Source organism: Lissotriton helveticus, chromosome 4_1, assembly GCF_964261635.1.
Source record: "Lissotriton helveticus chromosome 4_1, aLisHel1.1, whole genome shotgun sequence".
NCBI classification, from domain to species: domain Eukaryota; kingdom Metazoa; phylum Chordata; class Amphibia; order Caudata; family Salamandridae; genus Lissotriton; species Lissotriton helveticus.
This window is the reverse complement of record NC_136063.1, coordinates 1,229,749,072-1,229,821,160: the sequence shown is the minus strand read 5'-3', so window position 1 is coordinate 1,229,821,160 and position 72,089 is coordinate 1,229,749,072.

Below are 72,089 nucleotides of genomic sequence, written 5' to 3'. Positions count from 1 at the left end.
TGTTTTTTTTTATTTTCTAACTAAATTTTTTTAATCTTTTTAGTTTTTGATGTTATTTTTTAAATAACTTTACACATTTTTGTTTATTAAATTTGTTTACAGAAAATTATATTTTTTTCAATATTTTATATTGGTTATAATATACTTAAATTATTTTTATTATTTGTTTCTTTTTTTTGCAGTTGCGCATCCTACGAACACCCTGCTCATTTACTGCGCGACAAATGTCTGCCATTTTAGGGTCGCTCTCTAGGATCCACGTAGGGTGTGCGACGGGGTACAACTTTTCCAACGCGTGCGCTATGCCACGTGTGTCGACCCCTTTTGCATACGCGAGATGTACGTATAACGCAACGTGACGAATGCGCGATAGCGCATTACGTCATATGCATATCAGACGCAGTGTGTGCGCGACTTCTGCGATTTTTTTAATGATGAAAAACTTTTGTATATATGTTTAATATAAATATTAAGACAAGAGGTTATCTGAGCTTATTATTTTTATAGTTTTCTTTCACTTTCTTAAAAAGTACATCACTGTTATCCTATGGCAGGAAATTCACTTAGCAGGTAAATAGTGTTATTGTTACCTTTTCTTACTCAGTGGTGGAGCCTGGATCCAGCACTGCTGCATCTCCTCTAAACAGTTGAAAGAATGCAAATTACCATAGACGCGCGGAAGCCCACTTTTTTTTAATAAATATCGCTAGAATGCGCGGATCATACATGCACTCCGTGTTTTCCCCCCCCCCCAAAAAAAGAAAATAGGGAGGAGGGCTGCAAAGGCCCCCCCCTTGAAGCCACTTCAAGACCACGGAGTCATCCGAACTCCATCTATGCATGTACCTGGTAGGAGTTACCTTCACTTTGCGCATGCATGTTTGTGGTAGCGCATGCGTGTTAATGTTACGCATGCACACAATATGTCCCACCATCTAACTATGTACCCCAATGTATTTCATGTTATTTGCGCATCCTCAATTACAACACGTCCAATCACAGCTCTCACTCCCAGTGACATCATGCTGAACCAATCATCCTTTTGCAAAGCATTTATAAGCTGCCAACCTTCTTGAAGTTTTCCTATTCCGCAGTCACAGCCATTGAAAGTGTTCGTATCCACTTCTAAGTAGGTGAGCACTTTTTGTAAGAGTAATTAATTTAATTAATCTGAACAATCTTTAAATGCCGCCTAAATGCAAATTTATGTTCGATTTGACAATGTTGTTTTTAAGCACGCTTTCCTGCTTTTTTATATCGTTAAAGTTGACTTCTTAACTTTTCTTTCTGTGCAAATCACTTAATCCTGGTGCGTTTCTTTAATTTGCCAAGCACCACGTGGCCGTTTCTGCAGCAGTGTGCTACGTGCTGTTTAAGTGCATGTGATGTAATTTGTCTCGTGTAAACAGTGCATCACGTGCCCCATGCATTATAAAAGTAATGTTTTCGGCAATAGTGTATTTTAGCACGGTTTCCAGCTCTTGTTTATTGAATAACTTGCCTTAGTTATGATGTTTCTGTGCAAATCACTTAATCCTGTCGCGTTTCTTTAATTTGCCAAGCGGTACGTGGCCGTTCCCGCAGTGGTGTACCACGTGCTGTTCAAGTTCATGCAATGCAGTTTTTCTCATGTAAGTAGTGTGTCACGTGCCCCGTGCATTGCAAAAGTAATCTTTTCTGCAATGCTGTATTTTAATATGGTTTCCAGCTCTTGTATATACAATACCTTGCCATGGTACATGAAGTTTGTGGGCAAATCACTTAAATTTGCCGCCTGTCAGTTTCTAAGTAGTGCGCCACGTGCTGTTCCCTCCCCATACACTGTACATGTAATCGATTGACCAATGTTGTATTTTAGCACGCTCTCCATGTTTTCTAATAACGTTAAACTTGATTTGCTATCCTTTGTTCTGTACAAATCACTTAATCCTGCTGCGTTTGTTTAATTTACCAAGCACCACGTGCCCGCTCCCGCAGCAGTGTGCCACGTCTTGTTCAAGTTAATGCGATGTAGTTTTTCTTGTGCAAGTAGTGCGTCACGTGCCCCATGCATTGCAAAAGTAATGTTTTCGGCAAAAGTGTATTTTAGCATGGTTTCCAGCTTTTGTATGTACAATAACTTGCCTTGGTATGAGATGTTTCTGAGGAAATCACTTAATCTTGCCGCCTTTCATATCTGTGTACCCCTGTATGTTACAGGGGAGCTGATATACACAAATTCTGTCTGTTTGCTGCTGCTCCCGTATCTGCTTGTGACGACAAGTACATTATATAGTTGACACATCTGTGTAATGAACTGGAAAGCAGAGATATACTTGCCACCCCCCAGGGCTGGTGTTCTAGCCATCTGTAGAACCCCAAGTATCTGTGTACTCCCCTATCTCACAGAGAAGCTGATATAGACAAGTTCTGTCTGTCTGCTACTGCTCCCATATCTGCGTGTGATACTCATTCCAAATAGTGGTACTCGTTGAGGTGGAAACAGCAATGTATCAAGCTCAAAAAGATGTAACAAACTTAGAAGAACAACTAAATGTTGAGCAAAAACAGATATATGACCAAGTGAGACAACAGATTGACCATAGATTACTTCAAGAAAATAAACAGTGCTCATGCACGTAATTTCAACCTATCTGAATGTACATGAGTGGACAAGCTGGAACAGGAAAAAGATTTTTGATTAAAGTAATTGCAAGTTATCTACAGAAAACAACTGAGTCACATGGCTCTTGTGTTGCCACTGCTCTAACTTAGTTGGCAACACACAACATTAAAGGAATTAGTTTATATCAATTACTAATGCTACCAGTAGAGCATGAAATCAAATTTGAATACCACAAGCTATCTGGAGAAGCTTCTTGTGAAGTTTCAAGAGTCTTGAAGAAAATTAAACTTCTCATTATTCATGAGGTAAGCATGGTATCAAACTTAATGATTGCCTTTGTGCATTATTATCTGCAATTTCTATAAATATATTTTCTCAGGAACTATATCTTCATTTGGAAACAAATTGGAAAGTAATCGAGTCTGTATTCGTTCATTCCCAATTTTGAAAATTTAGATTGACCTGTATAAAATATGGACGGCTTATAGCATATGGAGAGCAGTCAGAAGATCTTTCCACCACTCTTAAAAAAGGGCTGGTGTTCTATACATCTGTGCACCCCTATGTATCTGTGTACCCCCCTATGTCACAGGGGAGCTGATATAGACAGGTTCTGTCTGTCTGCTGCACTGAAACTGTTTTTACAACTTCTTTTCTGTAATATCTACATTTGTGGTAATCACATAAAATATTTTGTGATACATTGAAACAATTTTAAAAACATCTTTACTGTAATTTCAGTGTTTGACGTAATCAGATTTTTTTTACATACTTTGAAAATATTTTTATAACTTATGTACTGTAATATCGGCGTTTGTGGTGTTTACTATTAAATGTATTTAATATTAATTTTTTAAATGAAGGAACAAACTTCGTACTTGTAGAAATTAATTTAAAACATTCAATAAATATTTACAATAAATAAATCCTTTATCACTATGCATTGTATCAAGTGTTTTATTAAAAATATGCTAAAAAAATGTTCCCTTTAATTATCGTGACGCACACAGTCAGACAAGAATGGACAAGGCAACTGAACTGTATTACAGAAAGGAAGCAAGCATGCAATTTCATGATTGGGTATTAGGATGGTATACAGAGCTCACATATAAACTGCTTTCCCAGCCTTTTTACTTTTTCTCTTGAATTGTTGATAAAGTCTTTGAGAGGACAAAGTAGAAGATTAAGAACATAAATAGGACTTTATATCTCAAAGTGCAAAAATGGATAAAAAAGACGGACAAAAGTCTGCATGTACAATAGCCAGTGGATGCGTTTTGAGAGCGGGTACACCCAAGGTGGTATATAATGTGCAATATCTACTGGTGGTACCACCACTCACAGAGTGGGCAGGGGCACATGAATTGATGATTAGTATGGACTTGGACTATCAGGAAAATATACTTTAAGCCCCAATGCCCCCACGATCCCAGCCGGCTACCCGCGTCCAACGGAAGGCAGCATTACTTTTCCTCAGGGAGATCAGCTAACATGCTGCTCCCCTTGAGGAAAAGTAATCTGCATCTCGTGACTTTTTTTGTAAAAAAAAATTCTTACTTTTTTTGCCCTACGGGTCCCTATGTTACCCCCTGCGCAGGCCTAGGGGGTCAGGGTGTGTCTAACCTGCCCCTGTTCACGTTTGCCAACATATTTCACAGACTTCTTCACCCTCGCTTCTAACGAGGCACAAAATGGCTGCCAACAGTTCCTGGTTTTGAATGTTTACAACCGCTTGACAGGCAGTTAGAATAGAGCGCGTGATCGGAACGGTGCGCTTATCCTACAAGGCCAATCCTGGCACAATCCGCGGATCCTCCGCGCCCATTGATATATAAATGACTTTAACCATAATTTTCAAAGAAACTACTGAACAGATTGACACCAGATATGCCAAAGGCACAAGTCGGAACTGAGGACTACCTCTCTGCCAAATTTGCTGTAATTCCTTTCAGCCGTTTGAGCTTTAGCCATGGCTAAATGTCCCATGGAAAATTGCATGCGGAAAACTCGTTTGGGACCCCCCTTAACCAATCACCCCTGAATTTTCAAGGAAGGAGCGGAACTGAGCTGGACAAAAGTTTGGAATATTTCAAGAAGATTCATCAATGGACGCCAAAGTTATTGGCAATAGAATGTTGCGGTTTGCCTATGGATATCAGGTCCTAACTATAACTATCCACTGGCGACCGCCATGTGTCCTCAAAATTAAGGACCCATGGCGCTTCTCCTCTCGGTGCGAAAATATTTGGCAGAGCCACACCGATGAAATATTCTCCACACTTCCTTCTCCAGGAAAATGAAAACGCACTCACAGGATTCAGCGTTTCCCCAATTTCTTTAATTCAGAATAACACCTAGGTAACAACAAATACTGTTGATCAACCGTGAACAAGTTATCAGGGGATAACGAAACGCATCGGTATTTGTTGTGACCTGAATGTTATTCACGCTGAATCCTGTGAGTGCGTTTTCATTTTCCTGGAGAAGGAAGTGTGGAGAATATATATCTATATATATATATATATATTGTTATAGTATTGTTATTATGTGCGAGATGTGAAGCGCCCTATGTGTCATATTTCAAGGCTTTTCTATGTTGCTTACAGCCCTGAGGAAGTTCAAACGAGAAATTTTGAACGAAACGCGTAGGTTGGATCTTCCCTGTATTTTGTGCGGAAGAAAAAAAAATACTCTATAGAGTACCTCATTGACGTTCTTTGGACTAGAACAATATCCCAATTGCTCCTTTCCATTTTGTGACATTATTCGCAGATGAAGCACTGTTTTTTCTGAGAGATGTTGAGCCCTGCTTCCTGGTCTAATACAAAGATTGGATGACTTTGGCGTGGTATCCAGCTTGCTCGTGAACTGGCCAAAGTCATGTCTGTTTCCCCTGGCGCTGAGACCAGTGCTGCATCGAGTTTACCCTCCAGAGATCCACCTGCAGTGGTATTACAAGACCATTAAATATCATGGGGTACAGATTTATCACACCGCGAAGGACCTTGAGAAAGGAAACATTGATAAGGCAATCGGGTCCATCTGTTGATCTCTGCCCTTCTGGCGTGGTCTGCCACTGTCCCCAATGGGCAGTGTAGTGAGCTCTAAAATGCTGTTTTCACCTCAGCTATTGTATTTCTTTGCTGCCCTTCCTGTTGTGCCCCCTAGAAGGTGTTTTTTCACGAACTTCATAGCTTACTTTTAGAGCTCACTTGGGGGTAGATGTATCAAGATTCGTGTTAGCGACTTCTTAATAGCGAGTCGTTGCGAATCGCTATTAAGAAATCGTTAAATGCGATGTATGTATGTTTCTGCGACTTTTTAGCGATTCCTTAAAAGTCGCAATTTTTTTGGAGAATTTTATGCGACTTCTTAATTTGCGAATTTCGCAAATTAAGAAGTCGCAAAAATGCGTGAATCTGCTGCTGCCAACTACAAAATAGCTGAGTCAATCTCAGGAAATGGGCTTGATTAGTTTCACCTGCATGCCTGAGCCACACCCAGTGGCAGTTGGAAACCTGTTTGGCTGGAGAAGGAGCTGCTTGACTTCAGGATGGAGGCTGCAAATTCAGAAGGAGGCCCCTCAGCAGAGAAAAGGAAAAGGAAGCAGAAGTTTTCTGAGAGGGAGGTGGAGACACTGGTGAAGGAAATGGCCTGCAATCATGAACTTTTGTTTGGAAAGCCAAATATGTTCCTGAAGTCAGGAAGAGGAAGTTATGGCTGGAAATCCAGGAAAAAGTCAATGCAGTCGGTGTCATCCCAAGATCAATTGATGAAATTAAAAAGCGTTGGTACGACATGAGGCTGAGGGCAAAGGAGAAACTTGCTGAGAGACTAAAGGAAGCAAATAAAACTGGTGGAGGATCTGCAAATATAGACCAACCAACACCACATGAGGAGCTCATTGCATCTACAATTCAGCATGAAAGTGTTTCCGGAGTCTCAGCCATTGACAGTTCTGATCACACAGTTGCTGGACATGGTAAGCAGGATGCTTGACTTTTTCATTGCATAAGTTAGAAGCATGAGTGTTTGAGTATGAGTGTGTGAGCATTATACCATGTTTTGGACAAATAACAGCACTTAAATGTGAAAATTGATCCCCCTTTTATCATACATGATTTCATAATTATTATATGCAGTACAATTTAGCTGCACTAACATACATGCATCTGAATAAGTACACAATAGTACCTCTGTAGTTAGCATAATTTAATAGTTATGAAGCAGACAGACAGACAAGCATCTCATGTGACTCTTTCTTTATTCCCAGATCATGTTGTAGATTCACATGATGGTGATGGGGGGCAATCCTCACAAGAACATATTACAGCCCCAGAAGAAGTAAATGTCAGTGATGAGCATGAATCATTGTCTTTTTTGAGAAGAAAAAGAAAAGCAGTTGCACAACTGCAACCTTTTGAAGAATCAGATGATGAACCTGAGGGATCAACAAATAACATACATGTGTCAGAACAGGAAGTTATACATCTTGACACAGTTACTGATTCTGCTTCAAGAAGATCATATTCTATTAATAATACCAGAAGAAGCAGGGGAGAAGTCACAGAGACAGCAAATGTTTTTGCTGGTTTGGAAAACAACATGCTTTCAGTGCAAGAAAAACAACATAAAGCATTAAGGTCAATTAATGCCCAACTAAATAAATTAAATAAGAGTAACAATAAGGTGGGTGATGGTATGAGGCGCATGGCTGACTCCATGGACAGACTTTGTGTAGCATTTGAAAGATCAGAGTCAAACAGAGTGAGAGATTCTCGCAGTCATAACATCAGACTACAGAAGTACTATGCAGCTATAAATAGACTGTGCACTGTGACAGCACAGAGTAATAGGCGAAGCATTGCCATGCAACGCATGGTTGGTGAATGCAGTAGAAATGTTGCCAAAGGGCTGGATAAAGTATCCCATTCTTTTGAATTATTAAAAACTTGTCAGAAAGGGGCAAGTGCGTTCTTTGAGGCCATTGAGTCTGAGGACACTTCCAGTAGAACCAGCAGTAACCCTACGCCCACTTTGGACACCCCTGAAATGAGGAGTGGAAGCCTTGGGAGCCCACATACATCTGTGAGGAGAAGTGGCCCAGGCCAACGCAGGAGTAGCAGAAGGGGAAAAAATTAAAAAGATATTTCCACATATATATTAAGAAAAGAGAATGTCACTGTGAGCAAACATTCTCAGATGTATGTCCTGTGGATTAACAGGTTTCAGATTTTTGTTACCCTTTTAATTTTGAAAAATTAAAGGTTTACATAATGAAAATAAAGCTGTTGTGTTTTTATTTCTTACCTAGAAATAATTGTTTGTAATTTCTGCACGCCTTTGTCGACCAGCCACAGATCCTAAACATGTAGCACATCTTCTTGGTGGTGGGACATCATCATTGTCTGAAGATTTAGGGTCACTAACTTCACATTCTGTTCCTTTTCTAATAGCCATGTTATGTAGCATAGCACAACTTGTAATTATTTTGCAACACAATGATGGTTTATATTGCAAGGATCCTCCACTTTTATGGATTCTTCTGAACCTGCTTTTCAAAATTCCAAAAGTTCTTTCAATAACTCCACGTGTAGAACGGTGTGCCTTATTGTATCTCCTTTCATGAATGTTGTTTGGATTTAGATAAGGTGTCAAAATGAAATCACGAACTGCATAGGCACTGTCTCCTAAATGGTAATTTAAGAAATGTGACAGTTTTAAAAATAGATTGACAAAAGTTTTAAATTTGATTATGTGTTTTTAAGTAGCACTTACCAAGCAGAAATCCATCTCCAAATTCACCAGCACTCAAACGTCCATGTAATCCACTGTGTCTAAATATATATGAATCATGAGTGCTTCCTGGAAATTTTGCAACAATGTCAGTAATAATATACTTAGCATTAAACACCATTTGAATGTTTAAAGAGTGGTAACTTTTCCTATTCCTATAAACATGCTCAGTTGCAGCTGGAGATGTAATGGCAATGTGTGTCCCATCTATACATCCAATAACATGTGGAAAATGGGCAATTTGATAAAAATCAAACTTTGAAATTTGGATATCTTGAGGTGTGCTGGAGAAGTAAATATGATGTTGCAACCTGTTCATCATTGCATCCAAAAAAAAACTAAAAAACCTTGAAAAGGCACTCTGAGATACTCCTCCCACCTCTGCAATCACTCTTTGAAAAGATCCTGAGGCAAGAAGGTGCAGGGAACATAAGACCTGCACATGAGTTGGTATAGAATGTGTCCTGTGTGTCTCATGCTCCAAAAAAGGCTTCAACTCCTCAATTAAGTCCAAAATGGTATGTGGATGCAGTCTATATTTCTCAAAAATGTCTTCTTCAGTCTGTTGAAATAAGGTAATCCTCAGTTTGAAAATCCTTTCCGGCCTCTGTCTCATCTGTGCAAGAGCTTGGATGCGCAGTCTTCTAGCTATCAGGTAAAGTCCAGCCATGGTTCTGTTGAAAAAATCAGTTGGGGCTGTCTTTTAAAGATTCAAAAAAAATTACACCTGTTTTGAGTTAGTGTTAATTGCGAATTCTTATTTTGCGATTTGCCGTTTTTCGCTATTTGCGATTCTTTCATACATTTCATAGCGACTTCTTAAAATGCGATCATGCAAAATAGAGAATCGCTAAAAAATATTCGCATAAACATGAAAAACGCAAATAAGGAAACGCAAAAAATAGCGAATTCTTATTTTGCGCTGCGAGAAAACACATACATCCCGAAATATGCAAAATATTCATTAGCGATTCGTTATGGTCAAAATTCTGCGAATTTCAGCCATAACGATTCGCAAAATGCTTGATACATCTAGGCCTTGGAGCCTGGGCTGAAGGCGTGTTGTGCTGATGAAGGCAGCCTCTGAGAACCAAACTTAGAGCTCTATTATGCGGCAGCACAGCTACAGTGGCTGATGGTGCCGCTCTGCACACTGCGGTGCCCCGAATCATTGCTTTTGCGGACAGTGCTGCATACCGCATCCGCTCATAGCTCTCGGATGCAACCATCTACCCGCAGAACAAAACCAGACAGTTACCGGTGTCTCACTCCTGCTGTCACTGCTATGTGCATAGCAGGGGTGCACATTTCCCATACTCCCCAATCGATTTCCATATGGGAACTACCGCACCTGCGTCTCATAACACAATGCACTAATTTGTCCCCGTGGAATGACACTCATGTTACACGAGCAGGTGACCCGTCCAATGATGGCACAGTCATGGTGTTCCAGGAAGTTGAGGACACTTACTGGTTGAGTAAAGGGCAGTTCTTAACTTTTGATGCAGTTCAGCATGCTCCACACGAGACATGGGATAACGGGGATGAAAAGCCCTCTACCTCAGCGACCCTGCACACTCTGTTGACAGCTACTGGCACGCGTCATGCAGTTACAGCACTTTACACTTCCCTCAATACTACGGGCCATATTATCAAGAACGGCGATGACATTATCACCACTTTAGCGGCAGGAAACTGCTGCTAAAGCGGTGATAAGGGGCTTTGATAATGACGAGAGACGAATGGCAAAACAAATATTCCTTTTAGTGTACTAAAAGTAAAATAAGCCCTTTGCCAGTAAAAGCGTCGCCTGTCAACTGCCCTCTCAACTGCACCTGACCAAGGATTACATCCTCAACATTCCACACTGCAACCTTCCACGCACACAAAGGGCAGGAGCAGAACAGAACAGCAGGAACCAGCAAGGTAATATAAAAAAATACATATAACATAACAATACATAAATCATAATGATGTGTAGGATACAGCATCTCTTATCCTTAGTAACCATTTTAGAAAAAATAAATAAATTCTTCTTGCATTACAAACTCTCTGGATTTCTTTGGTAATACAATTTTTTTCCAGATTCAACAGTAACTTGAAGACTTTTACTCTCGCGAGATTCAACTTCACAGCTATTTGCAAGAATACTGGTAACATGTATTCCTTGCTCATAAACCTCCTTACCCTGTGAGATTCCTGACAAGAGTTCTCTACACTACCTTCTCTGTCTTGTTATGCATTCCTAATCAGCCGCTGCCCGTGCAGGTCTGAGCGGTATACAAGTTTTCCGAGCTGCACTGTTTCAAGACTCCTTCAAAATAGTTTTTCTTACCTGTGAGTGTGAATTCAAAAAACGTATTACTCTCCACACTTCTCTTTCGTATCCGACCCAAAATTTCAGCTAGAACAGAATTAAAAGGAATGTCTTTGTTTAATTTCCATCCACCTTTGTTTCTCAAAAAACTAATTTCCTTCCACCTTTTTAATCAATTGTGACTTCTGAAATTGTGTTAACACTTTAGGTACAAAAGTATTTTTTATATTAGAATCCAATCGCCCACATCGACCTGTGGGTACGAGAAATCCCCTACACTAGTTGTAAAGTGTGAGCTCATGCCACATCTGATAATGGCTACTGTAACATTTCATCCCACTTAGCTCGCACCTGCGTTATATGATTCGCAGATTAGGGGCCATACTATCAAGAACGGCGATAACATTATCACCGCTTTAGCGGCAGGCGCTAATGCGGCGAAAGGGCTTGATAATATGCCCTTGTGAATTCCCATAGAAGCCCAGGTTCACACCAGAACCTGGGCTTCTATGGGAATTCACAAGGGCATATTAATGGCTCCTTCAGCGGTGCCATACCCTGATTAAGGAATACATTGTCGCCTAGATGCCAACAAACAATGCTGTGGAATTGATCATAACACAGAAACAAATTGTGTAAGCACCATTCTTGACGTGCTTGCACCCTGCCCGCTATGATCTGATAGTACTGTAAGAATGATTGGTAAATAGCGCTCCCACAATTGCACCAAGTAGTATGTCACAGAGGCAGGATGAGTACCTTTTATTTGAGGTTTAACAACAAGCTATTTACCAAAATATGTCAACTCTTTTCTGTTTCGGACGTGTGTTTCTCTAATCATCCTACAGCTGTAAATAAGGTCAAAGCATTTGTAATTCCCCTCACCGAAATCTGCCCACATTGTTGACAATAATTGCATTTTTCTAAAAGGTGTCTGTCTGTCTTGAGGGTTAGGAGCCACATCAAAGGGACCTTCCCATGCATGGTGGCAAAACAGGATTTAAACCCCAAGTAGAACTAATCAACCACAGGAGCCTTCTTTAAAGCTTATTGTTCGTGATTGTTAGATTTGCAGTAGTTGGTAAAGAGAACAATTTTTCTCCACTTGAATGGCCCCTTAAAAGTCCCTTCCTAATACTTAGGTGACAATATTAGACCTGACTCCAATAGTGGGGCCATATTATCTTTAATCGAGTCATCTACCTGCCCTATCCTTGACCATACTGACGTGTATGAAAGCAAGAGGGTGCCTGTTGCGAAAAGGATTAAGTGTAAAGCCCTTGCTTTCAGAGCCCTCGAAGGGCTGTTCAACCAAATTTAGATGGAATTGTCAGGGATTTATTCTTCAGTCTCTACTTTGAGCACTGGGACGCTTCAGCCGAGGCAGCCAAGTGCTTTACAAATGTCATTGGTTGATTCAATGACTGGACTACACCGTCTGGAAATTTGTTAGATTCCACTAATATTTACTGAAAAAGTCTTATAATTGTTATTTTAATGCAGTAGTTTTTATGTTCCTCAGAATACCACTAAACTTAAGCTAAGGTTTCAATGGCTGCCTTAACACCAATTGAACAGAAAGGATAGCCTGAGTTTGACTTCTTTTGAAGGTTACTCACAATCATGTGAACATCTATGTCTTTATATAGTGGCAAATTCTTAAAAGGGACATTTTCAGATACCATCTTTGAAACGTTCAAATTAGGTAAGTGGAAGATTTCTCTGCTTCAATGCTGAAAATCATAGAAAAAATATTTCGTTTTCCAGCATATTTGAAAGCCTTTGATAGAACGCAAATGTTATTTTATCTATATCTGCTTTTGTTTTCACTTTACAGATATTAGGAAGCTTTCACAATTATACAATTGCTAGCCCTATATTTTTTTAACTACTTTAGGAAATGTACAAAAAAAGCTTCGAAATTGTTTGAAACACTCCTGCAAACAGCAATATCCAAACAGTATCAGGTAATTATGGCAATTTGACTGTTTACATTTAACTGGCACATGAATGCACACGTCCACTTAATTATCATCTATCAGAAGATGGGGTGCATAACACTGTGGTTCAAACCAGTACACCAGATAGATTGCACGGCATGCTAATATTTCTCCATATAGCAACTGCAAACCCAACTCTATCATATGAAATAGTGAGGGACTCCCACTTAAATCCAGGGCTCCTTCCTCCCCAGACTAGCCTGGATGGCAAGGTCATCAGCTTTTCAAAAAATGACTTGATAAGCGGGATTGGATTGTTATTGAACACATAAAGAAGTCAGGTCAATAGCATATTTTAATCAAGGATATTCCGTCAGCAATTGACAAAGGCAGCATTTTCCATGATTCAACCTGGCTGTATAGATGTTCAATTATCCGACCATAGTTATCCCAAATCACCAATTGTTGATCTCTGTTTATAAGTATCCCCAGATATATTACTATGGTCTCAAACAGTGCAGTGTATAGTTGATCTACAGCCGCAGTCGGTAGTGGGAGTACCTGGTGGGCGGTGACGTGGGGAGTGGGAGGGCAGCGTGGGGGGTAGTAAACTATGGATTACGGAGGTTTACAGGTAAGTAAACATATAAATAAATAAAACGATTTTCGTTGCGGCACTACATCCACAAATGCAATGCAGTGCGGCTGCAGGAGCCCTACAGGCAAGGTATGGGATTTCTTAGCTTGAGCACAGATTGGACTATAAATCACATATGCTTCAGTATCCTCATGCACCGAAGACCACCAAAAAGAAAAAAATCATTAGTTCTAAAGTGCATTTGACACCTCACTGTCTGCAATTGGTGAATCATGGCACATCTGACAAGCCACACAACAGGAGCAGACCAGGTCTAAGGATGGTGTGTGGCTATACAGGTAACCGTGAAACAGTTAGGTACATGTGTGAACAAATATTGTTGAATCGCAACGGCTAGGACAAGTCCCATCCGCCCACCCTTCTGGTGGAATTTCGTCATATGGGAATTGCTGAACATTCACACCCCGACCATGTAGTGCCAGGAATGGTTGTCAAAACTCTAGCCTTGTTGTTCCTCAAACAATAATGTTAGTGAAGTGCAGTGCTCAAGTGATAGTGATGGATAAAAATAACTACAAAGACTCAAAGAACGTACAAATAGAAGTCTATGTGTCAAAGATTAAAAATACGCCGAGTAGTTTAACGCTAACACTACTCAGTGGCGCTATGCAAGGCGGTCGACATGTTTCAGCCTACATGGGGATTACCCCGGCTTTCTTCAGGACCTATAGTATGTAATAGCTACTGCAACTAGAAAATGGTGGGTGAGAGAGGAATAAAAAACAATGTACTAAAGAGAAGTTACATATCTACCAGGGACTTTGCGCTCCAATGTCCACTGGAGAAAGAGACATATCTTCTTCCTGTCAAAAGAAAAAAATTCTCTTTACAACAGTACCAGATGACCACATGCAGCCGCACAGTCACACAGAAAACGCATAGATAAACACACCTGAGCGAATAATTTATATTCCTCAATAAAAGAAGCATCATAACTTCATCACAAGGAGGCATTTCCTCAAAGTGATACTCACCCAGCTTTATGTGGGTGAAAGCCTCACCTCACCCGGCAACCGCTCGGGAGAATGAGGCCCCGCTCTGCAGTGTAGAAAAAGACACAGTAAGTACAAAACTTTACTATGCCCAGCCAAATTGCTCTACACAAATAACCCAACAGACGTGTGGTAGTAGACCAACTATCAGACCACAGTTAACCCACACATCGACCTATAATGAACAGAATGGGATGTGGCACATCAGCCAGTACGCAAACTTTGCACTGGTTGGTGTATTTAAGTAACTATCTTAGACACCCACTGGGGAGGCTCATCACATGACCAGGAGTGAGTAGGGGCTGAATCCTGACTGCGAGCCTCAGTCCCATGAATTTGTAAAAGAATTTTTTTGGTAATACCCCCTGCATAGCATCTTTTTACAGCCCACTGTTAATACCCTTAAAATGCCGACACAGTAGTAAGAGGACAGAGTCCTGCATCTTATCACGGTCTATAGAATTCTAAGACCATACAGGCTCGTTCCAGTCTAATCAACTCCGTATAGGTCAAGTGAAAACAGACAGGGAACACGGCGTCTCACCTGTCCGTCGGTGCCCCTAGTTTGAAGCCAAGCGGAAGTGGAGGTGCTCATGATACCGCCCTCCTCCCTTTTTATGCAAATTGGATGATAAACGGATCGTGAGACATATTGGACATCCGGTCTCAAACCAGCATTCTTAGGGAGCCATTTGTGCCAAAGCATGCAGATGGAGTAAGAGTATCGCTGCTTCCTAGTGGCCATGAACCAAAGGAGCATCTGCGTGCGCGTATGGTAGAAGACGCTGTTCCTACGCGCATGCGCAGTCTAAAGGGGTGCCGCAAAATGGTAGTCACCGTTTCTACGCGCATGTGCATTCTAAAACGGGGCCATAATATAAAACACATTGTTTGTGCAAACAAAACCTCTGCCTCTAGCTTACATATTGAGCCTTGAAGGGTGTGTGTAAAAAGGGGACTCCTGATAGGGAATTCTTATTAATGTCGGTACGTATATTCTAAGCATACCGACCTTGATGGTTTAGTGTCCACCATGACCAGGCAGTCCTGGTCATGCAGAAAAAACTATTATCTGGACTTGCACCCATATAAAAGGCAGTAAGCAGCATGCAAGTATGCAAGAAAATTTTTATATAACAAGACTCGTTCCGTGGGGAAAGAATACATAACCATCGTTGTGGGTCCATGCAAGGTGGACCTCTAATAGCTGAAAAATATTCATAGTTATTGCCATAAAGAACCTCCAGTTTTGAACATAAACTGGATGGAATGTTGTTGTCATTAGATGTCAAGGAGGACGATGTGGGTAAGACAAGGTCAAAAAGGGGGGTTACATGCACAATTGTGTTGGGTGAGCTTATAGGATGTAAGTAAGGGAGCCTTTACATCCAGAACAGACCCGCAACCAGAAGTTGCTCTAAGTACTCAAAAAACATATATGTGTGGAGGGTCGAGGGGAATATTTACCGACCTGTCTGCTCATACCCCTAATGTCAAGATACATGGCACACAACAGGAGCAGACCAGGTCTAAGGATGGTGTGTGGCTATACAGGTAACCGTGAAACAGTTAGGTACATGTGTGAACAAATACTGTTGAATCGCAATGGCTAGGACAAGTCCCATCCGCCCACCCTTCTGGTGGAATTTCGTCATATGGGAATTGCTGAACATTCACACCCCGACCATGTAGTGCCAGGAATGGTTGTCAAAAATCTAGCCTTGTTGTTCCTCAAACAATAATGTTAGTGAAGTGCAGTGCTCAAGTGATAGTGATGGATAAAAATAACTACAAAGACTCAAAGAACGTACAAATAGAAGTCTATGTGTCAAAGATTAAAAATACGCCGAGTAGTTTAACGCTAACACTACTCAGTGGCCTACTGAGTAGTGTTAGCGTTAAACTACTCGGCGTATTTTTAATCTTTGACACATAGACTTCTATTTGTACGTTCTTTGAGTCTTTGTAGTTATTTTTATCCATCACTATCACTTGAGCACTGCACTTCACTAACATTATTGTTTGAGGAACAACAAGGCTAGAGTTTTGACAACCATTCCTGGCACTACATGGTCGGGGTGTGAATGTTCAGCAATTCCCATATGACAAAATTCCACCAGAAGGGTGGGCGGATGGGACTTGTCCTAGCCGTTGCGATTCAACAGTATTTGTTCACACATGTACCTAACTGTTTCACGGTTACCTGTATAGCCACACACCATCCTTAGACCTGGTCTGCTCCTGTTGTGTGCCATGTATCTTGACATTAGGGGTATGAGCAGACAGGTCGGTAAATATTCCCCTCGACCCTCCACACATATATGTTTTTTGAGTACTTAGAGCAACTTCTGGTTGCGGGTCTGTTCTGGATGTAAAGGCTCCCTTACTTACATCCTATAAGCTCACCCAACACAATTGTGCATGTAACCCCCCTTTTTGACCTTGTCTTACCCACATCGTCCTCCTTGACATCTAATGACAACAACATTCCATCCAGTTTATGTTCAAAACTGGAGGTTCTTTATGGCAATAACTATGAATATTTTTCAGCTATTAGAGGTCCACCTTGCATGGACCCACAACGATGGTTATGTATTCTTTCCCCACGGAACGAGTCTTGTTATATAAAAATTTTCTTGCATACTTGCATGCTGCTTACTGCCTTTTATATGGGTGCAAGTCCAGATAATAGTTTTTTCTGCATGACCAGGACTGCCTGGTCATGGTGGACACTAAACCATCAAGGTCGGTATGCTTAGAATATACGTACCGACATTAATAAGAATTCCCTATCAGGAGTCCCCTTTTTACACACACCCTTCAAGGCTCAATATGTAAGCTAGAGGCAGAGGTTTTGTTTGCACAAACAATGTGTTTTATATTATGGCCCCGTTTTAGAATGCACATGCGCGTAGAAACGGTGACTACCATTTTGCGGCACCCCTTTAGACTGCGCATGCGCGTAGGAACAGCGTCTTCTACCATACGCGCACGCAGATGCTCCTTCGGTTCATGGCCACTAGGAAGCAGCGATACTCTTACTCCATCTGCATGCTTTGGCACAAATGGCTCCCTAAGAATGCTGGTTTGAGACCAGATGTCCAATATGTCTCACGATCCGTTTATCATCCAATTTGCATAAAAAGGGAGGAGGGCGGTATCATGAGCACCTCCACTTCCGCTTGGCTTCAAACTAGGGGCACCGACGGACAGGTGAGACGCCGTGTTCCCTGTCTGTTTTCACTTGACCTATACGGAGTTGATTAGACTGGAACGAGCCTGTATGGTCTTAGAATTCTATAGACCGTGATAAGATGCAGGACTCTGTCCTCTTACTACTGTGTCGGCATTTTAAGGGTATTAACAGTAGGCTGTAAAAAGATGCTATGCAGGGGGTATTACCAAAAAAATTCTTTTACAAATTCATGGGACTGAGGCTCGCAGTCAGGATTCAGCCCCTACTCACTCCTGGTCATGTGATGAGCCTCCCCAGTGGGTGTCTAAGATAGTTACTTAAATACACCAACCAGTCCAAGTTTGCGTACTGGCTGATGTGCCACATCCCATTCTGTTCATTATAGGTCGATGTGTAGGTTAACTGTGGTCTGATAGTTGGTCTACTACCACACGTCTGTTGGGTTATTTGTGTAGAGCAATTTGGCTGGGCATAGTAAAGTTTTGTACTTACTGTGTCTTTTTCTACACTGCAGAGCGGGGCCTCATTCTCCCGAGCGGTTGCCGGGTGTGGTGAGGCTTTCACCCACATAAAGCTGGGTGAGTATCACTTTGAGGAAATGCCTCCTTGTGATGAAGTTATGATGCTTCTTTTATTGCGGAATATAAATTATTCGCTCAGGTGTGTTTATCTATGCGTTTTCTGTGTGACTGTGCGGCTGCATGTGGTCATCTGGTACTGTTGTAAAGAGATTTTTTTTCTTTTGACAGGAAGAAGATATGTCTCTTTCTCCAGTGGACATTGGAGCGCAAAGTCCCTGGTAGATATGTAACTTCTCTTTAGTACATTGTTTTTTATTCCTCTCTCACCCACCATTTTCTAGTTGCAGTAGCTATTACATACTATAGGTCCTGAAGAAAGCCGGGGTAATCCCCCTGTAGGCTGAAACATGTCGACCGCCTTGCATAGCGCCACTGAGTAGTGTTAGCGTTAAACTACTCGGCGTATTTTTAATCTTTGACACATAGACTTCTATTTGTACGTTCTTTGAGTCTTTGGAGTTATTTTTATCCATCACTATCACTTGAGCACTGCACTTCACTAACATTATTGTTTGAGGAACAACAAGGCTAGAGTTTTGACAACCATTCCTGGCACTACATGGTCGGGGTGTGAATGTTCAGCAATTCCCATATGACGAAATTCCACCAGAAGGGTGGGCGGATGGGACTTGTCCTAGCCGTTGCGATTCAACAGTATTTGTTCACACATGTACCTAACTGTTTCACGGTTACCTGTATAGCCACACACCATCCTTAGACCTGGTCTGCTCCTGTTGTGTGCCATGTATCTTGACATTAGGGGTATGAGCAGACAGGTCGGTAAATATTCCCCTCGACCCTCCACACATATATGTTTTTTGAAGACATCTGACAAGCCTCCAGCAGAACTTTTTATTTGGGAGAAATAAGGCTTATCCTTATAATAATGTTTGTCCTGTTTGCAGATTTTGCTGTTCAATTTTTTTCCACTCTTCATTTGTGAGAGATGCATATCCTGACTGCACTTTATCTAGGAAAGATCGAAATATTCTTATTATGTGTTGTGTATGGATTTAGATTGTTCTGTTGAAGAGGAGTTGGACACTCAGGATAACTTCCAGACAAGGCATCCACCAGAACGTTCTGTGTCCCTAGTATATAGGTGATGGTGAAATCATGTTGATTAAAAAGTAGGCCCACTTAGCTCAGCGACTATTCAGGCATTGCATGTTACAGAGGCATTGCAGATTTTGATGATCAGTCCGAATTTTTAAATATTCTTTGGTTCCCCTTAGGAACTGACTCCATTCACTACAGGCTAATTTCATAGCCAAAAGTTCTCATTCAAGAATGGAGTAGTTCCTCTCGGAGGCAGATTGGATGTGTGACTGATAAAAGTAAGATGTTCTAACCCATCATCTTCTAGTAACGGAAATGCTCTCACTGCTCTATCAGATGCGTCTGTCTCGACTATGAATTTCCTGGAGATATCGGGATGTTTTAGTATAGGAGCCTGAGTGAAAGCTTCCTTTAAGTTTTGAAAAGCCTTTTCAATAGCTTCTGTCCATTTGAACACATGCCTAAGACCTTCTTTCTGGATTCTTTGAGATATGAGTCTAGTCTGGCAGGAAACATTTTCAATGAACTGATGATAGAAATTGGCAAACCCAAGAAAACATTGAGTCTCCCTAATGGAATAAGGAGAGCGCCACTCACTCAAGAATGGGTGACATCTTTTGGGGGTCCATAGTGACTCCTGTTTTATTTAGACAGTATCCAAAAGTACCTACTTCAGGCTGATCAAATTCACATTTTGCAGGTTTGCAAAACAGGCTATTTTGGCTTAATGTATCAGGAACTTGTTTGACATTATTGTGATGGAAGGCAGAATCTGAAGAATAACAAGAATGTTGTTTGAATATACCACAACGGTGTGGTTTAGCAGATCTGAAAACAAGTTGTATATGAATATTTGAAAGATTGCTTAACCCAAAGTGTTTAACCCGATATTCGAAGTGTCCTAGGGGGTTCTGAATGCCGTCTTCCCTTATATTCCTTTTTTATGCAAGTGAGATGGTAGGCTCCTCGAAGATTTAGCTTGGTGACTATTTCCACTCCTCTAACTGTCTCTAGAATGCCTTTGATAAGAGTAAGAGGATACTAATCAGTTATGGTCACTTTATTCAATCCTCTGAAGGCTATACATTGCCGTAAATCCTTAGTCTTCTAAGGTATGAAAAAGAGAGATCCCCCAGCCGGTGCTGAGGACTCTGTGATCAGACCATTTTGAAGGTTCTCCTCAAGATATTGTCTGAGTTTATTTTTCGGTTTCAGACAGCAAATATACTCTGCTAAATTGAACTGTGGCTCCAGGCTCAAGGGAAATTGAACAGTCAAACTCTCTGTGAGGAGGTAAGGTTGCTCCTTATATATATAAGACCATTAAATGTATGGTCTTTTTTAAAAATTAAATCTACAATATTTATCTACATGATGTCTTGTCTACTTTTCCCTATATTATGTTTTTGAATTTGGATTGATTTGCTACAATTGCCTAGGACGTTTTTTTCTCATACCGCACAATTTATTTAACCATTGATGCTGCCGTCGGCCGCTGAATGTTTGGAGCAGTACCTGGCTGGTGCTGCAAATGTTCAACGTCCGTCAGGGCCCTGCCCACTGTTCAGAACCCGCACACTGCGCCGAAAGAACAGTTGCAGTAAACGGGTTAATTATGATAAACCATATATGATAAATAATAATAGAGGCCTGGGAAGGCAACGTGAGGTATCAATAAACATAAAAAGTCACGGGACGAGTAGGAGGGAGCAAATACGATGAAGCACAGAGCATGTACCGCACAAAAGTAAAGCAAAACGGCTGGGAGGGGCACGTGACGTAGTAAAAAAATACCAATATGAATGCACAAATTGGACCAATACAGGCTAAACCTCAGGGCACAATTCGAAAATTCGACACAGAAATTCATGCACGCACAATTTATTTAACCATTGATGGTGCCGTTGGCTGCTGAACGTTCGGAGCAGTACCTGGCTGGTGCTGCAAACGCTCAACTTCCGACGGGGCATAGCCCACTCTTCAGAACGCGCACACTGCACGGAAAGAACGGTCGCAGTAAACGGGTTAATTATGATAAACAATATATGATCAATAAGAATAGAGGCCTGGGAAGACCACGTGAGGTAGCATTGAAGATAAAAAGTCACGGGAGGAGTTGGAGGGAGCAAATACGATGAAGTACAAAGCAAATGGAGCACAAAACTAAAGCAAAACAGAGGTGGGAAGGGTACATGACTCAGTGAAAAAATAATTCTATTATGAATGCACAATTTATAAGAATGCAGGCCAAACCACGTGACAGTTGAAAAATACGATACAGAAATTCATGTACGCACAATTTATGTAGAAAAGGCCTAGGACGCCTCCGTGATGCAGATTGATATATATTAAGATAAATCATATATGAGGAATAATAATAGAGGCCTGGGAAGGCCACGTGTCACAGTAATAAATATTAAAAGTGATGGGAAGATTAGGAGGGAGGAAATACAATGAAGTACAAAGTATGTGTGGCAGGAAACTAAAGGATAACAGAGCGTGGAGGGTCACGTTACAAAAAAAAAAATACTATGATGCAGGTGCAATTTACCACGGAGGCTGATGCTAACGGCTTCTCCTACCTTTGCTTCTGTTCTCTCTTGTCTTGTCTTCAAAGGCTGGGGCTTTGGCTGGGCCTGATTGGGTGGGCGAGGGTGACGCTGACACTGCAGCTATGGTGGCCTCGCTGGAAGGCAGCAGCAGTGACACCACGTCGAGTGTCATGAGTCCTTCTGCTCTCGAGCAAACAATTCGTAGTACAATCGACGACGATGAGAGTCTGTCTGTCACCTCAGCGCAGGCAAAAGAGACATGCTTACATTAGTATCCGCTTTATATGTGAACTGCGGGGGCTGACCAAACTAAGTCCAGGGCCGTCATTGGTGGCGTTTTCACAGTCTAGAAGATTGACAACCCTGGGGGACCTCCTATTGGCTAATGTACTGGTTTCCAGGCTGAGTAATAGCAAGAAAGCTACTTGGTGATACTAGGAAAGTGATGGCGGGCATGTACCGCGCATGTGCAAGTGTGAGTGTGTGGACCAATAATTAACAACAGAGAGAGACATGGGCGGGGTTTTCATGCGTGCAGAGGCAGGGCCAGAATCGGATCTCCAATGAGTGACCACTTGTAACCATTCTCGTAGCGCATCCTGTGCTCTGATTTGACAGTGAGAAAGTGATCGCATCATAGTTTGTACTGGTAATCATTCTCAGCGCCTACTCTCGCTTACGCTATGAATACGCTTGGACCTTAGGCACCGCATCAAAGTGTCTGTGTGACGTCATGTACGGCGCCCCGTACACAAAAGGCACGAATGTTTTTAATTGTTTAAAAAAATATACTTATATATTTAATTAACATACTAATAGAGTACATTATCTAAAGTACTTATGAAAATTGTTGTTTTGAAGTTTGGACAATCGTATATTACTTTTAAAAGAGATTATAGAAATCGCGGTGGAATGTCATGCGTACTCGCTTCGCAAGAGCACATGAAGGTCAGCGTAAGCGTACGGAAAGCCATGTGACTATAAAAGAAGAGATTTGATTGGTTCATAATAGTTGCTATTGCAATTGCTGAAAGTTCCGTCCCATTTTAATCATTTAGTTTGACATTCTAAGAAGAAGCATTTCTTCTGAGAATCCTGTAAAATAGAAGGAAAACCATCATAATATCAGCAATGGACTCATATTCCAGCCATTCTTCAGATGGAGATTTCATTCCTGAAGAACCTCAAAAGAAGAGGAAAGAAGCTGTAATTTGGAAGTTTTTTACTTTTCCAGAAGGGCAAAAAAAGGTTAATGCTCCAAAAGTAACCTGTAAAATTTGCCAAACAACTCTTTCTAGGGGTGATCCATGTAAAAAATACTCCTTTCGCACAGCAAATATGGTGCGACACGTGAAGAACTTGCATCCGAACAACTTTGCTCGAGCTGTAAGACGGAGCTTGCAGGACAACCCACCTGCAAGTGCACCAAGTACATCAACTGCTGCAACAGCATATCCAGCAAGCAGTCCACACCCACATATTGATCCTGATTTTGCTGATTTTAAAATTGTATGCATTTATTGCGATAAACTTTTGTGTTATGGGGAACAGTCTATTGACCTGATGAAACGCAGGATGCAGGAGCATCGCTGTCCTCGACATTAGCTTTTTTTTTTATTCTTTTGTTCGTGTTGGATACTTTTTGAGTTCCAGTTCAATTTTTTTGGTTTAAAAAAAATTGTTGAAAAAAAAAAAAATGTAAAACTAAAAACAGAAAAAAACCAGTTCTTTTTAGAACTACCTTCACTGGTCAAAGAAAGAACTATATTTCTATGTGTGTATAAAAGTTTGTCAGAATGAATGTGAAGTTTATAAGTGAATGAATGAATACATTACTAGTGTATGGTGAATGTGAAAGTGCAGAACTATAAGGAAGTGCTACAGTATAAATATATAGGGAGTTTACCTATAGTATACTGTAGTACCTCCGAAGCACTGGAATGTAACAAATGCACATCAATATGTTACAAGTCTCTGCTTCAATTTGCACTGCTGGCGAAACTGCCTGGATGAATTTGTATGTGTTAGGTGTGGATTTACAACTCCCTTGTGTCTCTTTTACAAAGATGTTGCATCACTTTTGTGACGCACTGGCGGTGTAAAAGATGTGCCATGATATGTGGTATTTACAATGTGACGCACTTGGAAATTGCATCACATTATAAAGCCCTGCACTACAAGGAGGTGATGTCACAGTATTCATTTAGTGGCATATTTCTGGGGATGTAGCACTTATTGTACATCTGCTGATTAGTCTTTTAATGTAGTAAATGGATTATTTTAGAACAGTGTATAGATAAACACATAGTGCTGTATGGTCACTACAATACTGAAACAGAAGTATGATAGTGTTTACTTGAAGGGTAAGAATACAGATTGGGGAATTGAAGGTATAAAAGAGTTGTTTGTCGGTGGATAGAACACTGGATGCATAGTCTGTAGGTGTTTGAAGCAGTTAATGCCCTATGACACACTTTCACCATGAGTACTTGGGTAGTGGCTGAATGATTACAATTCTACAAGGAGAGTGTAATGTCAAAGAGCATCCGTAACGTGTGTGCGTCTACGCGCAGGGGACAATTTACTGTACAATGGATGGTGCTCACAATGGTGATCACTGTACGCGTACGATACAAATACGGAAAAAAACAATGAAAAAGGAATTATATAGAATTTTATTTTAATATATTGAAGAAAAAAAAATGTAATTAATAAAAAAAATATTTTTTAATTTAGTTTTGTTATTATTTTACATTAAGAATATGAAATAATATTTAAAAAATAAAATAAGTATCAATATTTATAATAAAAATGTAGGAAATTAGTATAAAAAGAAAGAAATATAACAATGCATTTAAGATTTATCATTTACAAATCCTTTGAAATTCACTGAAGAAATCATAGGTTTCACACACGTTATAGTTAGGAATTAACATTTAAAAAACCTTAGAAATTCACAGAAAAAACCATTGGTTTCAAACATGTGGTAGTTAGCTGGACATTTCAGTCATACAAAACCATTGAAACTCCCTCATTATAGTTAGTTCAGCTAACAATAACTCGCGCGCCCGCAATGCACTGCTGATGACGTCACATATTACATCACTCATGACATGGTCAGTAACATCACTCATGACATCATTGATGACTTCTCAAATGACATCACTGATGACATCATCCTTGTGAAAGAGTGGCAGACCTCCTCTTACCGTAATATAACCTTTGATACACACATTCAAAAATAGAAACTAACATTTTCAAAAAAATGGAGATACCAATACCAGTTACAACAACCTATTCAATAATTCCAACATCTACATCCACTCATTCACCAACAGTTCTATATAGTCACTCATACATGTACACACTCATCATATGTACTCAAACACCTATACATCCTGTTACACACCGATACTTATCCATAGAGTTACTTACACACATACTCACATATGCAAATAAACTATCAAACATTCATTTACTTGCATATACAGCCATACACACACCACTACACTTACTTCTACAGAAACGTACACATACTTACTCTCTTAAACAATCACTTATAGAAACACATGCTTATTTATACAGGAATTCTTCCAAACTCTCACTCTCACATATACTCACTTATATACATCAATACGCACATATACTAGTTTAAAACATATGTAGTTACTCATAAAGACACTATTGAGACAGTTATTCACTCACTAACACACCCATACACACACTCATCCACCCATACAGTTCTTCACACATGCTGTCTTCAAAACACATACAAACAGTGAGTCACTCATTCATGCATCTATACACTAATTATTATCCCCCACCGAACTATACAGACACTCATACTGATACTTAAAAAAACAACTAATAACCCATATGAACACTCATGTAGCTATTCACCAACCCATGCAGCCACTTATACACAAAGTGAGACACTGATACAGATATTTAAATATTTAAACATTACTCGCTAATACATCTATTTACTAAGATACACTTAATAAGTCAGTTATAAAATCAATTTCACAAAAAAACATCCATTTACACACTTATTTACCCATTTATTCTTCCATCGACCTTTAGATATACATATATTAAAAATATTTATTTTTCAGAAAAACACACATTCACTGGATGATGTAATCAGTGATGTCATTTGAGATGTCATCAGTTATGTCATGAGTGATGTCACTGACCATGTCATGAGTGATGTAATATGTGACGTCATCAGCAGTGCATTCAATGGTTTTGTATGAGTGAAATGTCCAGCTAACTATAACATGTGTGAAACCTATGGTTTTTTCAGTGAATTTCTAAGGTTTTTTAAATGCTAATTCCTAACTATAACGTGTATGAAACCTCTATTTTTTTCAGTGAATATATATATATATATATATATATTCACAGAAAAAACCATAGGTTATAGACCATATATAGTTAGGAATTAGCATTTACAAAACCTTGAAAATTCACTGAAAAAACCATAGGTTATAGACCATATATAGTTAGGAATTAGCATTTAGAAAACCTTATTTTACTCACACAAAACCATTGAAATTCCATATATAGTTAGTTGCACTAACTATATATCGCGCACCCGCAATCCACTGCTGATGATGTCACATATTACATCATTCATGACATGGTCAGTGACATCACTGATGACATCACTGATGACATCTCAAATGACATCACTGATGACATCATCTAGTGTCTGTGTGTTTTTGTAAAGTTTAAATACGTTTTACATATTGAAGAATGACTGGATGTATGGAAGACTGAGTGTGTGTGTGGCTGGCTGGGAGGTGTGTGACTCTGTGCATATCAATGTGTACTTGTATCAGTGATTGTATAAGAGAGTAAGTATGTGTTAGTATATGTGTGAAAAGTATGGTGTTCTGTGTTTAACTATAGATGAGGAAATCGAAGTGTGATTGATTCTTCACAGGACTGACTAGGTGTATGAGTGCATATGATAGTGTTCTAATAATAAGTGACTGTATGTATGAGTAATTGTATGGGTGAATGAGTGAATGTGTGTGTAGACGTACGAATCAGTGAGTGTGTATGTAGTAACTGGTATTGGTGTGTCATGATGTCATCAGTGATGTCATTTGAGATGTCATCAGTGATGTCATTTCAGATGTCATTAGTGATGTCATCAGTGATGTCACTGAAGTATGGTGTTCTGTGTTTAACTGTATAGATGAAGAAATGGAAGTGTGATTGATTCTTTACAGGACTGGCTTGGTGTGTGAGTAACTCCATGGATGAGTGGCAGTGTGTGACTGTCTGCATAGGTGTATGAGTGCATATGATAGTGTTGTAATAATAAGTGACTGTATGTATGAGTGATTGTATGGGTGAATGAGTGAATGTGTGTGTAGACGTAGGAATCAGTGAGTGCTTATGTAGTAACTGGTATTGGTGTGTCATGATGTCATCAGTGATGTCATTTGAGATGTCATCAGTGATGTCATCAGTGATGTCATTTGAGATGTCATCAGTGATGTCATCAGTGATGTCACTGACCATGTCATGAATGATGTAATATGTGACATCATCAGCAGTGGATTGCGGGTGCGCGATATATAGTTAGTGCAACTAACTATATATGGAATTTCAATGGTTTTGTGTGAGTAAAATAAGGTTTTCTAAATGCTAATTCCTAACTATATATGGTCTATAACCTATGGTTTTTTCAGTGAATTTTCAAGGTTTTGTAAATGCTAATTCCTAACTATATATGGTCTATAACCTATGTTTTTTTCTGTGAATTTCATTGGTTTTTTAACAGCTAATATCTGTAGCTGTAAAATGTATTCTTCTTTAAATCCAAAAATATATTTTATATGTTTATGAATAATTTTTTTTTTTAATATTTTTTTTTCTTCGTTCCCGCTTCGCGAATCGGGAAGCTTCCCGTTAGCTGACCTTGATGCCGCGAAATAGACAGCGAGCCGGTAAACGTTTCTTTACCGCAAGTGCCGCGTTAGAAAACAACATCGTGACGCCTCCCGTCCGCATGACGTTTCACGTTGTCGCGTGATACGTCATATGACGTACAACGTTAGCGAACTGGTACGCGAAGCGAGTCGCAAAGCGCAGGTTTCTGGAAGCAAACCGGGAGGCCCTGCAAAGCGCTTAACGTAAACACAGCAAGTCATGTGACTTGGTAATAACACTTTTCATTGGTTCATTTCACTTTTGGTTTCCTAATGATGTAAGACTAGGTCATATAATCTAAAATGAACACTTTTGATTGGTTGAGAACTCTTGTTTTTCCCAAATGATGAAAATCCCTCCTTCTTTCCTCACTCTGACTTTCATCATTGTGAGAGAAAGACCCTTTGTGATCACTGAGCAATGGCTTCTTTAGTAGCTTCAGCTGGTGCTTCCCCACCACCTCCACCACATCCAAGGAAGAGTGGACCACCTGCTCAAGTTATAATTCAACAAGGAGAGGAAGAAGAGGAACAGGAGGACGAGCACGAAGAGAGGCAGTTTTTGCCTGAGCAGCCCAGGACGTCTCACCGGAAAGAAAACTTCATTTGGCAATTTTTTAAAATTCCCAAAGGTCAGAAAAAAGTAAATGCAAGATACGTAACTTGCCTTATATGTCAAGATAGACTGTCCAGAGGGACCGACAAAAAATACAGTTTCGGAAACTACACAATGCATCGCCATATGACTAGGTGGCATCCTAACAACTACAGTGCTGCACAGTTTCGGAACGACCTAGATAATCTCCCTATTATGGCCAGAAGATCTGTTGTACCGGAAGTAACGGGACCAGAGGGCAGGGAGATGGTGCCAAATATACAAATGAGATTTGGTGATGTAAAACACATCTGCGTATTTTGCGATGGATTCATTTCCTACGGAGAAAAAAGCATCACTCTGATCAACAGAGCTATTGACTATCATATGCAAGTTTGTACGAAACGCCCAAAATAATAAATACTTCTTTTTTTTGTTTTGTTGCTCCTGTTGAGCCCTTTACAATGAATCGTTTTCATTGCCCCCTCCAAGAAAAACCCCAAAAAATATAAAACTGTTCAGAAAAATTCAAAAAAAGTAAAAAAATGTTCTGAAAAATAAAAAAAAAAGTTCTTTTCAGAACTACCTCCCCGTTATTAAAAAATTGGTACAATATTTGGAACTGTGCCAACCTCTATTTCTCTTAGTTCGCTTCCCAGTTCGCTCCCCGGTACGCGAACCGGAAGCGAACCAAAAACAGTAAGTATAAGGGAAGGAAACAGACACTTATGTTAAAAGAAAGACAGCTATAGGGGAGTAAACTAGAGATACTATTACCCGTAATCCACTGCTGATGATGTCACATATTACATCATTCATGACATGCTCAGTGACATCATCAGCAGAGGATTGCGGTTTTTTTGGCAACGTGCCTTATCCACGGTTTAATAACGCTGCCTTTTGCTTTATATAAGTTTTCAAATTGTATGAAATATATACCAATAGGTCGTTATGAACCTTTAGGTAGTGCTTTTCTTCATGAGGTCTGGTCGCTTCCATACACATACAGATGTTTCAAAGATGATCAAGAAGTTTATCTGAATGGAGAGGAATGCACTGAGACGCCAGATCATTCACTAATGTGTAGGCACATACAGTTACACGGTTCATGCAACAAACACCGACCAAATATGGCTTGCGTGTTGCAAGGCACGCCAGTTCCTGCTATCATCCCCACGTTCAAGTTGTTGGAAAATGGTAGTTATTTGATGCTCAATAATGAAGATTGTTCTGAGTTAATTAAAAGTATTCCTTTTATCGTAACAGTAAGTGAACGGGTTATTTGCTGCAGAAATGTTCTATTTCCTCCCACACATGAACATAGGGAGTTTTCAATCTGGCCACAAATACCAACCTTGGGACAGATTTCAACGGCATGGCAAGAATAAGAGCTCTTTTGTCTCAGAGAGAGGTGGCCTTGAGTTCGGCCCGTGAAACTTTCGTGCTTCACATAGCGAACACCCGTACAGAGGTGCACACACTTTTCAATTCAGATTTGCCTTTCAAATTCAGCAAGATGGTTCCGACTATCTTTAACGCATCCTCCGCAAAGTCCCTGGCGCACTTTTTTAAAGTTGTTACCAGTGGTCTCGTGACTTCATTTGAGAAAATCTTTGGACTCATCCCTGCTTCCTTTCATTCTATTTTCTCCACTCTGGTTCGTGGATTGGCATTTTTACTTGCATTACCAGCGGACGCTCTTGTGCTTTTTTACATTTTTAAATATGGATGTCCCTCCTATGCAAACTCCCACCCTGCAGCTGCTGACACTGTTCCGCAATCGCATGCTAGAATATTATGGCACAATGCCGTTGGCGATATTAAGCACGGCATATGGATTATCTTTTCGATTCTCCTACTTCACCTGTGTCCAGCCTGTATTTCACTGCCTGACCTGTGATTTCGATTGGGCCATTGATTTGTGTCTCTGCGGACCGGTTTCTCCTGACGTCGACTTTAATCAGCTGATGACTCCTATCATTACTCACGAGTTGGTTTGTCCTGGCGAAAGGATTATGGCTGTGGCATTGATGCATGGACTACTTGGTCCCTGGAATTTACTGGCGGCAGCACAGTCTTTCTTGGAACAGAGCTTTCTTGAAAACCCACCGAGCTGTCCTCTGATGGTGATAGAGGATCCGGTGCTGGGAGAGCACGTATGTTCTTTTCCGCTTTTAAATTGGATGGGTGAACTGTTTTCGGATGAAGACGGTAACTTCCTATTGGAGGCTGTTGCAGCTTATTTTGCATACACAGTTATGTCATAGACCTTTTTCATGTTTGATATGCTGAGTACTAGCATTTCATTGACAATTCATTGACTTATTTGTCAAGTTTTTATTATTTACCTTGCCTATTGGCTTAAGACTCGATAAAGTACTTGGCTGTTTTATTTTTCTTTAGCATTACATGTTCCTAGTTTTTAATGCTTTACCTTGCGGACCGTCCACATATAAACTTGCAATCTGCTCTCATGAGATGGCACTTCTATTATCTTATTCAGTTCGTTTCCGGATCATGGGGAGGTGTCATCTAGGTCCTGGATATCTTTACACCGTGTTAAGTTAGCATGGGCTCATTACCGGTTTAAACGCCATTTTTCCTTTTTTGCAACTTCTGCACACGACACTTAGTTGTTGCTTTAGCTTTCCACCTAGTAGTTCATCGTGGTTTACATGAGAATAATATGTTATTGCTCTACTATCTGCTTTGCTTGTTAAACTATATCTGTACAGCGAGTGCTAAAGTTTCAAGAACAACACGATACAGAATTGTTATGAGGTCTGATCTCCACGACTTCATACTCATAACATAAGTGCAACTTCTGCCAATTCTGGGCATGAGGCGGGTTTTATATTGCTTTGCCGAACACACATACACAACAGTTGATGCGGCTCACATGAAGAGAGAGCTGGTGTATGCTGATGTGATTCCTTCAAATCTAAGACACTAAAGTATGGGCACGCCCTAAACCAACACAAAGAGACCTTCTTAGCAAATAATATAATATGTGTATTAGGGAGGGTGAGATATAAGCAGCCGCGGGCCGTGGAGGGAGTTACGGTGAGGCAGGGAGGCGGGGAGGGGGAGAAGCAGGGTGGAGCCCTCTCTACCTTGCCCCTCCCCCTCCCCGCCTCCCTGCCCCACCGTAACTCCCTCCACGGCCCGCGGCTGCTTATAAGTGTTGCTAACTCTTATTCATTTACAGCATGTTAACATACTATCACCATTCGCTTTTTATGTACTAGTAACTATGCTGGTAATTTTGCTACTGATAATATGTGTACTTGTATTATCTAAGATACTACGCCTGTGAAGACGGCATTAGTAAATAAACATTTCAAATACACATGTGTTCTTCTTAACTCCATGTTCTGGTTTCTAAGAAATATATAACGACCGACTGTTCATGAGTTCCACGTATCCTGAGGTACTATAAGTTCATATTCTGGATTGTCTAAACATTGAGAGTTTGTTATATCCAATGTGACACTTTACCTAGCTTGCTAAGGAGTTTTTGATTACTAACGTGAGTTTTGGGACACCCTAATTCGCCGAGGTTCCAATCCTCTGTCCACAGTTCTGTGTGAGAACAGAAACCCTGCGACAGGGGCACCCCCGACCCTTGCTGGAGCTTCATCACACTTGCGATACAACTCCAGCAATGCGCCACCTTTACGGCACAGATACATCACGCATCTGTGCTGTTTTTGCCCCATGATGCGCCGCATTGTAAATGCAGCACACCATAGGTGACGGAACAGCGGCACAGAATGACTAACACATCCCTGGTGATGCGCCAGTCATCATAAATGTATCCCTATGCTTCTTATCTTGTTAGAGATGAACCGCCATATGTATCATCAAAGTTTTTTGCATTTCCTAAATAGCGAACTTTAAGGAATAAATAGCGATTCTTTACCATTCCTAGTTTGCGATGAGCTATTTGCTAATTACAAATTACCCATTCATTTCCTTCATTTCCATAGGGCGGTTGGACTCACTTTTAGCTCGAACGGCTGAATGGATTTCCACGAAACTTGGCAAAATTGTAGGGACTGGTAGCCCGATGTGCCTTTGCTATGTCTCAAGATATATGCTCCAGTGCAACTTCTGCCAATTCTGGGCATGAGGCGGGTTTTATATTGCTTTGCCGAACACACATACACAACAGTTGATGCGGCTCACATGAAGAGAGAGCTGGTGTATGCTGATGTGATTCCTTCAAATCTAAGACACTAAAGTATGGGCACGCCCTAAACCAACACAAAGAGACCTTCTTAGCAAATAATATAATATGTGTATTAGGGAGGGTGAGATATAAGCAGCCGCGGGCCGTGGAGGGAGTTACGGTGAGGCAGGGAGGCGGGGAGGGGGAGAAGCAGGGTGGAGCCCTCTCTACCTTGCCCCTCCCCCTCCCCGCCTCCCTGCCCCACCGTAACTCCCTCCACGGCCCGCGGCTGCTTATAAGTGTTGCTAACTCTTATTCATTTACAGCATGTTAACATACTATCACCATTCGCTTTTTATGTACTAGTAACTATGCTGGTAATTTTGCTACTGATAATATGTGTACTTGTATTATCTAAGATACTACGCCTGTGAAGACGGCATTAGTAAATAAACATTTCAAATACACATGTGTTCTTCTTAACTCCATGTTCTGGTTTCTAAGAAATATATAACGACCGACTGTTCATGAGTTCCACGTATCCTGAGGTACTATAAGTTCATATTCTGGATTGTCTAAACATTGAGAGTTTGTTATATCCAATGTGACACTGTACCTAGCTTGCTAAGGAGTTTTTGATTACTAACGTGAGTTTTGGGACACCCTAATTCGCCGAGGTTCCAATCCTCTGTCCACAGTTCTGTGTGAGAACAGAAACCCTGCGACAGGGGCACCCCCGACCCTTGCTGGAGCTTCATCACACTTGCGATACAACTCCAGCAATGCGCCACCTTTACGGCACAGATACATCACGCATCTGTGCTGTTTTTGCCCCATGATGCGCCGCATTGTAAATGCAGCACACCATAGGTGACGGAACAGCGGCACAGAATGACTAACACATCCCTGGTGATGCGCCAGTCATCATAAATGTATCCCTATGCTTCTTATCTTGTTAGAGATGAACCGCCATATGTATCATCAAAGTTTTTTGCATTTCCTAAATAGCGAACTTTAAGGAATAAATAGCGATTCTTTACCATTCCTAGTTTGCGATGAGCTATTTGCTAATTACAAATTACCCATTCATTTCCTTCATTTCCATAGGGCGGTTGGACTCACTTTTAGCTCGAACGGCTGAATGGATTTCCACGAAACTTGGCAAAATTGTAGGGACTGGTAGCCCGATGTGCCTTTGCTATGTCTCAAGATATATGCTCCAGTGGTTTTTACGAAAATTAACTTTGAAAAATATATATTGGGCTACATTGGCCTATATATATGTTGGAGCCCAAATGTAGCCCAATGTAGCCCAATGTAGCCCAAAGATGGCCGCCAGACACACAAAAAAACAAATGTAGCCCAAATATCAGCCAGATGTAGCCCAACTATAGCCCAGTGACAGAATGACCAATCAGCTTCGCAAACCTCCGTTACGCGAAGCGGAGCGCTGTTACAGATATATATCTTTTTTTGAACGTTAATTTCTTAAAATCCACTGGAGCACATATATTGAGACCTAGCAAAGGCACATCGGGCTACCAGTCCCTAATATTTTGCCAAGTTTCGTGCAAATCCATTCAGCCGTTCGATTATTATTATTATTTTTTTTTTTTGCCCCGCGGGGCCCTTTTAAAACCTCCACATCAAACCTAGGGGGTCAGCGAGGATCTACTATGCCCCCTTATAGTTATTTCCCCCTTTGTTTTGACCTCCTCTTGTCTCTCGATCCTACCGAGAGACAAGATGGCGGCCGCTACGGACTGTTTGGAATGTTGACAGACGCCGGAGAACCAATCAGCTTCGCTTCACAAAGCTCCGTTGCGCGACAAGTACGCGTCCTGGGCCGCTGCCCAGTCCGCTGTTACAGATATATATCTTTTTTTAAACGTTAATTTCTCAAAATCCACTGGAGCACATATATTGAGACCTACAAAAGGCACATCGGGCTACCAGTCCCTACAATTTTGCCAAGTTTCGTGCAAATCCATTCAGCCGTTCGGGCTAAAAGTGAGGCCAACCGCCCTATGGAAATTAACATGGGAAAAACGCGTTTTGGGACCCCCCTTTTTTCTCAGCCCCCCCTTGACGAACCCCCCCAAAATTTTCAGGGGCTGCTCAGAAACAAAATGTGCCATTTTCCTGAAAATTTCAGCCAATTCCGTCCACAAACACCAAAGTTATTAGACATAGAATTTTCAAAAATCCCATAGGGAAAAAATCCTAACTTTATATACCTACTGGCGACCGCCAGTAGGTAATATATATATATATATATATATATTCACTGAAAAAACCATAGGTTATAGACCATATATAGTTAGGAATTTGCATTTACAAAACCTTGAAAATTCACTGAAAAAACCATAGGTTAGAGACCATATATAGTTAGCTGGACATTTTATTGACATAAAACCAATGAAATTCCATATATAGTTAGTTGCACTAACTATATATCGCGCACCCGCAATCCACTGCTGATGATGTCACATATTACATCATTCATGACATGGTCAGTGACATCACTGATGACATCACTGATGACATCTCAAATGACATCACTGATGACATCACTGATGACATCTCAAATGACATCACTGATGACATCACTGATGACATCATCTAGTTTCTGTGTGTTTTTGTAAAGTTTAAATATGTTTTACATATTGAAGAATGAGTGGATGTATGGAAGACTGAGTGTGTGTGTGGCTGGCTGGGAGGTGTGTGACTCTGTGCATATCAATGTGTACTTGTATCAGTGATTGTATAAGAGAGTAAGTATGTGTTAGTATATGTGTGAAAAAGTATGGTCTTCTGTGTTTAACTGTATAGATGAGGAAATCGAAGTGTGATTGATTCTTCACAGGACTGACTAGGTGTATGAGTGCATATGATAGTGTTGTAATAATGAGTGACTGTATGTATGAGTGATTGTATGGGTGAATGAGTGAATGTGTGTGTAGACGTAGGAATCAGTGAGTGCGTATGTAGTAACTGGTATTGGTGTGTCATGATGTCATCAGTGATGTCATTTGAGATGTCATCAGTGATGTTATTTGAGATGTCATCAGTGATGTCATCAGTGATGTCACTGAAGTATGGTGTTCTGTGTTTAACTGTATAGATGAGGAAATGGAAGTGTGATTGATTCTTTACAGGACTGACTAGGTGTGTGAGTAACTCCATGGATGAGTGGCAGTGTGTGAGTGTCTGCACAGGTGTATGAGTGCATATGATAGTGTTGTAATAATGAGTGACTGTATGTATGAGTGATTGTATGGGTGAATGAGTGAATGTGTGTGTAGACGTAGGAATCAGTGAGTGCGTATGTAGTAACTGGTATTGGTGTGTCATGATGTCATCAGTGATGTCATTTGAGATGTCATCAGTGATGTCATCAGTGATGTCATTTGAGATGTCATCAGTGATGTCACTGACCATGTCATGAATGATGTAATATGTGACATCATCAGCAGTGGATTGCGGGTGCGTGATATATAGTTAGTGCAACTAACTATATATGGAATTTCATTGGTTTTATGTCAATAAAATGTCCAGCTAACTATATATGGTCCCTAACCTATGGTTTTTTCAGTGAATTTTCAAGGTTTTGTAAATGCAAATTCCTAACTATATATGGTCTATAACCTATGGTTTTTTCAGTGAATTTCATTGGTTTTTTAAAAGCTAATATCTATAGCTGTAAAATATATTCTTTATTACGTGACGTATCACGTAGCCACGTGAGACGCCTCATGACGCATTGCATAACCGTGACGTATCGGCTCTGCAGCGCAAACAAAACCCGTAACGTAAGCGTGCTGGAGCACGCTTACAGATATATATATTTTTTTTAACCTTAATTAGACAAAATCCACACGTGCACATATCTTGAGGCCTTGCAAAGGCACATCAAACAAACAGTCCCTACAATTTTGCCAAGTTTGCTGGAAATCTATTCCCTTCATTTTTTTTTTACTGTTTCTCTTGGTTTTCCCCTTGTTACGCTTACCGGGACGCTACCCGGTACGCGAACCGGACGCTCCAAAAACACAAGATGGCGGACTCCCGTTACGCTGCCGGTTAGCTGCCCGGTTCGCGTACCGGGAAGCGCCTCTACCGCGAAAAATCGCAACAATTTTTTTATTTTTTTTGCCCCGCGGGGGACTTTAATATCCCCCTCATCAATCCTAGGGGGTCAGGAGGGGTTTACCTTGCCCCCTTTCCTTCATTTCCCCCTTCTTTTTTCACCACATCTTGTCTCTCGAACCTACCGAGAGACAAGATGGCGGCCGCTCCGGACTGTTTACAATGTTGACAGCTACGCTGCCGATTAGCTGCCCGGTTAGCTGCCCGGTGAGCTGACCGGTTTGCGTACCGGGACGCGCGTCTACGGCGTAAAATCACAAAAAAATATTTTTATTTTTTTTTTGCCCCGCGGGGCACTTTAATATCCCCCTCATCAATCCTAGGGGGTCAGGAGGGGTCTACCTTGCCCCCTTTCCTTCATTTCCCCCTTCGTTTTTCACCACATCTTGTCTCTCGATCCTACCGAGAGACAAGATGGCGGCCGCTCCGGACTGTTTAGAATGTTGACAGACACCGGAGAGCCAATCAGCTTCGCTTCGCGAAGTTCCGTTACGCGTCAGGTACGCGAACCGGGGCGCTAACCGGAGCGCTGTCACAGATATATATATTTTTTTAAACGTTAATTTCTCAAAATCCACTGGAGCACATATATTGAGACATAGCAAAGGCACGTCGGGCAAACCATATCTACAATTTTGCCAAGTTTCATGTAAATCCATTCAGCCATTCGAGCTAAAAGTGAGTCCAACCGCCCTATGGAAAAATGAATGGGAAAAACGCGTTTTGGGACCCCCCTTTTTTCTCGGCCCCCCTTGACGAAACCCCCCTAAATTTTAGGGGCTGCTCAGAAACAAAATGTGCCATTTTCCTGAAAATTTCAGCCAATTCCGTCCACAAACGCCAAAGTTATTAGACATAGAATTTTCAGAAATCCCATAGAGAAAAAATCCTAACTATATATACCCACTGGCTATCGCCAGTAGGTAATATACATATATAAACATATATAATCTGCATATCTATATAAATATAAATGCATGCATACATATACATATATGCATACATATGCATGTTATTTACATGAAAGTTTTAAAAACACTAATAAAAGCAAAGCTAAAAAGCCACCTCATTACAAACAGAATGGCTTTAACTTAAACGAGGGCGAGATCTATTGCATTTTCAATGCTTGTTTACTTTGGTTCTATCAAGAAGGCATTCAGATGTGTCACACATTTGCCATAAATTCTGAATGTTAGCACTCTAGTTGCTCATTAGATCACTGTAGTAAAGCTAGTGCTCACCAGGGAAGTCTGCTGCTAATCATGGTTTGCAGCCATTTTCCCGCATTTTTTATCCCGCGGACTTTCAGTCCGCATACCATTATCCCGCAAGGTCATTGACCTCGCATACCATTATCCCGCATTTTTTCAAAACGCATGTGCATTTATCACGCATGCCTTTACAAAGAATTACGTTTTAAAGGCATGTATGGTAAATGCATTTGCGTTGTGAAAACCACGATGACGAGAGAGGTAAGTGGGTTTGTGTTAATTTTTTCGTGGGTTAGTTATTGTGTAGTGTAGTGTTGTGTAGTGTAGTGTTGTGTTAGTGTAGTGTAGAGTTGTGGTGGTTGTTTAGTGTAGGGTCATGCTGGGGGTAGTGTTTAGGGTTTAGGGTTGTGTTGTAGTGTTTGCGTAGTGTAGGGTCATGCTGGGGGTAGTGTTTTAGGGTTTAGGGTTGTGTTGTAGTGTTTGCGTAGTGTAGGGTCATGCTGGGGCTAGTGTTTTAGGATTTTGGGTAGTGGTGTAGTGTTTGCGTAGTGTAGGGTCATGCTGGGGCTAGTGTTTTAGGGTTTAGGGTAGTGTTGTAGTGTTTGCGTAGTGTAGGGTCATGCTGGGGGTAGTGTTTTAGTGTTTAGGGTTGTGTTGTAGTGTTTGCGTAGTGTAGGGTCATGCTGGGGGTAGTGTTTTAGGGTTAAGGGTAGTGTTGTAGTGTTTGCGTAGTGTAGGGTCATGCTGGGGTGTAGTGTTTTAGGGTTTAGGGTTGTGTTGTAGTGTTTGCGTAGTGTAGGGTCATGCTGGGGGTAGTGTTTTAGGGTTTTGGGTAGTGTTGTAGTGTTTGGGTAGTGTAGGGTCATGCTGGGGGTAGTGTTTTAGGGTTTTGGGTAGTGTTGTAGTGTTTGCGTAGTGTAGGGTCATGCTGGGGGTAGTGTTTTAGGGTTTTGGGTAGTGTTGTAGTGTTTGCGTATTGTAGGGTCATGCTGGGGGTAGTGTTTTAGGGTTTAGGGTAGTGTTGTAGTGTTTGCGTAGTGTAGGGTCATGCTGGGGGTAGTGTTTTAGGGTTTAGGGTAGTGTTGTGTTTGCGCAGTGTAGGGTCATGCTGGGGTGTAGTGTTTTAGGGTTTTGGGTAGTGTTGTAGTGTTTGCGCAGTGTAGGGTCATGCTGGGGGTAGTGTTTTAGGGTTTAGGGTAGTGTTGTAGTGTTTGCGTAGTGTAGGGTCATGCTGGGGGTAGTGTTTTAGGGTTTAGGGTAGTGTTGTAGTGTTTGCGCAGTGTAGGGTCATGCTGGGGTGTAGTGTTTTAGGGTTTAGGGTAGTGTTGTAGTGTTTGCGCAGTGTAGGGTCATGCTGGGGGTAGTGTTTTAGGGTTTAGGGTTGTGTTGTAGTGTTTGCGTAGTGTAGGGTCATGCTGGGGGTAGTGTTTTAGGGTTTAGGGTAGTGTTGTAGTGTTTGCGTAGTGTAGGATCATGCTGGGGTGTAGTGTTTTAGGGTTTTGGGTAGTGTTGTAGTGTTTGCGTAGTGTAGGGTCATGCTGGGGTGTAGTGTTTTAGGGTTTAGGGTAGTGTTGTAGTGTTTGCGTAGTGTAGGGTCATGCTGGGGCTAGTGTTTTAGGGTTTAGGGTAGTGTTGTAGTGTTTGCGTAGTGTAGGGTCATGCTGGGGTGTAGTGTTTTAGGGTTTAGGGTAGTGTTGTAGTGTTTACGTAGTGTAGGGTCATGCTGGGGGTAGTGTTTTAGGGTTTAGGGTAGTGTTGTAGTGTTTGCGTAGTGTAGGGTCATGCTGGGGGTAGTGTGTTAGGGTTTAGGGTTGTGTTGTAGTGTTTGCGTAGTGTAGGGTCATGCTGGGGGTAGTGTTTTAGGGTTTAGGGTAGTGTTGTAGTGTTTGCGTAGTGTAGGGTCATGCTGGGGTGTAGTGTTTTAGGGTTTTGGGTAGTGTTGTAGTGTTTGCGTAGTGTAGGGTCATGCTGAGGGTAGTGTTTTAGGGTTTAGGGTAGTGTTGTAGTGTTTGCGTAGTGTAGGGTCATGCTGGGGGTAGTGTTTTAGGGTTTAGGGTAGTGTTGTAGTGTTTGTGTAGTGTAGGGTCATGCTGGGGGTAGTGTTTTAGGGTTTAGGGTAGTTTAGTTGTTTAGTGTATGCTAAAGGCATATTCGTTCTAAAAGTTTTCGTTATTTTAATTTGAGGCCTAATAGTACATGCGGGATTTTTTTTGCGGACTGATGGTATGCGGACTGATGGTATGCAGGATTTCGTCATATATTCGCTAATCATACTTTCTATGGCAAAATGAACCCCCTCATTTTGTTCCTTTTTAAATTAAATGCTTTAAGAGTTACCACTTTATTCCAATCAAGATGGCTTCAGGTGTGCCATACCTTTGTAATAAGTAGGACTGTTAGCAATCTAGTTGTTCTTTAGAACACTCCGGGACATTCTGTCATTGGGCTATAGTTGGGCTACATCTGGCTGATATTTGGGCTACATTTGTTTTTTTTTGTCTCTGGTGGCCATCTTTGGGCTACATTGGGCTACATTGGGCTACATTGGGCTACATTTGGGCTCCAACATATATATAGCCCAATGTAGCCCAATATATATTTTTCAAAGTTAATTTTCGTAAAAACCACTGGAGCATATATCTTGAGACATAGCAAAGGCACATCGGGCTACTAGTCCCTACAATTTTGCCAAGTTTGGTGTAAATCCATTCAGCCGTTCGGGCTAAAAGTGAGGCCAACCGCCCTATGGAAAATTGCATGGGAAAAGCACGTTTTGGGACCCCCCTTTTTTCTCGGCCCCCCTTGACGAAACCCCCCCAAATTTTCAGGGGCTGCTCAGAAACAAAATGTTCCATTTTTCTGAAAATTTCAGCCAATTCTGTCCTCAAACGCCAAAGTTATTCGACATAGAATTTTCAAAAATCCCATAGGAAAAAAATCCTAACTATATATACCTACTGGCTATCGCCAGTAGGTAATATATATATATATATATATATATTCACTGAAAAAACCATAGGTTATAGACCATATATAGTTAGGAATTAGCATTTACAAAACCTTGAAAATTCACTGAAAAAACCATAGGTTATAGACCATATATAGTTAGGAATTAGCATTTAAAAAACCTTATTTTACTCACACAAAACCATTGAAATTCCATATATAGTTAGTTGCACTAACTATATATTGCGCACCCGCAATCCACTGCTGATCATGTCACATATTACATCATTCATGACATGGTCAGTGACATCACTGATGACATCACTGATGACAACATCCAGTGATTATGTGTTTCTGTAAAGTTTAAATATGTTTTACATATTGAAGAATGAGTGGATGTATAAGTGTCTGAATGAAGGTTTTAGTAGGTGCGTGATTGACTGTATGAGTGAGTGATTAAATGCGTCTTACTGAATGCACGGGTTAGTGACTAAACTGTCTGAAAGTGTGCATCAGTATGTCTGTTGTTGTGCAAGCTGCTTCATGTGTTGATCAGTAGCTATATAAGTAGCTATATGGGTTATTGATTGGTTGCACAAGTATTTGTATGGGAGACTGAGTGTGTGTATGGCTGGCTGGGAGGTGTGTAACTCTGTGCAGATCAATGTGTACTTGTATCAGTGATTCTATAAGAGAGTAAGTATGTGTTAGTATATGTTTAAAAAATGTAAGGTGTTCTGTGTTTAACTGTATAGATGAGAAAATGGAAGTGTGATTGATTCTTTTCAGGACTGACTAGGTGTGTGAGTAACTCCATGGATGAGTGGCAGAGTGTGAGTGTCTGTATAGGTGTATGAGTGCATATGATAGTGTTGTCAAGATGAGTGATTGTATGTATGAATGATTGTATGAGTGAATGTGTGTGTAGACATAGGAATCAGTGAGTGCGTATGTAGTAACTAGTATTGGTGTGTCAATGGTTTCAAAAATTATACTCTGTATTTAACACTGGGTGTAACGGAGGTTATATTAGAGTGTGAGGAGATGCATTGTATTATCACATGAATGATATCATCAGTGATGTGATCATTGATGTCAAGTGAGATGTCATCAGTGATGTCATTTGAGATGTCATCAGTGATGTCATCAGTGATGTCACTGACCATGTCATGAATGATGTAATATGTGACATGATCAGCAGTGGATTGCGGGTGCGCAATATATAGTTAGTGCAACTAACTATATATGGAATTTCAATGGTTTTGTGTGAGTAAAATAAGGTTTTTTAAATGCTAATTCCTAACTATATATGGTCTATAACCTATGGTTTTTTCAGTGAATTTTCAAGGTTTTGTAAATGCTAATTCCTAACTATATATGGTCTATAACCTATGGTTTTTTCAGTGAATTTCAATGGTTTTTTAATAGCAAATATCATAAGCTGTCGAATGTCAAGTACGTGGTAAGTGAAAAAATTTTCGTGTTTATGCACACTGATCTGCTTTGAATGGTGCCCCCCCCCCCTCATTTCTATTAGGAGTACTCTCTCTTTGCAGATAGTGAAAGGTAGTTAACGCAGGCCTTTGCCCCCGTTGTAATCCGTCGTGCCTGCTTCTCTCTCCATTTGATTGATTGTTATCCAAGTATTTACTGTTTTAGAATTAGTTCTCTTTGGTTCATTCTCTATTTACAAACAAACACAGAGTCGCAATACTCTGTTTAGTCTTTGCAGATAACGAAAAATCGTGTAAAAAAAAAGAAAAGGAATCGAGCAAAATCAGTAGGCCACTAATGGGATCTCTTTTTGACCTCGCTAAAATAGAAACATTAGGAACAACCCCTCATGACAAATACAAAACTAGTGAGATGAACTGAACTCCACACAATGATGGCTGCAAAACAGCTCGGCTCCGCCACCCACCCCGCCCAAAATAACGATAAAGAGCGGCTGCCATGATTGGTTGCGGAATGGCCACGACGGAGCTACGAAATGATGCTGCTCTCATGCTAACCCCAGCTTCAGTCTGAAACATCCAGAAACACTGTAGACTACCAATTCGATCAGTTCCGGTAGCGCCCCAATGTAACCCGGTAGAGAAGAACTAGCCCTCCCCTCTTTCACTGATGGTTCTTGTTGCCTGTCCCTTCTGTTCTCATTTAACAGAACTATTTAGCCTGCTGAAAGGGGTTGTGTTCCGACCGCTGGTTGGTGGAGACATTTTGACTATATTCTGGACCTGCGTTGTCGCGTAATGCGTCATATGACGCGCCGCGTTAGCGCATCCGGAAGTCATCCGGGGCGCGCAGCGCGTAACGTAAGCATAACAAGTCATGTGACTTGTTAATAAAACTTTTCATTGGTTCATTTTACTTTTCTTATTGTAATGATGAAAGGCTTGGTCATATGACCTAAAAATTACGCTTTTCATTACTTCCGAACATTATTTTTTCTTAAATATATGTTATAATGTTCCAGGCTAATGTACTTTCCCGGAAATTTTACAACTGTCCTGCAAGTAAAATATATTCTTTTTTCGAGAAAAAGAGCGTTTCTTCGTCCCATGATGGAGCCGTTGAGCAAAAGAGGGTCGACCTGCTGTCTTAGTCGCCGATACGCCTGAATATGAGATTCTTATCGATCACTTTATGTTGCAGGAATAGAAAACACAACAGCCCTTGACCATTTATCTTTACTGCGTTCCTTCGTATTATACCTTTTACCCTTCATGTAATTGGTCTGCTTTATTTCACTTGCCTTTTAATGATTCTAAAACAGTGACTATTATTACAAACTTTACCAATGTATATACTACTACCATGTTTTCTTTTAAAAACCTTTATTGTGAAAATTTCATTATACAAATACGAGCCTATAACCACGTGGGCCGGCCACGGAGCAAACTGTAATCGTATGTGATGAGTAGACATTTACACTGTAGAGGAACGTAACGGGCGGGCCATTAGGTTGCAAGAACTAAGGTGTCTAACAGTTACGGAATCGGTGGACGTACATTTTATAATTAAAATACGACAGGGCCAGTTACAATAAAATTATCTAGATATACATTTGCGGGCAAGTACCATGGGTGACGTTAATTCGAACTTTCAACAGTACAGTAATCAATAACACATCAGAACTTAATATCAATAGGGATGTCGAAATATTCAATCAATTCTCGTCCCCGCCCGCCATGTGCTTCAAAACTGCATACGTATCTCGTGATTTCAAGGTTCTGCAACCAGTACACAACAAGGAGTTACGAGTCCCATTTATTCCGGCGCCATTTTGGGCGAGGACGGGCAGGTCCAGGATATAGTCAAAATGTCTCTACCAACCATCGACTATGATGATGTTCATATGCTGTATTTATTAGAGTAACACTCATCTGTCCACATGAAATTAATTTGCCACAATCTAAACATGTCATTTTAATCTTTCCAAAGTTCTTCTAAATATTTGGGACCGTTTCCCTTGCCTCTGAAGCTCTCAGTGCCACTTCTTTGATGAATGTACTAGCAGGTCAGGGGTTCTCCTCCAAATCTCTCTTTTATGCAGCACTATAATTAATTGGTGCCACCTCTCCATATGACGATGCATGGTATAGTTACCACAACTATATTTTTTTTCGGTTCCTCTGGAGAGTTCATCGTGGCAGATGAAGCGTGTAACGTACCGGGCATTTACCTTTTTTTGCATGTACAGGAAAGGAAAAAAAAATCGAGCGTCCGAGTTCTAAGGTGTCCCAGGGCCATTTTAGTGGAGGACATGATACAGCGATAATGCCCTGGATAAGGACACTTCCTTCGGGCACCCCACGCCGTCTTTCGGCGCAGCATTGTAGGATGGCCACACCAGTGCGGCAACTTGCTAGACACCACCTCGGTGCCATCCGGATCTCGGCGCCCCACTGCAGATGAACTGCCTCCACATGGAGAAGCGGGAGAGGCTCGTTTGCGCCGCCTCCCCCCCCCCCTTCGGGCACCCCACGCCGACTTTCGGCGCAGCATTGTAGGATGGCCACACCAGTGCGGCAACTTGCTGGACACCACCTCGGTGGCAACCGAATCTCAGCGCCTTGTGTTGTCTTCCATTCCGAAAATATTGTTGGCAGCATTTTGAAAGGAAAGACAAACAGCCGTTTGTGGCCCTCACTACACCGTTCTCCTAGTGAGTCTCACATTGTTACATTTAGGAAGAATGTTGAAGAGTAGTATGTTGAAAATCTGAAGCCATTGTTATACAAACTCTCAACCAGCCTTGGATGGAAAAATCCTGAAGAATGTACAAACTGAAAACCAGTTTTTCTCTGTATAGCATCAGCAGCAACGCTTGAGTCAGCTTTGTGTGAAGCCGCCATTTTGATTCAATCAATAGCGTCCCCCTGCACACATTCAGGGACCTGGTCGTGTCTTCAGGTCAAACGGATTGTGGGACAAGATGCACAAAGGAAAAGGAAAAAAGTTCCGCCGGACCCCGGTAGGTGGCCGCCTATGTCATGGGCGATCTTAGGCCACACCAGGGCAATAGTGAAGCTGCAGCAGGTGCAAATAAGCTTCAGACAGTGTTACAAGCGCTGCTCAGAACTCTCAACTATGACACCACCTCGGTGCCATCCGGATCTTGGCGCCTTGTGCTGGTTCCGGCCTATTCACACATCGGTCCGCTACTGACGCCACCTCACAGGCCAACGGGGCACCCCACGCCGACTTTCGGCGCAGCATTGTAGGATGGCCACACCAGTGCGGCAAATTGCTGGACACCACCTCGGTGCCATCCAGATCTCGGCGCGTTGTGCTGCCTTCGGCCTATTCGCCACAAGTGCGCACGCAACTCAGCTGCATAGCGAGTGAAACACCAAGGGGCGCCCCACTGCAGCCGAGGAACCTCCATCTTGGGGGCGACGCACAGCATCACATTGCTTTCCAATGCAGTCAGATCCTCAAACAGCCCCCACTGACTGACGCGAACTCACAGGCCAACGGGGCGCCCCACGCCGACTTTCGGCGCAGCATTGTAGGATGGCCACACCAGTGCGGCAAGTTGCTGGACACCACCTCGGTGCCATCCGGATCTTGGCGCGTTGTGCTGCCTTTGGCCCCATTCGCACATCAGTCCGCTACTGACGCCATCTCACAGGCTAATGGGGCGCCCCACGCCGACTTTCAGCATTGTAGGATGACCACACCAGTACAGCAACTTGCTAGACATCACCTCGGTGCCATCCGGATCTCGGCGCCCCACTGCAGATGAAGTGCCTCTCAACTATGAAACCACCACTGTGACATCCGGATCTTGGCGCGTTGTGCTGCCTTCGGCCTATTCGCACATCGGTCCGCTACTGACGCCATCTCACAGGCTAATGGGGCGACCCACGCCGAGTTTCAGCATTGTAGGATGACCACACCAGTGCAGCAACTTGCTAGACATCACCTCGGTGCCATCCGAATCTTGGCATCTCAACGCCTAGTGGTATCTTCCATACAGAAAATATTGTTACGCTACCTTTGGCCCCATTCGCACATCAGTCCGCAACTTAGACATCACCTCGGTGCCATCCGGATCTTGGCATCTCAGCGCCTTGTGGTGTCAGTCAGAAAATATTGTTGCGCTGCCTTTGGCCCCATTCGCACATCAGTCCGCTACTGACACCATCTCACAGGCCAACAGGGCGCCCCACGCCGACTTTCAGCATTGTAGGATGGCCACACCAGTGCGGCAACTTACTAGACACCACCTCGGTGCCATCCGGATCTTGGCGCGTTGTGCTGCCTTCGGCCTATTCGCACATCGGTCCGCTACTGACGCAAACTCACAGGCCAACGGGGCGCCCCACGCCGACTTTCAACATTGTAGGATGGCCACACCAGTGCTGCAACTTGCTGGACACCACCTCGGTGCCATCCGGATCTTGGCGCGCTGTGTTGCCTTCGGCCTATTCGCACATCGGTCCGCTACTGACGCCGCCTCACGTGCCAACGTATTTTCTCCGCATTTTATACCCTATGCCGCATAACAGGTCATGTGACTTGTTTATAAAACTTTTCATTGGTTCATTTTACTTTTGGTTTTCTAATGATGGAAGGCTTGATCATATGACCTAAAAACAACACTTTTCATTGGATGAAAACTTTTTTTTTTTCCAAACGATGAAAGCCCCACCTTGTTTCTGGATGTTTCAGACTGAAGCTGGCGTCAGCATGAGAGCACCACCATCTCGTAGCTCCGTCGTAGTCATTCCGCGAGCAATCATGGCAGCCGCTCCCCACCAGAAGCCTGCAGGAGTCGGGGCCCCCAAAACTTTTGATGAATTCTCAAGGCGGAGGGGACGCTTTCGAGAATGGGGTCCAAGACCTAGCAGACAAGCGTCCGATTTCCAAGGTGTCCCAGGGCCATTTCAGTGGACCAGGCCCAAAAAGGAAAGAGCCTGCCGCCATTTTGAGAGTCCTGTGACAGCCGCCTATCGCTGCACCGCAAGAGTGGGCGCAACTCAGCTGAATTGCGGCTTTTGACACAGTGGACCAAAAACGGACGGAATGGCAACTGAAACGGTAAAGGGGCGCCCCACTACAACAGATGACACTCCACCTGGAGAGGCCCGTTCACGCCGCCTCCCCCGGGGCGCCCCACGCCGTTATTCGGAGCAGCATTGTAGGATACCAAAACCAGTGCGGCAACTTACTGGACATCACCTTGGTGCCATCGTTCTGCTGCCTTGGAACTATTCGCACAACAGTTTGCTACTGAAGACCCACCCCCCGCGACGCCCCACGCCGTTATTTGCTGGGTGGCAACTTACTAGACATCACTTTCGTGTCATCTAGATTTCAGCGCGTTCTGCTGCCTTGGAACTATTCGCACAACAGTTTGCTACTGATGACCCGCCCCACGCCGGAAATCTGGACGTTGTGCTGCGTTGGGACTATTCGCACAGCCGACCGCTACTTCGTTGTTTTTCCCTAAAAATGTTTATATGTTATTACTATTTTTGTTTTCTTGTATATATTTATAAATTATTAAAGTTTTATAATCTTACTACTTTGTCGGAGTGCTATATATTTTTAATGTGACACATAATTGTAAAAACTTTGATGTACAAAGAGTCATCCCTGGAATCTTCCGCTTCACGCTCGGTCCCCTCCCCAATCACAATACAGGATGGTTTTCAGATAATAGCAACGCTTCTGCTGTGACGGATCTCATCGAGTGTGGGCCTTGATCTACTATAACTCCTTTGAAGAGGGGTGAATCTTTACAGCTGTGGCCATAAACTACATCTGCAGGGCTAGCTGATACCCTAGGACCAGCCTGGACAATCGGACACAGAGGAAAAGGAGTGTCAGAGGGTGCAGTAGTGAATAGGGCGAAAGGGAGGTGTCGGGCGGGCACAGGGTGTGATTCTCAGGAAAGAGCAGCGCAGATGGGGGGTGGTTTATTACCCATGCATAAGACAGAGAGCGGGGGTGACCACTGCCTGGGGGAGATGCTTGCGAGGGAGGGGAGCCATGCTAAGGATCGACAGCGTGCACAGAGTGGGTCTGGTCAAGGCATCTAAAATGGCTGCCGTGCACGACAAAAGTGTGGCATTTGAAAAAAGACAAGATGGCGCAGACAATGTTTTTCAACACTTCCTGATTTCCTTCGAATCGAACGTTAACAGACGTTGGGGCATATTACCAAAGTTAAGCGATATTTATCCCTAACGATGCATTGCAAAGATTTTTTTACCGTCAGAAATTATCGCAGATAAACCTTGCTATTATCAAAGTTTATCGCAAATACGATAAAAACCGACCGCAATGCATTAATATCGCTGAAAACTCAGCGATATTCATGCATTACCGAGCTAATCCTCTTAGCCATGTTATCCACCTCCCATAGGATAACATGGCTAAGAACTGCTCAGGGCAGCTGTTACTTTTTGGAGATATTCGCGCTTATCTCGAATATTTCCAAAAGTTGATAATAGGAGATAGCGATGTTAGCGACTGTTTCCAGTCGCTAACATCTTGGCATGCCCACTTTGCATGTCATTAGTGATAAATATCACTCACATGCAAAGTGGGGCCCAAGATGGTCGCTATCTCCTACTAGCCGTCGCTAACTGGTGTTAGCAACAGCTAGGTAATACAGATATAATTTTATCTCCGCGAAGCGGAGCGCTGTTACAGATATATATCTTGTTTTTGAACGTTAATTTCTCAAAATGCACTGAAGCACATATATTGAGACCTAGCAAAGGCACATCGGGCTACCAGTCCCTAATATTTTACCAAGTTTCGTGCAAATCCATTCAGCCGTTCGATTATTATTATTATTTATTTTTTTTGCCCCGCGGGGCCCTTTTAAAACCTCCACATCAAACCTAGGGGATCAGCGAGGATCTACTATGCCCCCTTATGGTCATTTGCCCCTTCGCTTTGGCCTCCTCTTGTCTCTCGATCCTACCGAGAGACAAGATGGCGGCCGCTACGGACTGTTTGGAATGTTTACAGACACCGGAGAGCCAATCAGCTTCGCTTCGCAAAGCTCCGTAACGCGAAAAGTACGCGAAGCGGTGCGCTGTTACAGATATATATCTTTTTTTGAACGTTAATTTCTCAAAATCCACTGAAGCACATATATTGAGACCTAGCAAAGGCACATCGGGCTACCAGTCCCTACAATTTTGCCAAGTTTCGTGCAAATCCATTCAGCCGTAAGATTATTATTATAATTATTTTTTTTTGCCCCGCGGGGCCCTTTTAAAACCTCCACATCAAACCTAGGGGGTCAGCGAGGATCTACTATTCCCCCTTATGGTCATTTGCCCCTTCGCTTTGGCCTCCTCTTGTCTCTCGATCCTACCGAGAGACAAGATGGCGGCCACTACGGACTGTTTGCGGCCACTACGGACTGTTTGGAATGTTGACAGACGCCGGAGAACCAATCAGCTTCGCTTCACAAAGCTCCGTTGCGCGAAAAGTACGCGTCCTAGGCCGCTGCCCGGTCCGCGCTTACAGATATATATCTTTTTTTAAACGTTAATTTCTCAAAATCCACTGGAGCACATATATTGAGACCTACAAAAGGCACATCGGGCTACCAGTCCCTACAATTTTGCCAAGTTTCGTGCAAATCCATTCAGCCGTTCGGGCTAAAAGTGAGGCCAACCGCCCTATGGAAATTAACATGGGAAAAACGCGTTTTGGGACCCCCCTTTTTTCTCGGCCCCCCCTTGACAAACCCCCCCCAAATTTTCAAAGGCTGCTCAGAAACAAAATGTGCCATTTTCCTGAAAATTGCAGCCAATTCCGTCCACAAACGGCAAAGTTATTAGACATAGAATTTTCAAAAATCCCATAGAGAAAAAATCCTAACTATATATACCTACTGGCGACCGCCAGTAGGTAATATGTTGTTATAGTATTGTTATTATGTGTGAGATGTGAAGCATCCTATATGTCATATTATTTTAAGCCTTTTGTATGTTGCTTACAGCCCTGAGGAAGTTCAAAAGAGACATTTTGAACGAAACGCGTAAGTTAGATGTTCCCTGTATTTTGTGTGGAAGAATAAAAAATACTTTATAGAGATACCCCAGTAATGTTCTTTGGACTAGAACAATTTCCAAAGTGCACCTTTCCATTTTGTGACATTATACGCAGATGACGCACTGGTTTTTCTGAGAGATGTTGAGCCTTTGCTTCCTTGACTAATACAAATATTGGATGACTTTGGCGTGGTATCCAGCTTGCTTGTGACCTGGCCAAAGTCATGTCTGTTTCCCCTGGTGCTGAGACCAGTGCTGCATCGAGTTTACCCTCCGGAGATCCACCTGGAGTGGTGTTACAAGACCTTTAAATATCATGGGGTACAAATTTATCACACCGCGAAGGACCTTGAGAAAGGAAACATTGATAAGGCAATCGGGTCCATCTGTCGATCTCTGCCCTTTTTGCCTAGTCTGCCCCTGTCCCAATTGGGCAGTGTAGCAATCTCTAAAATGCTGTTTTCACCTCAGCTATTGTATTTGTTTGCTGCCCTTCCTGTTGTGCCCCCTAGAAGGTGTTTTTTCACGAACTTCATAGCTTACTGTTAGAGCTCACTTGGATCCCGGGCTGACGGCGTATTGTGCTGATAACGGCGGCCTCTGAGAACCAAACTTAGAGCTCTATTATGCGGCAGCACAGCTTCAGTGGCTGATGGTGTGGCTCTGCACACCACGGTGCCCCAAATCATTGCTGTTGCGAGCAGTGCTACATACCGCATCCGCTCATAGCTCTCGGATGCAACCATCTACCCGCAGAACAAAACCAGACAGTTTGCGGTGGCTCGCTCCTGCTGTCACTGCTATGTGCATAGCAGGGGCGCACAATTCCTATACTTCCCCATCGATTTCCATATAGGAACTACCGCACCTGCGTCTCATAACACAACGCACTAATTTGTCCTTGTGGAATGACACTCAGGTTACACGAGCAGGTGACCCGTCCAATTATCACTGCTTGAGCGGCAGGAAACTGCTGCTAAAGCGGTGATAAGGGGCTTGATAATGACGAGAGGCGAATGGCAAAACAAATATTCCTTTTAGTGGACCAAAAGTAAAAAAATCCCTTTGCCAGTAAAAGTGTCGCCTGTCAACTGCCCTCTCAACCGCACCTGACCAAGGATTACATCCTCAACATTCCACACTGCAACCTTCCATGCACACAAAGGGCAGGAGCAGAACAGAACAACAGGAACTAGCAAGGTAATATAACAAAATACATATAACATAACAATACATAAATCATAATGATGTGTAGGATACAGCATCTCTTATCCTTAGTAAACATTTTAGAAAAAAAAAATTCTTCTTGCGTTACAAAATCTCTGGATTTCTTGGTAATACAATTTTTTTCCAGATTCAACAGTAACTTGAAGACTTTTACTCTTGCGAGATTCAACCTCACAACTATTTGCAAGAATACTGATAACATGTATTCCTTGCTCATAAACCTCCTTACCCTGTGAGATTCCTGACAAGAGTTCTCTACACTACCTTCTCTTTCTTGTTATGCATTCCTAATCAGCCGCTGCCCGTGCAGGTCTGAGCGGTATACAAGTTTTCCGAGCTGCACTGTTTTGAGACTCCTTCAAAATAGTTTTTCTTACCTGTGAGTAAGAATTCAAAAAACGTATTACTCTCCACACATCTCTTTCGTATCCTACCCAAAATTTCAGCTTGAACAAAATTAAAAGGAATTTCTTTGTTTAATTTCCATTCACCTTCGTTTCTCAAAAAAACTAATTTCTTCCCAACTTCTTAATCAATTGTGGCTTCTGAAATTGTGTTAACACATCTGATAATGGCTACTGTAACATTTCATCCCACTTAGCGCGCGCCTGAGTTGTATGGTCCGCAGATTAGTGGCCATATTATCAAGAACGGTAATAACATTATCCCTGCTTTAGCGGCAGGTGCTAAAGCGTCAAAAGAGCCTTGATAATATGCCCTTGTTAGTTCCCATAGAAGCCCAGGTTCAGACCAGAACCTGGGTTTCTATGGGAATTCACAAGGGCATATTAATGGCTCCTTCAGTGGTGCCATACCCTGATTAAGGAATAAATTGTCACCTAGATGCCAACAAACATGAATTGTTCATAACACAGAAACAAATTGTGTAAGCACCATTCTTGACGTGCTTGCACCCTGCCCGCTATGATCTGATAGTATTGTAAGAATGATTGGTAAATATCTCTCCCACAATTGCACCAAGTAGTATGTCACAGAGGCAGGAAGAGTACCTTTTATTTGAGGTTTAACAACAAACTATTTACCAAAATATGTCAACTTTTTTCTGTTTCGGAAGTGTGTTTCTCTAATCATCCTACAGCTGTAAATACGGTCAAGGCATCTGTAATTCCCCACACTGAACTCAGTCCACACTGTTGACAATAATTGCATTTTTCTAAAAGTTGTCTGTCTGTCTTGAGGGTTAGGAGCCACATCAAAGGGACCTTCCCATGCATGGTGGCAAAACAGGATTTAAACCCCAAGTAGAACTAATCAACCACATGAGCCTTCTTTAAAGCTTATTGTTCGTGATTGTTAGATTTGCAGTAGTGGGTAAAGAGAACTATTTTTCTCCACTCGGATGGCCCCTTAAGAGTCCCTTCCTAATACTTAGGTGACAATATTAGATCTGACTCCAATAGTGGGGCCAGATTATCTTTAACCCCTTCACTGTGGCGGCTATTCCGCCGCGGTGCTAAGGGGGCGGGGCGGCCGCGCGGCGGGCGCATGCTGGTGACGGAACCACTCCGTCACCAGCCACGGTTGCGCTGTGCTCATGACGGAGCGGTTCCGTCACGGCCCCGCCCACTCAATGGAACACTCAGCGCAGGCGCGGAATCCGCGCCGCGCAGGCGTGTTGAGCGGGCCGTGACGGAACCGCTCCGTCATCAGCACAGCGCGACCGCTGCTGATGACGGAATGGTTCCGTCACCAGCAGGGGAGGGGTTAACCGAGTCATCTACCTGCCCTATCCTTGACCATACTGACGTCTATGAATGCAATTGGGTGCCTGTTGCAAAAAGTGTAAAGCCGGTACATTGGCTTCAGAGCCCTCGAAGGGCTGTTCAACCAAATTTAGATGGAATTGTCAGGGATTTATTCTTCAGTCTCTACTTTGAGCACTGGGACGCATCAGCCAAGGCAGCCAAGTACTTTACAAATGGCATTGATTGATTCAATGACTGGACTACACCATCTGTAAATTTGTTAGATTCCACTAATATTTACTGAACAACCTGTTTGTCATAAACCTTTTAAACGTATTCCTTGAAAGCATTCCAGACCTATAAAAATTATTATAATTGTTATTTTAATGCAGTAGTTTTTATGCTCCACAGAATACCACTAAGCTTTAGCTAAGGTTTCAATGGCTGCCTTAACACCAATTGAACAGGAAAGGATAGCCTGGGTTTGACTTCTTTTGAAGGTTACTCACAATCATGGGAACAGCTATGTCTTTATATAGTGGCAAAGGTCTGTTGACACATTCTTAAAAGGGACAATTTTCAAATACCATCTCTGAAACGTTCAAATTAGGTAAGTGGAAGATTTCTCTGCTTCAATGCTGAAAATCATAGAAAAAATAGTTCGTTTCCCAGCATATTTGAAAGCCATTCATAGAACGCAAATGTTATTTTAGCTATATCTGCCTTTGTGTTCACTTTACAGATATTAGGAAGCTTTCACAATCATACAATTGCTAGGCTTATTTTTTTTTTAACTACTTTAGGAAATGTACAAAAAAAGCTTCGAAATCGTTTGAAACACTCATGCAAACAGCAATATCCAAATAGTATCAGGTAATTATGGCAATTTGACGGTTTACATTTAACTGGCACATGAATGCACACGTCCACTTGATTATCATCCATCAGAAGATGGGGTGCATAACAATGTGGTTCAAACCAGTACACCAGATAGATTGCACGGCATGATAATATTTCTCCATATAGGAACTGCAAACCCACCTCTATCATACGAAATATTGAGGGACTCCCACTTAAATCTAGGGCTCCGTCCTCCCCAGACTAGCCTGGATGGCAAGGTCATCAGCTTTTCAAAAAATGACTTAATAAGCGGGATCGGAATGTTATTGAACACATAAAAAAGTCTGGACAATAGCATAATTTTAATCAGGGATATTCTGTCAGCAATTGACAAAGGCAGCATTTTCCATGATTCAACCTGGCTGTATAGATTTTCAATTATCGGACCATAGTTATCCCAAATCACCAATTGTTGATCTCTGTTTATAAGTATCCCCAGATATATTACTATGGTCTCAAACAGCGCAGTGTATAGTTGATCTACAGCCGCAGTCGGTAGTGGGAGTACCTGGCGGCGGTGACGTGGGGAGTGGGAGGGGCAGGGTGGGGGACAGTAAACTATGAATTACGGAGGTTTACAGGTAAGTAAACATATAAATAAATAAAATGATTTTCGTTGCGGCACTACATCCCCAAATAAAGGAGAGATTCCCTTAAACTGGACAAGGTAACACTTAAGCTAAAAAGTCAAAAACAATACCAAGATTCATGTGTATAAAAAGAATTCTTACAGTTTATTGATAATGCAAACAATTAAAAAAGTGGACAGTAACAATCAACACATTTTCAGGTAAACCAGAGAAGAAGGCAGTATCTCGCTTCTTATCAGGGAAATATCCCCTTTTTCATCGTACAAACATGATGAAAGCACCCCTGGCATTTTAACCAAACGGGCCTTACACAACCAGAGATGTAGGCAGTCCTCTGCGCTTGAATTGAGAACCATAAGCTCGCGCCGCAAGGACATGACACAGGCGCCTCTGGGTTTTAATAGTTCAAGGAGAGAAGACTGAACGCTTTATGGGGCTTAATTATTTCGGAATGCCCACATTCAACGTTTCATGTCCCAACACCAGGGTGATTTTATTGACCCCTACACGACGACAGATATTATATGTAGTCTTGACAAAGGTGGAGAATATTGTGGAAAACCACCGAAACGCGTTGACGCACCATTTAGTATAATTCACAACTCGGACATCTTTGTTGATATACTACATTATAGAATACATAATTTAGGTGTCAAAAACAGAGTACGAATATACACCCAGTATTGTACGAATCCAATGTCTTACTTTTTTCTGTCTTTTTGTTTCAATTTTGCTGGTCAATATTGAAATTTAAGTGTATCTTTTATTGTCATTTTCTTGTTTTAATAAGTGGTGAGTGGTCTCTTTACTGTCCACTTTTTTAATTGTTTGCATTATCAATAAACTGTAAGAATTATTTTTATACACATGAATCTTGGTATTGTTTTTGACTTTTTAGCTTAAGTGTTACCTTGTCCAGTTTAAGGGAATCTCTCCTTTATTTACGGTTGGTTAACCCTAATTCCCTTAACTTTCGTTTAAGGGGTACCTCTCATTTTCATTACTACATCCCCAAATGCAATGCAATGCGGCTGCAGGAGTCCTACAGGCCAAGCATGGGATGTCTTAGCTTGAGCACAGATTGGACAAGAAATCACATATGCTTCAGTATCCTCATGCACCGAAGACCACCAAAAAGAACAAAGCACTAGTTCTAAAGTGCATTTAAAACCTCAGTGTCTGCAATTGGTGAATCATGGCACATCTGACAAGCCTCCAGCAGTACTTTTTTATTTGGGAGAAATAAGGCTTATCCTTATAATACTGTTTGTCCTGTTTGCAGATTTTGCTGTTCAAATTGTTCCACTCTTCATTTGTGAGAGATGCATATCCCGACTGCACTTTATCTATGAAAGATTGAATTATTCCGATTATGTGTTGTGTATGGGTTTAGAATGTTCTGTTGAAGAGGAGTTGGACACTCAGGATAACTTACAGACAAGGCATCCACCAGAACGTTCTGGGTCACTAGTATATAGGTGATGGTGTAATCATTTTGATTAAAAAGTAGGCCCACTTAGCTCAGCGACTATTCAGGCATTGCATGTTACAGAGACATTGCAGATTCTGATGATCAGTCCGAATTTTTAAATATTCCTTGGTTCCCCTTAGGAACTGACTCCATTCACTACAGGCTAATTTCATAGCCAAAAGTTCTCATTCATGAATGGAGTAGTTCCTCTCGGAGGCAGATTGGATGTGTGACTGATAAAAGTAAGATGTTCTAACGCATCATCTTCTCTTAACAGAAAGGCTCTCACTGCACTATCAGATGCGTCTGTCTCGACTATGAATTTCCTGGAGATATCGGGATGTTGTAGTATAGGAGTCTGAGTGAAAGCTTCCTTTAAGTTTTGAAAAGCATTTTCAGTAGCTTCTGTCCATTTGAACACATGCCTAAGACCTTCTTTCTGGATACTTTGAGATATGAGGCTAGTCTAGCAGGCAACATTTTCAATGAACTGATGATAGAAATTGGCAAACCAAGGAAACGTTGAGTCTCCCTAATGGAATAAGGAGAGCGCCACTCAAGAATGGGTGACATATTTTGGGGGTCCATAGTGACTCCTGTTTTATTTAGACAGTATCCAAAAGTACCTACTTCCGGCTGATCAAATTCACATTTTGCAGGTTTGCAAAACAGGCTATTTTGGCTTAATGTATCAGGAACTTGTTTGACATGATTGTGATGGAAGGCAGGATCTGAAGAATAACAAGAATGTTGTTTGAATATACCACAACGGTGTGGTTTAACAGATCTGAAAACAAGTTGTATATGAATATTTGAAAGATTGCCTAACCCAAAGGGTTTAACCCGATATTTGAAGTGTCCTAGGGGGTTCTGAATGCCGTCTTCCCTCATATTCCTTTTTTATGCAAGTGAGATGGTAGGCTCCTCGAAGATTTAGCTTGGTGACTGTTTTCACTCCTCTAACTGTCTCTAGAATGCCTTTGATAAGAGTAAGAGGATACTAATCAGTTATGGTCACTTTATACAATCCTCTGAAGGCTATACATTGCCGTAAATCCTTAGTCTTCTAAGGTATGAAAAAGACAGATGCCCCAGCAGGAGATGAGGACTGTGTGATCAGACCATTTTGAAGGTTCTCCTTAAGATATTGTCTGAGTTTATTTTTCAGTTTCAGACATCAAATATACTCTGCTAAATTGAACAGTGGCTCCAGGCTCAAGGGAAATTGAACAGTCAAACTCTCTGTTAGGAGGTAAGGTTGCTTCTTTGGTTTTTGAATTATGTTTGCATCCATCTGGTAGTAATCTGTTACTCCTTGTGTGACATTATTGGTACCACACTCAGTTTCCTGGGCTATGGACATTCCCTTAGGTCTCCAGTAGTCTTCGGTACCTTAAATAAACTGATGAAAAAAGGGAAAAGATATGGACATAGTTCTTATCTCCCAATTAATCTACAGATTGTGTTAGACAAGCCAAGCAATCAAATCAAATAATAGGAACTCTTGATGGCCTCCGCAGGATAATCGTAAAGATGTGGTCATCCCTTTAACTGGTCCGGAAACCAATGGAGTTTCGTCAACAGTATGAACCTGCTCAGGGGATTCCTTCGAAACTCAGAGAAGTTGTGTCTCTTGAGCCCACCATTCATCCAGGTATATTCCACTTGCTCCGCAGTCTAATAACGCCAAAAACTTCTAATCTTTTCCATTAGGTAATTCGAGGTGCATGATCAAGGGCAATAGAGAAGCCGCCTTTTTCTCTGACAAACAAATAGAAGGATTTCCACACCATACCTTACTTTGCCCTCTCACACAGGATGGGATCAAGCTTTTCCTGGAGGTTTCTGGGGGCGTGTTGGACAACTACGTATCAGAAGGCCAAAGGAACCACATTACAGAAATAAATCTTGTTTCCTTCTATGTTCTTTTTTGACCTCTGACAATTCTTCCCTGGCTAGCCTGATTTGCATAGCCTCTTCCTTTGAAGAGGTAGGATCCTCAGAGATTAATGAATCTGCCTTACAAGTACTAAGACTAATCATTCCTCGATGTTGCTGAGTTAGCGTCTTTCAAATCTACTTTCATTGAGTTAGTTGTTCAACAGACAGGGCCAGATTTATTAGTGCTGCCATAGTATCTAAGGGGTGAGTGTACCAGCTTATCCTTTATTTCCTAATGAAAACCCTGACGCAAGAGAATAACCAATGTTCATTCCACCCACGTTGTCTCAGCTGCTAACTGGCAGAAGCAGGTTATGTATTGTAGAACTTCTTGATTACCTTGCTGAATGTCATGCAGAGCTTCTTCCATAGAAGTCTACAACCCTGGCAGTTCAAACATCTGTCTGAAGACTGTAAGAAAGGTTGCATAGTTAGCATGGAAAGCAAAGAATACCACTAGGGAGTCTGAAAAATGTTTTTGCTTGTTTGGATCTCCTGATAAATGAGGGGTTATTAAAGTTATGGTTGGTATTTCAGATGCTTTGGCTTTTAGTGCTTGACGTACTGCCAAATTTTAATTCCCCAGCTATTGCACGTCTTGCGCCTTTTCTTGAAGAGTCTGGACTAGGGTTTGTGCAGGATCCACCAGACCCCATTGAGGTAAAGCTTGGGGGGTGTCCACACTTACGTGGTCCAGTCTTGATTTTGGGTGTTGCAATCTGTCAGGATCTTCAGTGAACAGACTTCTTTTTGTGATCTTGGTATGAAGGAAAGATTCACGAAGGCTGAACTTCATGCTAGTCCTACGTAGAGAGGAGTTTTTCCTTTTTAGATGGGCACATGGAAACTTTTTTGAGCTTTCCTAATTCCAGGCCCTAGCAGGACCAATCTACTTTGTGCATCCAACCAATGCTCTTTTGTGGTCTAACTCATATTGTGCCTAGGTCCCAGTCTCCTGCGACCATTGAGTGTCATTGGTGCTTTGAACTTTTTGACTCTATTTTCACTTACATTTTTAAAAATTCATTTCTCCAGTTCCGCTTATTTGAATTTTGTCATTTCAATTTCCTTTTGGCTAACACATTTGACTCTATCTGTGTATATTGGAATGGGATTTCAATGTGTTCTTTTTCGGTTGTTAACTGTTTGGGTACTTTTAAATGCTTTCCACAATTTTCTCTAAGTGAAGCTTGTAGGCTCTATGCCATGCTTCTAGGGGATGAGCTCAGATTGCTGAATCCTTTGACTGGACCTAAGAAGATAGTTATTACTGCTGGTGGACACTAATCCATCTCAAATAATAAACTACTTTCTCATACTGACACAGAGTGGGCAAGGAAATTCAGGGTTGGTATCTTGATGATCAGTGGCATGCAAATAGCTTTTTTATTTTCCTGCTCCGATGGTGGTCCTCATAACTTCATTGCTTCTCTTGGACTGCCAAAAATGTGTGCACAGTCTTTATTCTGTATACACAGTGTGGCAGAATACCCCATGGCATACTTGATATCATGAGCTCTCAGCAATTCCTTCACTCCCACAAATGCCCTCCTGGCCTCTTGATCTGCTACTGTGAAATTCAGAAAAAGGGCTATTTCAGAGACCTGATGTTGAAGGGAGCCCATATCTCTGCCTGGTCTCAGCACTCTATTTCAATCACGCTAGTCACACAGTCATGAAAATATTGACCAGGCGGAATCCAAGAGATCTGAGTGCGCTCAACAACCAAGGTCTCAGAAAAGTTGGATCTGAATGACAGGTCTGGAAGTTGTGTGTGTAAGGTTGGTTGATTCTGGGAGCCGTATTATGCGGATATTATTTCTGTGTGATCAGGACACAAGGTCTCGTTCTTTTCATTGAGTATAGGCAACCTGCTTTCCATTCATTGCAGCTTGATTTTAATATTTACCATCTTCTATTTCAGAAATCCTCTCTTCCGCTTTTTCTATTCGATCACTGTGTTTATCTTTTCAATCTTGATTGCGTGCAACCATGTTTCTGATGGTAAAAAATTAGGTTGCTCTGTCTAGCATATCCATTTTCTGCATTTTGTAAACACCACATGTTACCTTAGGAACATATCTTCAACTGGGGAAACTAGCCACAGTTTCTAGGAGCACCTATCCATTAGTAAAAGAGTTTTCTGGCAATGGGGTCCCATAGCTCACTCCCTTTCAGCACAGGCCAGGTGACATGCAAATTGGTGAAATGCAAGCTTTTTATTGAATGTAGAAAGAAAGAGCTCCACAACTACACAGCCATCTTAGATGGCCTTAAGCCTCATCCACTAGCAATGAGGTTCCTCATTGCTTAATCTCTCCCAAATATGCAGACACCATGACAACTAGCCCTGTTTGCATGAAGTCCCTTCTTCACAAACACACTGAGTCAATCACAGCATTCCATACATTGTGGTAATAAGGATTTATGATGCAGAATGTGTGTTTTCATATAAAACCTCCGTTTTCAATGTCTTGAAAATCACATTTTAAAAATTGCATTGGTGGAATTTTCAGTCATTAATGTTTTCAATCACATTTTAGGATCAATTTTGTTTATTAACAGTTCGCACATGTTGAACACAGCATGCAGCCTACAACCCAATCCGGGCCAGCTGCATATTCACAATGATTTAACTCGAGGACAGTGAAAACACTGCAAGCTGCCTACAACCCAACAGGGGTGGCCGCATTTATTCAAAGGTATGGATTGCTGTCAACAATAAGAAGAGTTGCATAGGAAGGACTGAGTTTTAAACAAATATCCCTACCCCCACCCCCACCCCCACCCACCTTCCTTCCAAACTGCCACTAGACTAGGAGATGAGCAGATAACCCATGTGTCCCTCATCCAAGACCCCCCAAGTTCAGCACTACCAGTGCCCTTCATCACTCATTCAGAGAGGATTCTGGGATCAATCACAAGATTGAAAGATAGGATGGGGAGGACAGCTCTCTGAAATCTTTAGAAAGAATTGAAATAAAAGGGGCCCATAGCTCTGTATAGGAGGAGCCCTCGGGGGTCACCACCATGGACAACCACTCCATTCCCTGAAGGAGCCACAGTTAGTGCAGCCATTCTCTATTATCTGGTGATTTGTCTGTACCCCAGGATGATAGTATAACCTGAAGAGCTGCATTCAGTGCAAGGGCCATCTGTCTCCCTCAAACGGAGCACAGCTGGAATGTCAATACTTTTGGGATCCCTAAGATAGTGTAAGTTGTGAATCATGGGATGGCAGTGTTAAAAGCAATGTCAATATCATCCAGGACTTGGTCCCAGTACCTAGTCAATTTGGGATAGGGGCATAGGAGATGGAGCAGGGTCCCGGGATTCCCACAGCCCTGCCAACAATCCCCAATTGGTCCTCATTCCATTTACGGATGTGGCTCAGAGTATAGTACCAATAAGAGAATATCTCATATGCTGTTTCAGTGTTTGCTACTCTGTGTGCAGTGTGACGGACTATTAAAAACTATCCTCCCATTCTTTGTCTGTGAAGGGTCGGCCTACCTCAACCTCCCATCACCTCTGGCCAGGGGGTCTGTTGACATAGCCCCTAAATTGTAGATTTCTACTGTGGAAATCTTGTTGCATCATAGAGTAAGAGGACAGTTGATATTTCATATTCTGGCACGTAACTGTATTTTTCTTTGCCTATATTTATCTACTTTGTGTTACAATGCAATACACAGACAAGGGACATTATATACATTGTAGAATGCACTTTGACGTGGTGGAGTTTGAACGATAAAACATTATTTCCTAACGTGTTCAGAAAATATACTAACATTTTTGTATTTCTTTTCTTGGCTCAATTCTACATATGCTGGAAACTTAACTCCTTTAAAAAAATCTGCACATTGTTAAAATAATCTCTATTCACCAGTTAGATGAGTGCTTCAGATGCATTTCTTTTGCCAGAATTTAGTTTTTTTTCATTTTTGAAAGCACTAAATTGCAGTCGATATCATTGTACACAGTGTTTTTTAAAGTTAATCATTATTATGTGATTACATATTTCATGAAATTACCCTTGAAAAGACAGAAAGTTGAATGGGATAATTGCTTTAAGTACTTTTTCAGAGCCAGAAATGCGGCAATGCCAGAGACTGCTGGGAGGTACACACTACTTCTGCTGTCAACCTAGAGCAAAAATAGAGGAAGTTTAATGTACTTTATAGTTCACATCACATCAATATTTTTAAAAAAAGGCATGTCCTGCCCTTTGAACGTAGCAAATGTGATATAATTCACCCCTTAAATACGGTCCCCTGCAATTTTTATACAATTCTTCTAAAACAGGCCTTTGTACCTCCTGTCTGTTTGTGAAGCAAATAAATACTTCTATTCTCGAATACAGATGTGCCCTTGTTCCTGATAGAGTGCTTATAGTACTCTAAATTGTATGGGTGCACTATACTCGTAGTTTAGATGCACTCACATGTATTTCTATTGTTTGCAGTTTCACGATTATTAAGATGCATTTATTCGAGTTATATTAGCTTCGAAATGCAGTGCACACATTTAATTAGGCCTTTGTATGTATTCAAGAAACTTATATTTTCTGTATGTGAAAAGTGCTGGATGAAATTATACTTGTGTAATGTAATTTGTATATAGTTAAAGTTGACTGAATTGCAGGCCCAAACTGTAGGATGTTTTGAGTTTCGTTTCTCCTTGGTTGCTCAAGAATTATAATTAAATTAATCCGTTTTGTGCTCAAAGACAGTATGTTCTCATTCTCCAGTAGGTGCCGGAATTCGACCTGGTTATTCTTAGATTTAAGGAGATACTCGTTATGTCTTTGAAGAAGTCTGGAAGGAGAAAGGGGAGGACGCCTTTCATGTCTGGCCTATCTGGGAATCAAGGCCACTGGAAAAGAGTCAATTTAATTAAATGCTTCTGTGGAAACTTACAGAAAGATGGTGTCAATGAATATGACGTATTGTAGGTGGAACATTGTCTTTTTGTATGATGCGCAGGTACAGACTAGGGGGACTTCTGCTTATTTCGGAGGAGAAGGAGCATCTTAGAGTGAGCTCCATAGCTTTAAGCTATCAGACCCATTTGACGTGAGTACTTCTTAGGAAGTCAACACGTGCTGACACCTTTGGGATAGTATATTGGAGAAATAGGAAGGACTCTCCTTTAGAGCAGAGTAGGGAAAGAGATGTTTTGTTTTCGCTCAAATGAAAAGAGAATTGGACTCAGCTTCTATCCTTTGTTGCATTTTGATTTTGGAGTTCATTATATTATGCCTCTTATGCCGAATGAATTATATAGGTAGACTCGGCTCTGTATTGATTTGTATGCACCTATATAATCTGATATTGAGGTGTGTTTATATTCAATCATTTTTGGCCTTATAATAAATCCACAAAGCTGGAATTTAGAGTCAGCGGTCATTTAAAGCATGTCTAATTGAAAGTAAAATTTTGAATTATTTTACTCGCCTCCACACTTTTTAGCAGGCAATAAAAGATCAGGAAGTAAGGAAGGTAAGGAGCAAAATTAGCGTCACCAAATGGTAGCAGAATCGGATGGTTAACTCTGGAAGTGAGGGGAGTAGAAGGGAAAATAGGAGTAGGACCGCAAGAACAATAGAGCTTTGGATGCAGAGTAGACGACGGTGAAGACTGATGGAGGTCGGCGGACGTTGATGGTGCAGCGAAAACAGTGGTAGTGTGAGTATGAAACAGTGTGGTGTGTTAGATTGCGATGATTAATGAATTGTGTGATGTCTTGCGAAGTTGGGATGCAAGTTGAGTGAGTATGGGATATTGATTTACTGGTCCGGACACATGTGAATCAGGAAGTTTTGGTGAGCGGACTCAAGAGAAGTCCAAGATCCCAGGATAGTTTTGTATTTGTAATTGTCTGATCAATACTGTGGGTGTTGTGAAGCGCTGTCGACGATTCACTTGTGACAGGGAACTTTGTATGAATGCAGGAGTACCTCGCGGGTAGAAAGCCTCAGATACCGGGGTTGGACTACGGTGATTGAGTGCCTGACGCAGGTCGGGGGTCACAGCGGATGAATGTTCTTGTAAGAGTGTTCTATCGATCTTTTAGTGGATGGACAATTACTTGTGTTATGTAACTGTAAGTTATTGTGACTGCGTTAGGAGCAGTTACTTGGTTTAATAGCTTTTGGATATACAGTTACTTGTTAGTTCAAATGTGTGAGCGAGTGTACGTGGTGAAATTGCAAAGGAGGGTGAGCTACTGCAAAGAAGGAGCAGTGACGTCAGTGCGCGCCACGCTGTGATAGGTCGGTTGGTGTGGTGCATCGCTGGAATTGGTGAAAGTTCGTCCGAATTTGAATAGTGAAACTTGTTTTGCAAATAATTGATTTTAACAATGAGATGTTTTAATGTGTTGCAAGATTTGTGTAGAGGTGACACAGGGGTGGTGACTCGGGTAGGAGAAGAAGCTCCGCCAGAGGATACCCCGGCACATTATATGGCAACAACTGTAGGACTCCATACTATAGTGTGGCTTCAGAATTTCCATCAAATTACAGAGAAAGATAGAGAATTGGCTTTCCCTCGTTATGGATCATTTCATATGGAGGTGTTGTACCAGCTGAGGGGAGTGATGTCTTCTCTGAAACCTCCACCCAGACCAACACAATTTGAGGAATTAGATGCATGGATGAGAACAGCAATAGCGAAGAGAAGAGAAGCTTCACAGGGAAGAATGAAGAAAGCAATGAAGGCATATTGATATGCCAGGTGGGATGCACAGCTGAAGAGATGGAGAGTAGACACTATAGAGGGAGTATGATTGTATCCATTTTGGTTGCTAGATGGAGGGTCTGGAGGAAAGTGATACAGATGATAGTTTCCTTGATAGATTGCTAGCAGAACGTCCTCCACCTTGTGACTCTAGGTTGGAGACGGAGAGGACGCAGCAAAAAAAGGAAAGTTTCGGGGTGGGACAAATGGGTTCAGAGGATCAGACAACAGGAGTAAGAGAGGGGGTTTCAGTGGGATTGAGAATAGCAGGAGGGTCTGGAGGGAGAAACTGCATGTAATATGTGGTTACCAGAAGCTTTTACGGTATCAGTTACTATTGGGCCTGTGGTTTTCATCGTGCTAGCCTTGGTATTGTCCCGTATTGATTACGGCAACGTAGTCTATAACGGGGCTCCCGCTTACGCAATCCACCGCTTGCAGCTGGTAATGAACCAGGCTGCGCGCCTGATTCATGGCCTCCCCAAATACCATCGGGCCAGTCCACTACTAAAGGCGCTGCACTGGCTGCCGGTGCGGGAGCGTGCTCTCTTTAAGCTCGGCTGCCTTACTTTTCAGGCAAGAGCCGGGACTGCCCCTAAATTTCTTTGTTCCGCTGTCACTCCTTATCTCCCCGGCAGAGAGCTCCGCTCTTCCCACGCGGCCCTCCTAGCCATCCCCCGATTTAAGAAACTGAGAGCTGGCGGCGCGAGGTTCGCTGTTTTGGCCCCTACCTTTTGGAACTCCCTCCCTGTTGCCCTCCGCACTGTGCCCTCCTATACCCAGTTCCGGAGGGACCTTAAAACTTTTCTTTTCATTAAAGCCTATTCTGTTTAAACTCCCCCCCTTCGCTCTCATCCTCTGTTATCGCAATAGCGCCATGAAACCGCTTGGTAGAAGTGCGCTGAACAAATGCTTTTAAATTCAAATTCAAAATTCATATAACCAGAGAGAGAGAACAGGTGAAAGCCAACAGCAAACAGGAGAAGGGGAAAACACTATATCTGGAGGAAGTCTTACAATGAGTGGAACAATTATGGCTCAGATACCAGTGGAAGCTAGCACTCCACTGCCAGCTATGGCGGATCCGTGGAGAATGGACAGTGGGGCAGAACCAAGGCAAACAGGAGCTCTGGCAAATTCTAGGTAAGACCTCAGAATGTGGGTTCCACCAGTGAGGCAATCATTGATAGGGACAGAGGAGAAGAGGAAGAAACGAGAGGCACCTAGGGTACTGTTCGAACAACAGAGTTTGGGTGAGGGTAACCATTGGAGAAGTCGAAGTTGTGAGAGAGAAAGTCACCCAGTTTTGAGAATGAAGGAGCGTGGGGTCAAAGGAAAACACAAAGTTGTGACAGGGATGAATCGGGAAGTGAAACAGGTCAGAAGGGTTTACAAGTTGCAATGAAGGCACCATTGTTAGATGTGGTAAAATTAAAAGCAGAAAAGGATGAGGTGATTGAAGGGAATCTGCCATTGGACAGAATTGAAACATATGACCCAAGCGAGTTGCTTTTTGTAGCAAGGATGTTACTAGAAGGGCAAGGCGAGCCCATAAAGCATTGTTACAGTTGGCACAAAGGTATGAGATGGATTTGACAAAGACAAAAAAGATTCAGGGAATTTACAGATTAAATTATACTGATAAGGAATTGGAAGAGAAACAAATGATTGGATTAAAGACACAAATTAGAGAATTGGTGATAGGGATGTGAGCATGGTGGAAATTAGACAAATGGGAAGAGGTGGCCAAAAAAGAAAAGTGCCAAGAAAGTGATAGAAGATACTCCGCCTCCGGGTGGAGGGACATGACAAGTAGGAAAATGGTGGTATAAACAAATGGACCGATTTGTCAAGATTTCAAAGGTGTTATGGATTGATTTGAATACTTTGTTTGATATAGTGGTCCCAGGTGATTTGTGGGTAGCATGTAAAGTTGCAATTGATTGGCCCACTGTAGAAGCAGCTAGGGATCCTGTGAATCATGGTCCTTCATCTGAGGTAATGAAGAAATATGAGCAAGTGATTACATGGCTACAGTCCAAAGTTGCTCCTCCTTGAGCAGAAATATATGGGACAGTTTGTCCCGAAGTTTGTGTTGGGATTGAAATCTGATATTAGTTTGATGATACAGCAACACTTGATATGTTGGCAGAAGGAGTTGGTGGACGAAATTCTGTGTTATGCAAAATGCTGCAGTGATCAGGTGGAGTCGGCACAAAAGAAAATGAGAGACAAGTTGATGTTGGTCCAATTGAGGAATGCCGAAAGGCCTGATCTGATGCAAGGGGCTGGAGGAGCGATGGGTCGGGGAAGAGGGAGTGGCAGGGGAATGGGTCAAAAAATGGTAGCCCTACCTGGACAGGGAAGAGGAAGGGGAATGGGTGCAGATACAGGAGGTGAATGGGTGGTGAATCAAAAGAAGGTCACTGCTTGTCATTATTATCACAAAATCGGGCATTGGAAGTGCGAGTGTCGATTACATCCGGCAAATCAAATGCCGAATGAAGAAGGGGGGGGGGCAGTTGTCCAAGGCTTTGAACATCATGACTAGACCTAGGTCCATGTATGGGGAGGGTATGAGCCGCAGATGCAGATACCTCAGCCTCCGAGAAAACCAACAAATAATCAGGTGTACCAACAGATGCCCTATTTTGAATTAAAAGACAGGTTTGACCAATCTCAAGATCCTCATGAGTGTCGGGGGGGGGGTGCAGGAGGAATGCACTTTGGGTGCAGCCCTGGAAGTAGATCAGAATGGACCGTTTGTAGATGCCGAGGTTAATGGCCATCCTGTTACCTTCTTGTTAGACACTGGAGCTGTGTGCTCCACAGTAAGGAGAGAAGTGGTACCAAATTTATCCCTTTCAGGACAATCAATTCAAGTGGTGGGAGTTACCAATCAGAGAATGACTAACCCATTAACAGATGAATTACCTGTGAGACTAGGAACGTTCCGAGACAGACATCAATTTGTTGTGTGCAATTTGAGCCCGGTCTGTCTGTTGCGACGAGACCTTTTGTGTAAACGAAATTGTACAATATCTTACACTCCGAGGGGTGTGGTGCTGCAAACTTGATTTGTGGGACTCAGTTTCTCCGATAATGTGGGACTTCACGGGAGAGGAGATAGGGTTAATTTGAGGGGTTGAACTTGTTAAGGTACAGGTCAAACCAAATGCTGAATTTCCACGAACTCCGCAGTATAAATTTAAACGTTCTTTTTATTGTTTTCAGGTTACATGTAATTACATCTTCAACATTTATCCAATTTGCATACTGTTCGGGTTCATCGCTGCATTATATATATTCCAAATACGCATTGTTATATAACAAGTTCGGTACATCATCACCATAGTTACATCATTTCCTTTTGGGTTCCAAGTCTACCTATTACCACCACCAGGCACATCTTTTTCAACCGATTGCCTCCCTCAGGGACATTTCTTCATCTCCCATCCCGTGTATCATATTTGACATATCCCAGTCAGCCGTGTAGCAAAACATTTAACCTAGGCTCGTATTATATCACAGTCTCTAACCCACAGACATATCTAATTCTCATCGTTACTACATTAAGTGTCTTCTACTTCGTGATATTCTGAGAAGCTTTAGATCTCATCCCTCGGGTGGGTAATCAGATAACATGTCAATGGGGCCCACATATCATTGGGTCTGGAGGACACGGGTAACAATTCCGCATATGGAGCAAGCATTTCTTGGCATGTTATCAGGTCATCTAGCCATTTCTTGAATTTAGGCGCCCGCCCCCTGCCCCACCTACAAGCCACCTTCCTCTTGGCCAATAGAAGCGCTATGGCAACAAATTTACGTTGTTCCGCTCGTAGGGGTTTAACATACCCTAGCAAGGCCAACAGAGGATCGGGTTCCATAGGAGTATCTATCATCAGCTGTAATGTGTGAAACACTTGAACCCAGTAATCCTTGACTCCAGGGCAGTCCCATGCCAAGTGTAGAAAATCTGCTGACTCAGTGTGGCATCTATCACATCTGTCATCTACTCTAAGCTTATATTTGCACATCTTACCGGGGTGTAATATAGCCTGTGTAAACATTTATAATGTATAATCCGGAGTCTACTACTCGCAGATACGCGTTCGGTCTGCGAGCAACAGGTCTCCCATTGTTCATCTGTCAGGGCAGTTCCCAACTCCTCCCCCATCGTGTGCACGACAGCGTGGCTGGAAGCTCTCTCTGCATGTGTATTGTCTTGTATTGCAGGGGTGCCAACGCTTGTGGCTCCTCCGGAAAATCAGAAGTAAGCAATCGTATTCCCTGCCATAGCCTAATGTACAAAAAATCATCAAGAGGTGTCTTCTGCTCTTATTGAAACATATGATCAATAGTACGAAATCTGCCTTCATAGTACAAATCCCCCAGTTATTGATGTTGGTCTTATGTTTAAAATTATGAAAGACAGCCTCCTGTAGCAGTAGCATGCTAGGGTGGTAAGCTAGGGGTAGCAACGGCGAATACAAGAGGGGCACATCCAGCATGCGTCCAATACGTTGCCATGCTGGTATCGTGCATGCTAGGGCGTTGAGATGACTATCTCTGTCCCCTGCAGGTAGGAATAGCGCACCCTCAATAGGAATGGGGTGTGCCAACCAATATTCTGCTGCCACCTGTGGAATATACTTTGGTTGCTTCACCCAAAACCACGCATAATGGGCCTGCGCAGCAACAAAATATAGCTCAAAATTCGGTATTCCAAACCCTCCCTTCGAGTAAGGCCGCGTCATTTTCTCCCACTTCAATCTGGGCTGTTAACCTCCCCACACGAGGCGTATCTTCTCCGATTTAAGTGTCTTAAAGAAGTGCGCACCCGGGTGGAAGGGTATATTTAAAAATAGGTACAGAAGCTGGGGGAGTATCACCATTTATATCAATGACGCACGGCCAGCCATGGACAAAGGCAAAGCCACACACCGAGTAACGCTGTCTGCAATTCGAGTTATGGCCATCCCATAATTCATCCTCATAAGTTCCCCCCTATCTCTGGTGACTCTGATCCCTAAATATTTCAAGTCTTTCTCACACCACTCCAATGGGTAGTCCATCGAGAAGCGCTTAGTAGCCTCCGTAAGCGGGAAGAAACTAGACTTCCCCCAGTTTATGTGGACCCTTGAAAGTCACCCAAACACTATGAACTCACGCAGTATCGGATTCAAGTTTTGTTGTGGATCACGGATATACAAGGTAATGTCGTCTGTGTATAGGGATATGAGTATTTGGCGTTGATAACATTGTAGGGCCTTATCATTATGCCTTTGACGTAATTTCGCCGCCAGCGGCTCCACGGTGATAGCAAATAGTAATGGGGATAGTGGGCACCCCTGCCTGGTCCCCCTTATTATATTAAACATCTGTGAGGTATGTCCATTGATAAGAATCTTTGCTACTGGCAAGGTATATAGTAGTTTAATACACAACAAAAACAAAGGCGGTAACCCCATTCGCAGCATTACTCCAAAAATGTAATCCCACTCTATGGAGTCAAACGCCTTAGTGGCGTCTAAGAATATCGCAGCCAGAGGGAGGTCCGGGGACACATTGTTTAAAATAAAAAATAGCGTCCTCAAATTGTGGGAGGTGGCTCTCCCAGGCACAAAGCCTGTTTGGTCAGGCAGGATCAAGTTCTCCGTCAGCAGGCTCAGTCTCGTTGCAATGAGCTTGGATAAGATCTTTGCATCACAGTTAAGGAGCGAGAGAGGCCTATATGAGTCGCAGTGCTCGGGTGCCTTTCCCGGCTTCAATAACAATAGTATGAGAGCTTCCCTCATTCCAATGCATCCTCATACATTTCCCTAAGAATGGGAGCCATCAGATCAATATATGTTTTATAAAATTCAGCTGGTATCCCATCTGTGCCCGTGGCCTTGCAAGATTGCAGACTCATTATTGCCTCCCTCACCTCATCCAACTCAAATGGCGCGCATAAAAAAGCCCTTTGCCTGTCGCTAAGCCAGCCCAAAGCCACATCCCCAAGATAGCCATCCAAGTCGAAGTTGTCTTGTCTTGTCGTAGTATAGAGCTTACTGTAATGCCCCAGAAATGTGTTAAGTATGTTGGTTGTATCACGGCAGACCAATCCCTCCAAATTCTCCACCTCCGTTATGTAAATGGAACAGCAAGGCTGCCTCACCTTCTGCACCAATATCTTGCCAGGCCTATCTCCCTCTCCATAATTCCTGGCGACCCAGTATTTACCCTTAAACCTCGACTCTCTCTGTGCCTCTTCCATGTATGCCGTGAGTTTCTCTCTAAAGATAGCTTGGGTTGAGCCCCTCGGATTCTCAGCAAGTTCTGTTTCCAAATTTTTAAGTTCTGTTTCCAAATTCCGCAATGTAATCTGTATATCCCTAAGGACTCCAGCCCCCTTCGCTATGCAGTATCCCCGAATCGTTACTTTGAATGCCTCCCAATCTACCTCCACACTATTGACTGAGTCCTTATTACGCTTACAAAATACACTTATCTCCTCCCGCAGCTCCTCCTGGAACACCGTGTCAAGTAGAAGAGGTGCATAGAGTTTCCAAGGGCTGCACGGTGCATTAAAATCAGTAGAGGAGAGAGCCATCAGCACTGGAGCATGATCCAAATAGGTCCAGGCAAGGTGCCTTGTATCGGCTATCGCTGGTGCCAATCCCCTAGTTGCTAGAAAGTAGTCCAACCTAGCCCAAGATTCTGCCTGCGCAGTAAAATGTGTACCCTCCAGTGCCTATGGGTGCGTGTGCCGCCAGGCATCGGTCAGCTGATAGGCTACAATAATCTCCCTTACCACTGCCTGTGCTTTCGTGTAATGGTGCGGCGCTGAGTGGGACCTGTCCATGTTAGGACTGTATGTAACATTGAAATCTCCCCCCCAGACTACATGCGTAGTTTTTGTCTCAAATACCTTAGCCCAAAGTGCCTCAAAGAAACCAGGTTCATCTGTGTTGGGACCATAGCAACAGGCCAGCGTCACCGATTGGTATCCCATCCATCCCCATGCGATACAATATCTACCCTCCGAATCCCAGGAGGCTCCTGACAGCTGAAATGGTGCCTATTTCTTAATTAATATTGCGGTTCCCCTTGCGTATGCGGAATAAGAAGAAAACAATCTATTTCCTGCCCATTTGCTGGCGAAAGTGTTCAGTGTATTTCGTGGAAAGTGAGTCTCTTGCAGCATCGCTATGTGCACATTATGCCTGTCTAAATATGGTAGGACTTGCCTCTTCTTTATGGGATCCCCCAGTTCCCGCACATTC